The sequence below is a fragment of the Erpetoichthys calabaricus genome, chromosome 2, assembly GCF_900747795.2.
Source record: "Erpetoichthys calabaricus chromosome 2, fErpCal1.3, whole genome shotgun sequence".
Lineage (NCBI taxonomy): Eukaryota > Metazoa > Chordata > Cladistia > Polypteriformes > Polypteridae > Erpetoichthys > Erpetoichthys calabaricus.
In genome coordinates, this window is record NC_041395.2 from 107,098,570 (window position 1) to 107,164,367 (window position 65,798).

Consider the following 65,798-nt stretch of genomic DNA (forward strand, 5'->3'; position numbering starts at 1 on the left):
TGTTTATATAAAAAAACAAACAAACAAAAAAAAAAAAACACATTAATGGAGGAAAAAAAAAAAAACTAACAAACGAGCATTATTCCTCAGAAAAGATAATGCCAAGAATGAATTATCTCCAATCTCTTTGTCAAATCATAACTAACTATATCTGTTACACATGCCCATATCTACTTCAAGCTGAATATGTCCAGTTGGATTGGGACTGGTTTCATTGTTGACAGATAGCCTTCAATAGAGCTTTCTGGGCCATGAGGGCAAATGGTATATATATAAAAAACTAATAAATTTTATAACTATTCTTTCTGAATGTTGCAGGATTTCTTTAAGGTTTGTTTAGATCACTGCTGCTCCACATGGTTAATTCTTATGCATTCGGCCTACACCGCCTTCCTTACAACAGTTCTCAGGCTTTAAGGTCCTACACCTAGTTTTGCCTTTTTAAAATTCATTGATGACCCACTAGCAGCAACAGCAAACTTCCCCCTTGGTGAAACCAGCTCACTGGGAATAGCTAAACATATCAGGCATTGCTGCTCATCTCTTTAGTGATCCACTGCAACCCACTGGAAAACCAATGAATGCAACTCACTACCCACCAGCAGCACAACTCAATGGTTGTGAAACACTGCATTTCACAGACCCAGTGTCCAGATAGATCGGTTTATGTTACTCCATATCAGCAGTTTAAAGGTACCCCACACAACACACATGCAATCTATGCAATGATCTACATACGGCCAAATAGGTTGTCCTAAATGGGACTGCAAGTCAATGCATGACTGTACGGCAGTTTGTAGTTTTGGTGCTATGGATAGTGTATGTCTGTCTGCCTTATGATGGTATGTAAAGAACCTTACGATGGTATGCTCTGAAAAAGGGCCATAAAAAAGTAATTTGATAATAATTACCAGACAGTTGTGGAAGCAAAAATTCACGGAAGGAGAAGTTTGGTAAAGCTATGCAAATTGACTTTCAGTATGCCTCAAAGAGATTCTGGCAACCTGCCAGGCAACACAGAAGTGAGAAGCAGTACTTTGCCCATGCAGTTTACAGCAGTGGTGGAGTGTTGTGGACCTCATCTTGGGATATAGTGAGGCGCTGGCAGGAGCACTTTAAGGATCTCCTAAATCCTACCAACCTGCCTTCCTTTGACAAAGAGTCAGATGGACTCAAAGGACTCACCCACCACTATAGCTGAGGTTGCAGAAAATTACAAAACTCCTTGGTGGCAAGACTCCTCAATCTTAACCCTTAAACTCCCACATACTTCGGGGTTAATGCACCCCTGGATGCCAAATACTTTTTGCTGCACTTTAAGTAAACGTCACAATTCACAAATAAAATGTGAAATTTTAATGGAACACATTTTTTTCATGCAAAGAGCATCACAATTACTGCAACACTGATCCACACAGCCAATGAACTGCAAAAACTATTAAAAAAACTACTGCAACAATCTACACTGCCTGGCCAAAAAAAAAAGTCGCCACCAAAAAAAAAAAAAAAGGTCACACACTCTAATATTTCGTTGGACCGCCTTTAGCTTTGATTACGGCACGCATTCGCTGTGGCATTGTTTCTATAAGCTTCTGCAATGTCAAGATTTAGTTCCATCAAGTGTTGCATTAATATTTCACCAAGATCTTGCATTGATGATGGTGCACTAGGCATGATGGGTGCATCACTTCTTACCCTGATGCGCCCATCACTCTGGAACTGGGTAAATCTGGACTCATCAGACCACATGACCTTCTTCCATTGCTCCAGAATCCAATCTTTATGCTCCCTAGCAAATTGAAGCCGTTTTTTCCGGTTTGCCTCACTGATTAGTGGTTTTCTTACGGCTACACAGCTGTTCAGTCCCAATCCCTTGAGTTCCCTTCGCATTGTGCGTGTGGAAATGCTCTTACTTTCACTATTAAAACACAGACCTGAGTTCTACTGTTGTTTTTCTTCGATTTCATTTCACCAAACGTTTAAGTGATCGCCAATCACGATCATTCAGGATTTTTTTCCGGCCACATTTCTTCCTCGAAGACGATGGGTCCCCACTATCCTTCCAGTTTTTAATAATGCGTTGGACAGTTCTTAACCCAATTTTAGTAGTTTCTGCAATCTCCTTAAATGTTTTCTCTGCTTGATGCATGCCAATGATTTGACCCTTCTCAACAGACTAACATCTTTTCCACGACCACGAGATGTGTCTTTCGACATGGTTGTTTAAGAAATGAGAAGCAACTCATTGCACCAAACTTGTTGCCAGCTGAAAGATAATCGCCCATGCAGTAATTATCCAATAGGAGGCTCGTACCTATTTGCTTAGTTAAATCCAGGTGGCGACTTTTTTTTTGGCCAGGCAGTGTATTATATGTACAAGGTGCAAATGATGCCACGGATGAAATTCAGTAAATCACCAAGCCAACTGCGCTTGAACTGGCTGCACACTAGACAGAGACAGAGACAGATAGATAGAGATATATAGATACTTTATTAATCCCAATGGGAAATTCACATTCTTCAGCAGCAGCATACTGATACAATAAATAATATTAAATTAAAGAATGATAATAATGCAGGTGAAAAACAGAGGTACGCGCTGATGCTTGCAGTCTCTCCTAGTGCAGCGGCTGAATCCCAGGGACAGTGATACTGCAGTTCTGCCGGGGCCAGCAGTGGTCATGAGCTGGCTGCTCAACGAATATACGGCACTGACTGATCAGCTCCAGCATGCTGGCAAATTGCTCTGGGAAGCAACTATAGCCGATTGTGGTGTACAATGAATATACGTCGCCAAATATACTCGGTCCCTGTGTGCTGGCACATTGCACTGAGACACGACTATAGCGGATTGCATGCACATTCAATGAATATACGTCATAGGGGTGGGCAGTATGACCAAAATTCTATATCACGGTATTTTTCTAAATTATCCCGGTTTCACGGTATTCAACGGTATTTTTTTCCCATGCATGAGTGGATGTTAACCACATTTTCCACTGCAATTAATGCAGTAGACTGGCTAAGAATAACCTATTCCACTGTCATGAGCATTGTACATTGTACAAAAAAACATTTTAATGTGCACACAAGTATTAATACAGATTTGCATGGCCCCATAAAGTGATAGTTTCCAAGGAGGCGGCACTAATGAAGAGAAGGAATCACATTGCATGACAGATGCAGTCGAAAAATAGAACCTATTTATTGAACAAAATTTTGCAAAAACTTCAACTATAATTTTGACAACATATTTTCAACCATCCAAAGAGGCATTTAGACTTAGTAAAATATCCAGAGGTGCTTGTCAAAACTTGTATTGCACTGAACATGTCTTAGAAATGGAATAAATAGTAAATATTTTTTGTAAACCAACTACACTTTGTTAATGTTAACCATCTCTGTCCACTGACATGTTAAAGTGACTTTTTAAACAGCTTTACCATCATTAAACTGCATAATATTTAAACTAATAATAAAAATAAAATAAATAATAGTTACACTATTACTTCAAGACTTCAAGCCCAGGTGCATTACACAGTATTCACCAAATTAAAATAAAACAAGTGCAACTTGGTGATGACATCTTTACCAACAACCATCATTTAGGCAAACTGCATTAATATGGACCTTGCTTCAAGCTAAGCTATATACATAATAAAACTGCAACTTGCATTTATGATGCTATTTGTGGTATAGCCCAACGGAATCGTATTAGGGTCACAGTGAAGATGAAAAAAAAAAAAAAAAACGGACACGGGGGGGTGGGGGAGGAGACGGAAAAAAAAAAAAAAAAAAACTACAGTGGGGCAAAAAAGTATTTAGTCAGCCACCAATTGTGCAAGTTCTCCCACTTAAAAAGATGAGAGAGGCCTGTAATTTTCATCATAGGTATACCTCAACTATGAGAGACAAAATGAGAAAAAAAAATCCAGAAAATCACATGGTCTGATTTTAAAGAATTTATTTGCAAATTATAGTGGAAAATAAGTATTTGGTCACCTACAAACAAGCAAGATTTCTGGCTCTCACAGACCTGTAACTTCTTCTGTAAGAGGCTTCTCTGTCCTCCACTCATTACCTGTATTAATGGCACCTGTCTGAACTCGTTATCAATATAAAAGACACCTGTCCACAACCTCAAACAGTCACACTCCAAGCTCCACTATGGCCAAGACCAAAGAGCTGTCAAAGGACACCAGAAACAAAATTGTAGACTTGCACCAGGCTGGGAAGACTGAATCTGCAATAGGTAAGCAGCTTGGTGTGAAGAAATCAACTGTGGGAGCAATTATTAGAAAATGGAAGACATACAAGACCACTGATAATCTCCCTCGATCTGGGGCTCCACACAAGATCTCACCCCGTGGGGTCAAAATGATCACAAGAACGGTGAGCAAAAATCCCAGAACCACACGAGGGGGACCTAGTGAATGACCTGCAGAGAGCTGGGACCAAAGTAACAAAGGCTACCATCAGTAACACACTACGCCACCAGGGACTCAAATCCTGCAGTGCTAGACGTGTCCCCCTGCTTAAGCCAGTATATGTGCAGGCCCATCTGAAGTTTGCTAGAGAGCATTTGGATGATCCAGAAGAGGATTGGGAGAATGTCATATGGTCAGATGAAACCAAAATAGAACTTTTTGGTAAAAACTCTACTCGTCGTGTTTGGAGGAGAAAGAATGCCGAGCTGCATCCAAAGAACACCATACCTACTGTAAAGCATGGGGGTGGAAACATCATGCTTTGGGGCTGTTTTTCTGCAAAGGGACCAGGACGACTGATCCGTGTAAAGGAAAGAATGAATGGGGCCATGTATCATCAGATTTTGAGTAAAAACCTCCTTCCATCAGCAAGGGCATTGAAGATGAAACGTGGCTGGGTCTTTCAGCATGACAATGACCCCAAACACACCGCCCGGGTAACGAAGGAGTGGCTTCGTAAGAAGCATTTCAAGGTCCTGGAGTGGCCTAGCCAGTCTCCAGATCTCAACCCCATAGGAAATCTTTGGAGGGAGTTGAAAGTCCGTGTTGCCCTGCAACAGCCCCAAAACATCACTGCTCTAGAGGACATCTGCATGGAGGAATGGGCCATAATACCAGCAACGGTATGTGAAAAACTTGTGAAGACTTACAGAAAACATTTGACCTCTGTCATTGCCAACAAAGGATATATAACAAAGTATTGAGATGAACTTTTGTTATTGACCAAATACTTTTTTTCCACCATAATTTGCAAATAAATTCTTCAAAAATCAGACAATGTGATTTTCTGGATTTTTTTTTTCTCATTTTGTCTCTCATAGTTGAGGTATACCTATGATATACCTTTTTAAGTGGGAGAACTTGCACAATTGGTGGCTGACTAAATACTTTTTTGCCCCACTGTATGTCAAGAATAAAGTTGACATGTTGACTTTATTCTCGACATTTCCACTTTAATTTTGACGCTTATGTTGAGATTAAAGTCGACATTTCCACTTTATTCTCATAGTTTATTTTATAATTAAAATAGAATGTCGTAAACTAAACTTCATCCAAAAATCAAAGTTTAATTTACTAGATTTTCTCAAACCCCGTCATAAGTTAATGCAGCACATTAAATGCTTTGTGTTGTGTTCCCCAACCCAGTTGTTAATCACTACGCTTCTTAAACTGACTTCCTCCACACTAAGATGAGGCGCCAGCAGCAATCACCGCACAGAATCCATTCACTTCATGATATTCCTGCTCTCTGAAAATTTAGAATGCTAAGATAAATACTTGATATTTTCATGATGAAATGCATTAAAGCAGGTATTAAACATGCACGGTAGTGAGGTGCAGTAAGGGGTCCCCAGGTGTATGTTCAGTGTTGAGAACTTTATGGCAGGTGTGACGAGGCTCGAAAAAACTGGATGTATGAATGGGTATCACAAAGGTTTAACTTAAATATTGTGTAAATGTTGGGTTTGTGATCTGGTGGTCGGAGACACGAACACAGAATTCAATGGATGTTCTTCTGAGCGGGCTTTCTTTATTGCAAGCGTGCTGTCTGTCTGACGTACCAAAATCCCAGTTCCTATCCTTCCTTTTTCTTTCTCCACATAACCAATCACCACACGATAAACGTCTTTGTGAAATTAAACAATTATAAATTTAGCCCACGGTGTGTTCAGAACTTTAAAAATATCTTCGTTATACATGATTATGCCATCCATTCAGGGTTGCGCCCATCCCAGTAAGCAGTGTGTGTGAGGCAGGAGCAAATCCTGAACAAGTTCCCAGCTCATCACAGGGTGAATACGAGCAAAACATACACTAGCAGGGTCACTGTAGCATAACAAAACCCCACATCCTACATGAATTTGAAAGGAAACTGAAGCACGCCGAGTAAATCCACCAGAAAAACATGCAAATTCAAGGCAGGGTACACCCAAGACACCCTTGCTGCGAGGCAGCAGTGCAACCTCCATGCCACCATGCCCCCACATGATTAATACATGCTTTAATGCATTTAATCATGAAAATGATATCAAGTATTTATCTTAGCATTCTAGATGTTCAGAGAGCAGGAATATCATGAAGTGAATGTATTTTGTGCGGCGCCTCCTCAGTACAAGAGGAAGTCAGTTTAAGAAGTACGTACCAATTTAACATGGATTGGGGAACACTTAACACAAAGCATTTAATGTGCTATATAACTTATTAGCAAAATACCCGTGCTTCGCAACGGCGAAGTGCTGCCTTAAAATTGTTAAGAAGAAAAGTAAACATTTTTAAACTGAGGGAAAATATACAAATAATTATTTGTTAAGGATCTCTTTGTATACCACGTTCGCCCCTCCGGTTGTAATATGACCAAGATGTGCGATGTGTGATTTCGGTATACCACCCAGCACTAATACGTCGCCAAATATATTAGGCTCCGGCGCACTGGCAAATTGCAATGGGAACCAATTATAGCCGGTTCCGGCGGTTTAAGGGTTAAAGGATCCAGATGTTGCTGTCTTGACTGAGACACCTCTTCAACATTGCATGGTGGATGGGGACAGTGCCTCTAAATTAGTAAATGGTGGTCCCCATTTTTAAGAATGGGGACTGGAGAATATGTTCCAACTTTCTGGTAGTCCCACTATTCAACCTCCCAGGGAAGGCCTATGCCAGGATCCAGCTGTTGGCCAAGCCTTGGATGCAGGTGGGACAATGGAGATTTCATCCTGGTCATTAAACACTGGACCAGCCTTTTATCCTCACAATGATCTTGAAGGGTACATGGGAGCATTCCCAACCAGTCAACATGTGACTTCTGGACTTGTAAAAGGCATATGACCGCATCCCTCAAGATGTCCTATTGAGGTGCATCAGAAATATGGGATACCAAACCTGCTGCTCCGCTGGTACAAGGACCGAATAACTCACATCGAGAGTTTGGTTTGCATTGCCAACAGTAAGTTGGCCTTGTTCCAAGTAGGTGTGGGCTCCACCAGTGTGGCATTTTGCCACCAATCCGGTCTACAGTTTTTTTATGGATAGAATATTTAGGCATAGCTAAGGAGTGGAGGGTGTCCAGTCCAGTGACATCAGGATCAGATTTCTGCTTTTTGTGAATGATGTAGTCCTGGTGGCTTCATCTGGATGTGACCTTACACAGTCTTCAGTTGACTAGAAAGCAGCTGGGATGAGGATCAGCACCTCCAAAACCAAGGTCATGGTTCTCAGTTAGAAAAGGGTGGAATGCCCTATCCAGGTTGAGAATGAGCTGCTACCTCAAGCACAGGAGTTTAAGTGTCTCAGAATACTGTTCATGAGTGAGAGAAGAAAGCAGGAGATTGACTGGCCTACTGGAGCAACTTCTGCAGTCATGGTGAAAGAGAGCAAAGCCAAAAGGCAAAGCACTCAATTTACCAAATGATCTATGTTGCTAACCTAACCTATGGTCATGAGCGGTGGGTAGTGAATCAAAGAACTAAATTATGAATGCTAGCAGTAGAAATGAGTTTCCTTTGCAGGGTGTCTGGGCTCAGCCTTAAAGACTGAGCGACAAGCACAGACATTTAGATGGAGCTCAAAGTAAAGCCAATGCTTCTTCGCATCAAAAGGAGCCAGTTGAGGTGGTTCAGGCATCTGATGAGGATGCCTCCTGAACACCTACCTGGGGAGGTGTTTTGGTTACATTCAACTGGAAGGAGACCTTGAGGCATATCTATTGACTGGCTTGGAAATCTCAGTATTCTCTCAGAGGAGTTGTTGAAGGTACTGCCCCCTTAACCCAGACCCAAAAAGGTGTCAGAAAAAATGGATAGTAAACAGTTACAACAGAGGCATCATCACACCACCACCACACACTTGTTCTAAAAAGCAACCTTAGTTTTCTTTCTCATCATAAGACATTAAATTAGGTTGACTGATGAGTCAAAGTGAACAAGTACAGAAATGTGTAAACACATTTGGATCAAGATATGGACAGCATCATTTTAATAGTTGCCTATTTGCCCCCAGAAAACCTACTGTGTAAAACAAGTTAAAAAAATGGATTAACTTTTTGCAGATGACAACAAAGATATGGAAAAAGATGATTCGCTGTTGCCACCCCAAACAGGAGCAGCCGAAAGAAAAAGAAAAGAAAAATGCACATGTACAGTCATTGAAAAAAAGCCAACTAGATTATGTCATCTAAACCTGTTGTTGTTAAAAGTGTTAGAGAACTTGTAATTCAGGCAAGTAGAAAGTCAATCCCATAACAGGATTTACCATTCATGTGTGCAAGAATCTCAACAAAACAACTTACAACATATTTACAACCACCTGAATGATAAATCTAAAACAGCCATTTAAGCATACATATTAATTTAGTAAACAATAGCTGTCCACGTCAAACTGCTTGTCATTTTCATGAATGTTAGACTTACTGATAGCAATCCTGAAGATAATTAATTTGCAAGCACTTGTTAGATACTAGACTTGGAATAGGGCAATCATATTATAATTTTGCCACTGCATTACGTTTAAAGGCAAAATAAGTAATCAGTTACTGTATTTGCAATTTAAATGTGTAATTTATTTAACAAGATAACTGGTTTATTTTAAGAAAAAGACACCCACAAACCATTCAAATCTTTATATGCCATGACCTAATAGACGAAGGCAGCCTACTTTTATCATTCATATACGTTTTTAAATTTATATGCACTCTAATTTACTTACTGAAATTCTGCAAGTTGTAATCAATGATGATAAAAGCAACTGATGTATTAAGAACAAAACAGTAATTTAAAAAAAAAGTATCACATACCACACAATAGAGCAGTGGTAACCTGCAATGTCAATGACTGTGTGAAGAATGTAGGATCTCGATCTCTAAAAAAAATTTTTTCTCATGTATGTCAAAATATATGTATGGTCTAAATTTAACAGAAATGAATGAGAATGAACACTGACGTCAGGAGCAGCAGCATAACAGAATACTGTACTGGAAGAGTGAATACTTTTTGAAACCATTATTATATAGTGAAAAAATGATCTAGCCATGTATTTTCATATGTATTTTATTCAGTCATCATAAAACAGGATTAGACAATGCCTGTCCTGGACAGCCTAAGAGGCTGCAGGTTTGGTTCCACCCAAGTGCTTAGATAGAGAGTGAGGAACATAAGTATTTGAGCACCCTGCAATTTTGCAAGTTCTCCCACTTAGACATCATGGAGGGGTCTGAAATTCACATTGTAGGTGCATTCCCACTGAGAGACAGAATGTAAAAAAAAAAAAAACTCAGGAAATCACATTGTATGATTTGTACAGAATTTATTTGTATTGCGCTGCTGCACATAAGTATTTGAACACCTGAGAAAATCAGTGTTAATATTTGGTACAGAAGCCTTTGTTTGCAATTACAGAGGGCAAACGTTTCCCGTAGTTCTTGACCAGGTTTGCACACACTGCAACAGGGATTTTGGCCCACTGCTCCACACAGATCTCCTCTAGATCTGTCAGGTTCCGGGGCTGGCGCTGAGCAACACGGATTTTCAGCTCCCTCCAAAGATTTGATTGGATTTAGGTCTGGAGACTGGCTAGGCCACTCCAGAACCTTGATATGCTTCTTACGGAGCCACTCCTTGGTTATCCTGGCTGTGTGCTTTGGGTCATTGTCATGTTGGAAGACCCAGCCACGACCCACCTTCAGTGCTCGGACTGAGGGAAGGAGGTTGTTGCTCAAAATCTCACAATACATGGCCCCATTCATCCTCTCCTTAATACAGTGCAGTTGTCCTGTCCCCTTCGCAGAAAAGCACCCCCAAAGCATGATGTTTCCACCCCCATGCTTCACAGTAGGGATGGTGTTCTTGGGATACAACTCCTCCTCCTTTTTCCTCCAAACACGGCGAGTGAAGTTTAGACCAAAAAGTTCTATTTTGGTCTCATTTGACCACATGAGTTTCTCCCATGCCTCCTCTGGATCATCCAGATGGTCATTGGCAAACTTCAGACGGGCCTGGACATGTGATGACTTGAGCAGGGGAACCTTCCGTGCAATGCATGATTTGAAACCACGAGGGCATAGTGTTCTACCGACAGTGACCTTTGGTCCCAGCTCTCTTCAGGTCATTGACCAGCTCCTCCCGTGTAGTTCTAGGCTGATTCCACACCTTTCTTATCATCTCTGATACCCCACGAGGTGAGATCTTGCATGGAGCCCCAGTCTGAGGGAAACTGACAGTCGTCTTTAGCCACTTCCATTTTCTGACAATCGCGCCAACAATTGATCTATTTTCACCAAGCTGCTTGGCAATTGCCCCGTAGCCCTTTCCAGCCTTGTGGAGGTCAACAATTTTGTCTCTGGTGTCTTGACAGCTCTGTGGTCTTGCCCATGGTAGTATTTGGAGTCTGACTGACTGTGGGGTGGACAGGTGTCTTTAAAGAGCTCAGAAAGGTGCTACTAATTAAGATTACTAAGTGGAGTTGAGGTGAACTTCTTAAAGGCAGAGTAACAGGTCTTTGAGAGCCAGAATTCTTGCTGATTGCCAGGTGTTCAAATACTTATGTGCAGCAGTGCAATACAAATTAATTCTGTACAAATCATGCAATGTGATTTCCTGAATATTATTTTTTTACATTCCGTCTCTCACAGTGGGAATGCACCTACAATGTGAATTTCAGACCCCTCCATGATTTCTAAGTGGGAGAACTTGCAAAATCGCAGGGTATTCAAATACTTATGTTCCTCACTGTAGACAGACACTATTAATCCAAAGGAGAAATTCACATACTCCAGCAGCAGCATACTGATAAAGAAAATATTAAAGAGTGATAACAATGCAGGTATACAGACAGACAATAACTGAATAATGTTAACGTTTACCCCCCAGGTGGAATTGAAGAGTTGCATAGTCTGAGGGAGGAATGATCTCCTCAGTCTGTCAGTGGAGCAGGAAAGAGACAGCAGTCTGTCGCTGAAGCTGCTCCTCTGTCTGGAGATGATACTGTTCAGTGGATGCAGTGGGTTCTCCATGATTGACAGGAGCCTGCAAAGTGCCCGTCGCTCTGCCACGGATGTCAAACTGTCCAGCTCCGTGCCTACAATAGAGCCTGCCTTCCTCACCAGTTTGTCCAGGCGTGAGGCGTCCCTCTTCTTTATGCTGCCTCCCCAGCACACCACCGCGTAGAAAAGGGCGCTCGCCACAACCGTCTGATAGAACATCTGCAGCATCTTATTGCAGATGTTGAAGGATGCCAGTCTTCTAAGGAAGTATAGTCGGCTCTGTCCTTTCTTACACAGAGCATCAGTATTGGCAGTCCAGTCCAATTTATCATCCAGCTGCACTCCCTGGTATTTATAGGTCTGCACCCTCTGCACACAGTCACCTCTGATGATCACGGGGTCCATGAGGGGCCTGGTCCTCCTAAAATCCACCACCAACTCCTTGGTTTTGCTGGTCTTCAGGTGTAGGTGGTTTGTTGCATGACTTGGCAAGTCTTACCCTTGCCAATAATGTTAATTTCATGGCTTGTTAGTTCTTTAACTCTGCCATGTCAGGTCATTCTCATATCCTAGATTTTTCCTTTCTAAGGATATCATCCAAATGATCTGAAGTCTAAAACAAATGAATAATTCTCAGTCCTTTACTTTTTTCTCTTCGCTTTCCTTCTAAGCATTTAAACTAAATAGTTCACGATACACACACACACACACACACACACACACACACACACACACACACACACACAGGTGTAATCAGAATCAAGCTAAATGGAGAAATGCTGGTTTCTTTTGTCTTTTGCGCCTTATTGCTAATAAGGAGCAATTAAAAGCCGAGAATACAGCTGTTTAAGACTAAATAGGCCGTAAGGGTTCAAAATCTTAACAAGCGTGACAACAAAATGAAAATTGAGTTGGAGCAAAAACCTGCAGACCTCCAGGAACGACTTTGCCCACCCGTGCTCTAGATCCAAAAAAGAAAAAAAAACCCTCATTTTAAGCTAATTTTTACCATATTTTGTGATGGAAATTATACCCTTATGATAAAGGATAAACCAATAGTGATCAGGACTTGAAATTGTGCATGCCACATCAACTGACCCCAGGAATTCACCTTCTCAAATGGGCAAAGTTAACCATTTTTTGAAGCTTTCTTAAAAGATGTATCTGTAACATAGGCATGTAGAGTGTCATATTATGCTATTTAAAAGGTCACAGATCAAATATGATCATATTTTGATATTTTTGTTGTTTTAGACTATTTCAAGGTCAGGGATTATGAATATGAAGTTATTTTTAATCCTTAACAACAGATGCAGACCCACTATAGGCCTCAGTAAAATTTCAATTACTATGAAGAATATGCAGACTTTAAAACATTTAAATTGAAGCATGCATTTTAATATTTCAAATATTTAAGGCATCCATTTTTGTTTATTATGTATTTCTACTTCATGAAATAAATCATTACATGCCTTATGATCATCCCATTTTAGAGGAGTTCACGCTAGTTCATTTTTTCACTTGTAATTAGGAAAAATATTTTTTTTTAAAAAAAGGCTTGTCCCAATGTGATGCATTAATTCGAAATCTTCATCGAGTATCAGGGATAGCCACTTGCAGGAACGTATCTGTGGGCGTGTCCGAAAAAGCCTTCAAAGAAACGGACTCGCTACAGCATTGTATACTGCACAATCAGTTCACCGGCAATTTAACACTGAATTATGTGACGTTTGAAATAAAAAGGAAGATAAAGGTCGGTCAAAAAATCACCAATTGAAAAAATATTACATACCCAAATATGGCACGTGTTGTAGCCTTAAGTGCGCATCATCCCGTTTACAATTTATATAGAATAATATAGTCGTTAATGGATCATTCTCACTTTGAACCTATTTTATAGTACCCTGTAAGTCTAAGTATACAACTCTGTGCGAGACCCCTTAAAAATATTTCCGATACACCTTGTTGCGTAAAAGTAGTTATGAATAAGCAAACAACTTCAGCCTCCTGTTTATACAAGCCGTGATTCTCGACTCTTTAAAAAGCATCCTATTAGGTAAAATACGAGAGAAATTCCTTTTTTTTTTTTTTTTTAACTGCTACAAAAATCAAAATTTTATTTAAAAAAATGACAGTATGCCGCTATTAAAACCACATGAGGACAACAAAGAAATGAACGTATGGTACGTGTAAAAAAAATCTTCAATTAGAAATCCGAGTAGAAGTCACAAGCATTAAATCACTTCGCTGCGCTGAACAACACCATTCACCAGTTACCGATGAAATCTAATATAACTTCTGACCGAAAAAAGTATCGCCCAAGAACACACGGCCAAATCCTCACGGCTATACGCCCCACGTACCGCATTCAACGCGCCAAGGCCCAGTGCGTAAAAATATTCAACACCGTGGCTTGATTCTGGCCTTCAACACTACATACCTTCTGATCCTGATCCCACGTTCTCCTCCCAAGCTGTCGAGGGGCCACGGGGACCCGGAGGAGAAAGCTGCAAAATTGGCCTCCGGCCCGAAGCCGCCCTAGATTTTTTCCCCATTGCAGCTCTAACAACACCAATGTGTAGAGCAGCCGGTAAGTACGGTAGTGCGCAGAACTAAGAGCGGAAATGACGAAGAAGGCCGGCCAGATCTCATCTCGCGACTCGCGTGACTTGGATGTATCGAGCCAAACTGCAGATATTGGATGTGAGTCAATAGTGACCGGAGTCATTGGTTTTTGTTTAAGTTTTAAAGTTCTTATTAACATAATATAACACTTTTAGAACAACTTCAAAGTCTGATCCTTAATGTGCGGAATCACAAATCCAATTCAATTACATAGAATTTTATTATCCCAAGAGCAGGGCCGGATTAAGACGAAATTGGGTCTGATGCTGCAGCGCAAAAAAAGGCCTATTTTTTCTCGGCATTGGTGCATGTGCATTCGATACTCACCGTACATGCGCACTCAGACCGACCAAGGAGCCTTAATTGCTTGCGACGCAACCAGCCAGCCTTTATTGAACATGAATAATAATATTTTTATATGAATTTGCAGAGACATTGGGTCAAAGTGACACAGTTCAGGCTCTTGGGGGTAAAAATTTGCCCACGATTTAAATTTCATAATAGACCAGAATGTTGTCGAGGATTTAAAAAATTCTAAACATCCATACCGGGCCGGCTTTTAGTTTTACTTTTACAGATAACTATTTAAATAGCCATCGATTTTTATTGTACAACTAACTTTCAAGGTGAAAAATTTACTAAGTGGCACTTACCAAACAATAATAAAGTGGTAAGAATCCCCAAGATATCGCAAAAAATGCAGCTAAATTACTAAGTAAACTGTTTAACGTAAAATTGATAGCATTAAAATGAAATCTTCAGTTAACAATAAACACAACGACGTTATAGTTATGTCACGACGCAAAGAACAATAGTAACTGTATAATAAGTAACACTGTGTCTAGGCGTCCGAAAGTTGGACTCCAAATTTCATTCTACGAATTATTTTGAGGTTAATATAGTACTAGGATGTTGTACCGTATTAGCCATTATGAATGTAGAGAAAAGCCAAGCAAAATGACACATTTTATTGGCTCGAGGTTAATATAGCAAAGGAAAACTGTTCAACTTCTGGAAAATTCTCGTCTGTTTTCATCTGGGCCTATTTCAGGAATGGGCCTAATGCTGCAGCATCAATAGCACCCACCTTAATCCGGCCATGCCCACGAGGGAAATTTGATTTGTCAGAGGTTTTAAAAGAAACCATGACTTATCCACGAAAAACACAAATTTAGTACAAATGAAAATATACCAATGAGCATAATACTTATGATGAAACACATTCAAGCAAATGTATTAGATATAACAATCAAACCAACATTTAGGTTTGACTGATGATTGATGCAAATGCTAACTGTTCATGAGATGATTTAAGTCCATTGATGTTTATTAAAATTGAAGTTGTTTAAAAATTAATAGCAGTTGTAATAAAGAAGTATTTGAACCGATTGCTTTTTATCCTTTGATGCTTGAATCTATGACCTAACAGGCACAATTGAAATTGAGAGTACTAGCAGGTAAGTACTGTCTGACAGAATCCATCCATCCATTTTCAAACTTTCTTAATCCAGTTATCAGGCTGCTGGGACCCAGGGACTATCCAGTCAACACTGGCACAAAGCAGGAGTTGTAAGAGAAGAATTAATTTAAAAGGAAATTTAATCAGGTGGATCGTCGTGTGGTGGGTGTGGCAACTTACTGTAATTAGTGCATGCTCCCAACCTCCTTCTGTATGTTAAGCATAGAAAAATACACTCACTGGGCCAATTATTAGGAACACCTGTACAGCCGTTTACCCATGCTATTGTTTAATCAGCCAATCATGTGGCGGCACCTCAATGCATAAAATTACACAGATAGAGGTCAAGAGCTTCATTTAATGTTCACATCAAACAACAGAATGGGGGAAAAAATGTGATCTCAGTGATTTTGATTGTGGCATGATACAGTAGTTTGTCTGAGACTGGCTTGTTTGAGTATTTCTTTAACTGATGATCTCTTAGGATTTTCATACACAAGAATCTATAGAATTTTCTCAGAATAATGTAAAAATCATCTAGTGAGTGGCAGCTCTGTGGGCTTGAAATGCCTTGTTGATGAGAGAGGAGAACAGACTGATTTCAGCTGGCAGAAAGGCTATAGTACAACTGTGGTGAGCAGAAAAACATCACAGAATGTACAACACGTCAAATTGTAAGGTGGGTGGGCTACAACAGCAGAAGACCACGTTGTGTTCCACTCTTGTCAGCCACGAACAGAAAGCTGAGGCTGCTTTTGGTACATGCTCACCAAAAACTGGACAGTTGAAAAAACATAGCCTGGTATGATGAATCTCGATTTCTGCCAGGGCACACTGATGGTAAAGGCAGAATTGGACGCCAACAACATAAATCCATGCAACCGACCTGCCTAGTGTCCACAGGTGGTGGTGGTGTAATTGTTTCTGGAATATTTTCTTGGCACACTGTTGGCCCATTAATACTAATCAATCATTGCCTGAATGTTACAGGCCTATTTGAGTATTGTTGCTGACCATGTCCACAATTGACCCAATTTACCCATCTTCTATTGGCTAATTCCAGCATGATAATACACCATGTCACAAAGTAAAAGTCATCTCTAGTTTCATAAACATGACAATGAGTTCAGTGTTTTGCAGTAGTCCACCCAGTCACCAGATCTGAATTTATAGTGTTCCTAATTAATTGCTCAGTGAGTGTATATATATATATTGTGGCACGCGGCTGGGGGTGGCACCCAGCCAGGATGCCCAGGAGGACCGGAGGAGGGCTCACGCCTCCTCCAGACCACGAGGGGGTGACCACCCTGGTTCCTTTGGGGGCCATGGGTACAGAGCTGGGAAGCTCAACCCTGTAGGGGCCCGTGGGGGGAAGACGAGTGGGGACACCCGAAGTGCTTCCAGGTATGCAGCCGGCACTTCCGCCACACTGGGGAGTGCCGGTGGGAGATTGCTGGGAAGCACCTGGAGCACATCTGGGTGTATATAAAAGGGGCCGCCTCCCTTCATGGAATGGCTGGAGTCGGGTGGAAGAGGACGAGGTCTTAGAGGAGAGACGGGAGGCGGCCTGAAGAGAGTGAGGCATTGTGGTTTAGCCTGGACTTTGGGGAGTCTGTGGGTTGTGTGGCACTATAACTTGTAAATAGACTTGTAAATAAACGTGTGTTGGGTGACAAAATGATGTCTGCCTGTCTATGTCCGGGCTGTTCCCCACAATATATATAATAATAATAAAAGAAAACTTTGAGACGAGACTATTGCTAAGAGATTTGTTCAAGTCCCGCCCTCTTCTCAACCTTTTTTCAACTACACCCACGGTCCTCTCACCTCTCATTCATGTGAATGCTTTTGTCAGACACAGTTCCTGCACTCTCAGCTCATAAATTTTTACGCTTTCCTCACTTTAAGTTCCCAATAAAAGAAAACTTATTATGTCCAAATCTTATTGAAGAATTTCATCCCAAAGGGTTATCAACAGAAGAAATGAGTACATGGGCAATCTTAGCACCGAGAAATGATGAAGTCAAGCAAATTAATGCGAAAATTGTCAATCGGTTACACGGCAAATTGATTAACTGCGTATCAATAGACTATGCTGAAACAGTTGGTGGTGATGTTGTGGAAGATGAAAACATCAATTTACAATATCCCGTAGAATATGTACAACTGTTAACACCGTACGGTCTTCCACTGGCCGAATTACTGTTGAAAGAAGGATGTATCATAATGTTATTACGTAATTTATATATGAGTGATGGGCTATGCAATAGGACAAGATTAGTTGTATTCTAAATTGGACAAACAATTCTGACATGTAAAATTTTAACAGGCAACAAGAAAGGTAATATAGACACCAAAGGAGATCTTGATATGCCATTCATATTAAAACGTTTACAATTTCCCATTAGAATAGCTTTTGCTATGACAATTAACAAATCACAGGGGCAAACATTTGAAAAAGTCGATTTATTTATTAGGGAGAAAGAAACGATATTCACTCACAGGCAGTTATACGTTGCGTTGTCACAATGTAAGTCCAAACAGAGAATCAAAATTCGATGCAATATTGACAAAAAGTTAATTCAAAAAATTGTTTTTACTGAAGTTTTACAGTAAAAGTGTAAGTTTAAAAAGTATTTGCTTGTTAATTTCAAAGCCAAACAGAACGAAAACGTATAACGCAACAAATATCTCTTAACGCAACATGAAACATAATTTTCTTTCAATTTATTATGTTTTATTATCTTTTACTATGGTTAATTACTCACTGTAATGTAAAATAGTTAGTTCTATTATGCATATGTAACAATCTGTTTAAATTGTACATCCGCTTCCCCATATGCAAGCAACAGATCCGCAAACTGAGCAGGGGGCAGAGCCCCCTAGTATATATAATGAATTATTATTATTATAATTATTATATATATATATATATATATATATATATATATATATATATATATATATATATATATACACAGGGAGTCCTCGAGTTACAATGTCTCGACATATGACGTTTCGAGTTTACAATGCTCACTCCCATAAAAACTTTAAAATATTGAGATGTGAGAAGGAACAAAGGTAAGGATTTTTTTTACACTTATTTTTTCTGTTACTGCAGTACAGTGTACAGTATAATATATTTATGTCCTTTTCCTTTTTCTGTGGCCTAGTTGTGTTTTTATGTTCTAGATTATGATTTTGCAAATGTGTTAGGATAGATGTATAGTCTAGGGTGTGTTTTGACTAACACCAAAATTCGGTTTACATCACTGATGTAGGAACAGGACTGTGTCATAACCCGAGGACCCCCTGTATATATATATATATATATGTATGTATTTTTTCAAATTATATTTTAATTATTCATATACACTGGACTTTCATGTATCAATATTCACAAAATAATATTTAAAGAAACTGCATAAATATGCAGATATAAAGAATATATGAAATAAGAATATTTCATAATACAGAAAAGCAGATGGCAGCAGAGAAGTGTAAGCATTATTGTAATTTGAACATATTTAATCTGCTCTTGAGCACTTTTGTTGCACCATGACAGACAAACATATTAATGACTCAAGAAGAAGAAAGGAGATGAAGGTTCTGGATTAGGTCATCACTGACAATGACACATCTATTCTTAGATTCCTTTCATTGGTGTGGAGGAGCTCGGGGTTGGGAGGGGGTGTAGCCTGATTAAATTAAAGGACAGTTCACAGAATAGAAGACTAGAAAATGAAAGACTCAGTAACAGTAAGTTTCACAGAAAGCAATATGAATACTTTTATCAAGTGTAGTTTTAATGCATTTCTGACTGCTGTTAAATGTGTAGGAAGTTATCTATCAATCTAACTATTGTAAAGATGGGAACAGTAGAGATCACAATTGCTGGGAACATGGGGGAGTGCAAGATAAGAACCAGGTCATAAGATGCCTTGGTAGTAAGAATACTGGTAATGATAACAGTGCAACTGGCACAAGGTGCATGGACCGCTCTATGCCCAATGTATGTACAGGAGCCCTGGAGATAATTACTCCTTAGCGTAAAAATATACAGAGAATAATGGGACAAAATACTAGGAGCAAACCAGGTCCATTACCTTGTACATGGCTCCTCCTATCTTGTACATAATAGACAAATGACCCGGGACCATCATAGACCTTTAGTGCCAAGGAAGAAAGAGAAACCAGAGTTGTAGAGTCACTATGGGAGTTCTAGCAGGAAGAGTTAGGAGATCCCTGAGGCACTCTTGACATCAGAAGTAACTCCCACGCTTGTTCGAAATGTTATAGGCCCATTTCAGCCAAAAAACTTGGAATTACAGGAGTCATCACCTGGTGGTAAAAAAGAGGCCAGAGAAAAATGAGGGGACAGAAGGAGCAAACGTGAATTTCCCCTTGGGATTAATAAAGTATCTATCTATCTATCTATCTATCTATCTATCTATCTATCTATCTATCTATCTATCTATCTATCTATCTATCTATCTATCTATCTATCTATCTATCTATCTATCAGGTGGGATACTGGAGGATTAGAAAGTGGACCAGCCAACCTACCAAGGAGGAAGGCTTAGAATCTCTATGTATAACAGCCTGGGGGTTATTTTGTTACATCACTGTGTTCAAATACCTGCACCTTCTGTAGTTTATTATTTCTGTTGTTAAAAAATATTTTATGTACTTTGAACACCTTGGCCTCATTTGAGTTTGGAGATTGCTGTCTTTTCATTCATCCATCCACCCATCCATCCATCCATCCATCCATTCCAGACAGTAAAATAGCCCAATCCAGTTTCATAGTGGATATTAAGCTGTTTACTTTTTACACTTTCCTCTCATGATGTCAAATATACTATTAATGCAATTAGCTAAAGACTTTATGTCTCATTTGACAACAGCACCCTGCTGTGGTCTCAGTCAAAAGGCATCAGACAGGCTTCAGCTGCTTGTCTGCTTGATGTTATCAGTAAGGGCCTTCTTCCAACAATTCTTGCAATGTTCATCTTCCTGTTTACAAGTTCATCAGTGTTTTGTTGGTTTCAACTTTTAAGATTGTCTAAAAAGTGCTATATGATTTATGTTTTTGGATTTCTTGTCATATTTGTAAAAGTAAATTGTCAGCTTGCTTTTCTCCAAAGTGAAGGTTAACAAAAGGTAAGTCTTTTATAAAATGTTTCCGCCAATCATTGCTTTGACATGACATTTCCTGATATTAATAGCAGTTTTAACCATTACAGATGGATTGAAAGCTAAGTAATCAACGTAGACCACAGAGTTAACATTTGCAGTGCTCTGTGTGATGCATATGTCTGTGTTATATGCCATTTGGTATGAGATTTGTAAAAATGTTTGTGATACACCATCTATTGGAATGACAAATGCAATGCATTTTATTAGTAAAAATGTTTGTAATGCACCATCTATTGTAAGGATAGAGACATAGCATCCAGATGGACACAAACAGACATTCAGCCACTTATCCTTTTATTAAGGTGGATTACATTTGAGCTTTCCATGTTCATACCTTTACTTTAGGTTTTTGGTATTAATTTTCAAATAATCCTAATTTAAAAACAGCTAACCTGTTATTGTATCTAAACTAAGTGCATAGCCATGATTTTTTTTGTAGGCAGAAGTGTAATACAATTGATGTTGCAAGAAGATCCAGTTGAAAGTATAACAGCAGAGGATGGAATATTGCTGGTAGTATGATGATGCTAAAAAAAGGCGTCTTGGACCCCATGTTGTCCAGTTTTCTGTTCTACTTCTCACATATGAAAAACTGGGTATTTAATTTATTGAACCACATTTTGCACTTTAATTCTTCTCTGTGTTTGCTGTCCCCAGTTCCCAGTGGTGCTTCACTATGTGGTGATTTAAGGGTTTTGGCAAAACCAGTGTTCAGTTTTGTATTTATTTTTTACCTCCCTGTACATTTCACTTAGTTATTCAAATGTATCATTACTATTATGTTTAAGCGACATCATTTTGTTTATGGTTTTTAGTTGCAGCAGCCAGCCACCATTTTGTTTGTTTGTTTATATGGCAGCACCCATGTTGTAGTTAATTACGGTGTTTCATTGTTACTACATGAAAGCCAGCAGTGCATTGTGTAATGTCACCATGTTGGCAGTATATAAGATGGCAGTACACTAGCCTTTGTGTCCAAGTTTGTGAACTATTTAAGAAAACCTTTGTGATTAACTGTCTTAAAAGTCAGTTTAGATAGATAGATAGATAGATAGATAGATAGATAGATAGATAGATAGATAGATAGATAGATAGATAGATAGATAGATAGATAGATAGATAGATAGATAGATAGACTTTATTAATGCCCAAGGGGAAATTCACATACTCCAGCAGCAGCATACTGATAAAAACAATATTAATTAAAGAGTGATAAAAATGCAGTGCAAGTTAAAATAATGCAAGGTAGAGAGTGCAAGGCAGGTACTGTATAACAGTCAATAACATTGTATAAAGATTGTTTAAATTAGGATGTATCCAGCACTGGGTGCACAGTCGTTGGAAATATTGCCTTTGGAAACTGCAGCATAACTGACACTGAAAAAAAAATCACTCTTCTAATTCACACAGTTGGGACACCAAATCATAAAGGTAAAGGACATGTGTTGCTTGTTTTCAGTACTCTGGTACACTCCCAAATAAACACAGTTGATGAACGCCAATAGAGCAGCACAATGTTTAAATGTTGTCTCTGCGTCATATTTAGGGGAAGGGGAGGCATTCTATCTGAAAACTGCTGTCTACACATTTTATTGTACAAACCAAATATTTTATACTTTTGGTATTCCTTGAAAATCCATCAGTCAGGTAAGAAAGTTGTTTAAGAAATCATATGCTAGCCACGTGTTTACTAAGTACTGATCATGAGCAGACAAATGGCCAGTGTGGTTTCTCATTTCATCACAGTGCTTTCACACCACATTTATGCATGTGTCTGGGAGAAAGAAAATACACAGCTTACTGGAAAATTTGAATGATTTATTTTTTCCTAGTGTTAAATTGCATCATGCCCTACCTGTACTAATTCAGCAGATTTTTTTTAATGAAAAGGACCAGGAAATGAGACACAGTTAAAAATCAAGGCAATGTCATTTCCAAAGTCCAACAAGATCAAAACACTAATGAAAAAACAACAACCTTAATGTCAAAAGCAAGTTAATTAACTTTTAGGAAGATTTGAAGCAAGAATTACAAATTAACACTGTTTTTATCATAATCTCAAATAACCCGGAAATGCAGGGGCTGAACTTTATACTGTTGTTCTGATGATGTCACACACTTCTAGAACATTCAGGGTGGACTGCCATAGCAGCTGATAATGCTAACTAAACAAAGTGGAGCTGCGGAAGAATGGTAAAATTATTCAGCTTATTCTAAAACCCTTATAGATCAAAACAAAGGCCAAAACTGAATTCTTTAGGTAAAAAAAAAGATGCCTACAGTGCTTTCTATAAACATCCACATTACTAACCGAGAATGGTAAACCGGATGGACGCAGGGACATCCGGCCATGGGCCGTAGACGCAAAAGACGTACTGCGCAGGCGCCCCAAGAAATGAGGCGCCGCGACCACAGAAAAAAGGAGTCAGCACAGAAAAAAGGAGTCAAAGAAATGAGGCGCCACGACCACAGAAAAAAGGAGTCAGCACAGAAAAAAGGAGTCAAAGAAATGAGGCGCCACGACCACAGAAAAAAGGAGTCAAACGCCGGCGACGCACACAGCACCGCACGAAACCCATTGCACACGAAACTAGCACACAAAAAAAAAGAAGCCGCTCACGCCCCACAAATCCCACACCCACCTACAAGCACCCCCCCCCCCCCTACAAGCAACGGACGGGACACACACAAAGAGGAGGATTCAACAAGCCCCTGGCACACAAAAAAAAAAGAAGCCGCTCGCGCCCCACCAATCCCACCACCCCCTCCAAGCAACATCACACGAAACTAGCACACAAAAAAAAAGAAGCCGCTTGCGCCCCACAAATCCCACACCCACCTCCAAGCACCCCCCCCCCCCTACAAGCAATGGACGGGACACACACAAAGAGGAGGATTCAACAAGTCCTTGGCACACAAAAAAAAAGAAGACGCTTGCCCCACCAATCCCACCACCCCCTCCAAGCAACATCCCCTCCCCCTCCTCAGACGCCGGGAAAGCACACAGCGCCGCACGAATCCCATTGCACACGAAACGGGACGCACACAAAGAGGAGGATTCAACAAGCTCCTAGCACACCAAAAAAAAGAAGCCGTGACCGCCACACAAAGCCCATTAGACATGAAACAGGACAGACTACGGACATGGCACACGAAACGTTCACAAAAACGACGATTGAGACCCACAAACACACTAACATCAATAAGAAGTGACACCCAAAGCCCCATTTCTGAAGGAACCGTCCGTATTAAACATACGTCATCTCAACACCTTCACACTATGCAGCATAGGTGGATCTCCTTACACTGAAGCACTATTAACCGTTCAACTGCAGAAAAGGCTCCATATTAACAGTGAGTGCGATCCTCCTTATTACTTATCCATATTTCTCATGCTGAAGAACAAACAAGTCATGAATACATGATCACGGGTACAAAACGATACGGCTCGGATAACGGGACCAAACACACGAACCCGCATGAAAAAACAAAATACACGGCGGCACATACAACGCGCTTCTGAAACTCCGGAAGAAAAAATGTCTCGGCTCCAAAAACGCAAAGCTCAACTAACCCAGTTACAGAGACGAGCCCAAATGGACAGACACAATGAACGTACACGCATACAGCGTGCGTCTCAAAGTGCTGCATCGAAACAGGCATGAGTTCAAACCGAAAGACCTCGCGTCTCAGACATACAAAAACGGGAGTGAAGAGACAGCATAAATAAACGCAGACGTCTACAACGCGCATGTGAAATGCCGGAAAACAAGCAAGCAAGGCTACAAAAACAGACAGCTCAACTGACCGACATACAAAAACGGACAAGGCTCAATACAAACAATGCACGACGTAGACTGCAATGGACTTCTCGCACAGCACAGGCGAATCGATTACACCTCCAAAATAGCGCGTCCCAAATACTGGACATGCAACAACGCGCCTCTCAAACGGCACAAGCAAAACATACACGTTGCGGACATCAACGCCAGACACCTGCTAAACGCTTGCGCCAGTTAGCTGACAACGCGTTCAATAATGAGTCCACTATTGAGGAAAATTCATTGGGATTAATGAATGTCATTTGCAATCATTGTCATTCACTTAACTTCCCTGAAGAAACAACTGGCAATACAAGTAATGAATTTACACGTTGTTGTCAAAAGGGTCAAAGTAGACTGCCTCCTTTACATTCATATCCTGAATATCTACAGAAACTTCTAACTAACGATGTACCTGAAAGTAAAAACTTTATGAACTGCATTAGATCCTACAATAGTTCATTTGCTTTTGCATCTACCGGAGTAAATATCAGGCCACCAAAAGGCAATGGCCCATACTGCTTTCGCGTATGTGGACAAATATTGCATCGCATTGGAACAGTGCACCCTGAAACAAATCAACAACGCAAATATGCACAAATCTACATCCTAGATCCAGATGACGCAATCTATCAACGAATGAACCTTCCTGAAAACAAACAATGCACAGAGCTTATAATGAGAAACATCACTCATATCATAAACAATCACCCATTAGCCAAGTCTATAAAAATGCTACATGAGGTTGAAAAGGAGGCCAATACAAAAGCAACAGCAGAGGGTGTAGCAGCAACTACAATTGCTTTAGTCTTGATAAAGGACAAAGAACAAGATCCAAGACGATACAATCTTCATGCGCTCAGCTATTGTTCAGTGCACCTTAAAATACGCAGACAATTGGCATTGCTTTCAAACAATACAGTTAGTACAAAACATGCGATGTCCAGATCCAGAATATAACAATTGGCTATTACAACTGGGAAATGGTACACTCACCAATACAAATGGACTTCACCCAGATATTATTACAATTCCTCAATCCTTTATCTGCGACGACTTAGTTACAGAGATATTTGGAACAGCAATCTCATTAGACCAAATACCCCTTTTAACACAACGCACTATATTATGTCCAAAAAATATTAATGTTGATCACATAAATAACCAAGCCATTGCATTACTTCCTGGAGAGGCACAACTCTTTCTAAGCTCTGACAAAGTTGACTCTGATGACGACAATGACCATCTGAATTTCCCCTTAGAATATTTAAACACTATTAACCCAGCCGGATTACCACAACACAATCTTAGCCTTAAAAATGGAACAATAATCATGCTATTAAGAAACCTTAACACTAAACAGGGTTTATGCAATGGCACACGTTTAGTCGTCAACACCATGACACACAATGTTATTCAAGCGACAGTTCTTGTAGGATCACATGCTAACAATACTGTTCTCATTCCTAGAATTGACCTTACGAGTTCTGACCTGGAATTACCTTTTACATTGAAACGCCGACAGTTCCCCATTAAACCTGCATTTGCCATGACCATCAACAAATCACAAGGACAAACCATGGACAAGGTTGGCATCTACCTCTCTGAACCCGTTTTTTGGACATGGACAACTTTATGTTGCCTTCTCACGTGTTCGACATTCATCTCACGTTAAAGTTAAAGTTATAAATGCTCCATGCCAAGGAAGACTCATTCAAGGACAAGACACCATCTTTACTACTAATGTTGTGTACAAAGAAATATTCCAATAAACCATTACTCTGTGCCAAACACTGTATTGTTTGCTTTCTATATGCATCATCCACACCTTCACACTATTCTATATCTCATTCATACATCTCACTCTTTGTCATGCCCCAACACCAGGGGTTGGCGAGCGAAGCGAGCAGGGGGCAGAGCCCCCTAGTTTAGTAATAAAATGCCAATCATAATACTTTCATGTACACTGAACTGACAGGTGAAGTGAATAACATCGATTGTAGAACAATTAGAGCAATCTAGACAAGACCAGGCCAATCGGCCCAAGAAAGCTCGCCAGTCCTATCTTCTTAATTCTTTTAAAACAAATGTCTAGTTTTGAAAGTCCCTAAAGTCTTACTGTCTACGACACTACTTGGTAGCTAATTTCAAGTGTCTATGGTTCTCTGTGTGAATAAAAACTTTCTAATGTTTGTGCAAAATTTACCCTTAACAAGTTTTCAAATGTGTCCACGTGTTGATGAAGAACTCATTTTAAAATAACAGTCTACAGTAATCCCTCGCTATATTGCGCTTCGCCTTTCGCGGCTTCACTCTATCGCGGATTTTATATGTAAGCATATTTAAATATATATCACGGATTTTTTGCTGGTTTGCGGATTTCTGAGGACAATGGGTCTTTTAATTTCTGGTACATGCTTCCTCAGTTGGTTTGCCCAGTTGATTTCATACAAGGGACACTATTGGCAGATGGCTGAGAAGCTACCCAACTTACTTTTCTTTCTCTCTCTCTTGCACTGACATTCTCTGATCCTGACGTAGGGGGATTGAGCAGGGGGGCTGTTCGCACACCTAGACGATACGGACGCTCGTCTAAAAATGCTGAAAGATTATCTTCACGTTGCTCCCTTCTGTGCAGCTGCTTCGTGAAGCGACATGCTGCACGGTGCTTCGCATACTTAAAAGCTCGAAGGGCACGTATTGATTTTTGCTTGTTTGTTTTTCTCTGTCTCTTTCTCTCTTTCTCTGCTCCTGACGGAGGGGGTGTAAGCTGCCACCTTCAACAGCTTTGTGCCGCGGTGCTTCGCATACTTAAAAGCCAAACAGCCCTATTGATTTGTTTGCTTTTCTCTTTCTTTCTGACATTCTCTGATCCTGACGCGCACTCCTTTGAAGAGGAAGGTATGTTTGCATTCTTTTAATTGTGAGATGGAACTGTCATCTCTGTCTTGTCATGGAGCACAGTTTAAACTTTTGAAAAAGAGACAAATGTTTGTTTGCAGTGTTTGAATAACGTTCCTGTCTCTCTACAACCTCCTGTGTTTCTGTGCAAATCTGTGACCCAAGCATGACAATTTAAAAATAACCATATAAACATATGGTTTCTACTTCGTGGATTTTCACCTTTCGCGGGGGGTTCTGGAACGCAACCCCCACGATGGAGGAGGGATTACTGTAATTCCATTCATAATTTTAAGCACTTCAGTCATGTCACCTCTTATTCTTTTTTAGGTATAAACTGTATAGGCTCAGCTCTTTTTATCTTTCCTTATAACTCAACCCCTGTAGCCCTGGAATCAGCCTAGTTGCTCTTCTCTGGACCTTTTCTAACGCTGCTATGTCCTTTTTGTAGCCTGGAGACCAAAACTGCACACAGTACTCAAGATGAGGCCTCACCAGTGCATTATAAAGCTTGAGCAGAACCACCTTGGACTTGTACTCCACACATCATGCTATATAACCTAACATTCTGTCAGCCTTTTTAATGCTTTCTGAGCACTGTCTGGAAGTTGATAGTGTCGAGTCCACACAGTTCCTAAATCCTTCTCATAAGGTGTTCTTTGGATTTTGAAACCTTCCATTGTGTATTCAAACCTAACATTTGTACTTCCTATATGTAATACTTTACATTTATTTACATTAAATTTCATCAGCCATAAATCTGCCCAAGCCTGAATCCCTCTGTAATGATTCAACCGATTCTAGATCATCTAACATTCCATCTAGCTTGGCATCATCTGCAAACTTAACCAGCTTATTACTTATATTCCTATCTAAATCATTTTGATATATTAAAAATAGCAGTGGCCCTAGCACTGCCTTCATAGAACACCACTCTTAACATCGGCCAGTTCTGATGAGGTTCCTCGCACCATCACCCTCTGCTACCTGTGTCTGAGCCAATTCTGCACCCATCTACAGACATCACCCTGAACTCCCACTTCTTTTAGTTTGATGTCCAACCTCTCATGTGGCACCTTATCAAATGCTTTCTGAAAGTCAAGATAAATAATATCATAAGTTCCACTTATCCTTTTGTTGCTTCCTCATAGAATTCCAGCATGTTAGTAAAAAATGACCACCCTCTTCTGATCCCATGTTGACTGTACATTAAAACTCCTCTTCTTTCTGTGTGTTGCTCAATCTTTTTCTTAATAATTCCTTCCATTAACTTACCTGTGATGCACGTTAAGCTTACTGGCCTATAGTTGCTTGGATCTGCCCGGTCACCCTGACAAGCTCAGATTAATTTACAGTTTCACAGATATAATATAGAGTTGTTGGATGCACACTGCAAAACGTAAAAGATTTTAAGGCAGTTATTTATAATACAAAGCAGTTCAGAGGTCAGAACTGCTATCTTTAAGGTCTGGGGTTCGATTTCCAGCCTAGTCATTCTCTGTGTGTAGTTTCAATGTGTTTTCTGTGCTCATGATATTTTCTGTAGATACTTGGAGACAAGCATGTAGTAGTCCACAATTATGTGCAAGATTCTGTTGAGATCAACACATGGCCTCCACAATCCCATAGTCCTGTTCTGGAAAAAAAGATCATTCTGAAAATGGATGGATAGCCAACCTGTCCAATATGCTAGATCATTTCTGATGAAAATAAAAGCACACTAGCTTTGATGAAATCTATGTTATAGAGTGCCTGTCAAATAATACAAAGAGTGCACGACACATGTTTCGCCCTAATTGGGGCTCATGATGTGTACACACCTCAGTTGTGGCATATGTTTGCCAACTGGCCGACCAGCCACAAGTGTTACCTGGTAGGTGACCAACCAAATAATCAGATTGCAATTCAGACTTATGAATATACAGTAATCCCTCCTCCATCGCGGGGGTTGCGTTCCAGAGCCACCCGCGAAATAAGAAAATCCGCGAAGTAGAAACCATATGTTTATATGGTTATTTTTATATTGTTATGCTTGGGTCACAGATTTGCGCAGAAACACAGGAGGTTGTAGAGAGACAGGAACGTTATTCAAACACTGCAAACAAACATTTGTCTCTTTTTCAAAAGTTTAAACTGTGCTCTATGACAAGACAGAGATGACAGTTCCGTCTCACAATTAAAAATGCAAACATATCTTCCCTCTTCAAAGGAGTGCTTGTCAGGAGCAGATCATGTCACAGAGATAGAAAAAAGCAAACAGATCAATAGGGCTGTTTTTCTTTTAAGTATGTGAAGCACCGCGGCACAAAGCTGTTGAAGGCGGCAGCTCACACCCCCTCCGTCAGGAGCAGACAAAGTGAGACAGTTTGTTTTTCAATCAAAAATCAATACATGCCCTTCGAGCTTTTAAGTATGCGAAGCACCGTTCAGCATGTCATTTCAGGAAGCAGCTGCACAAAAGATCACAACATGAAGATAATCTTTCAGCATTTTTAGACGAGCGTCGGTATCGTCTAGGTGTGCAAACAGCCCCCCTGCTCAATACCCCTACGTCAGGATCAGAGAAAGTCAGCGCAAAAGAAAGAGAAAAGTAAAGAGAAAAGTAAGCCGGGTAGCTTCTCAGCCATCTGCCAATAGCGTCCCTTGTATGAAATCAACTGGGCAAACCAACTGAGGAAGCATGTACCAGAAATTAAAAGACCCATTGTCCACAGAAACCCGCGAAGCAGCGAAAAATCCGCGATATATATTTAAATATGCTTACATATAAAATCCGCGATGGAGTGAAGCCGCGAAAGGCGAAGCGCGATATAGCGAGGGATGACTGTATATATTTCTGTGTATACACACACACACACACGCACACACATGCACAGATCAGCCACAACATTAAAACCACTGACAGTTGAAATGAAATACATTGAGTCACATGTCAAAGTGTGGGATATCTTAGGCAGCAAGTGAACAGTCAGTGCTTGAAGGTGATGCATTGGAAGAAGGAAAAATGGGCAAGTGAAAGGATCTTGGCAACTTTGACTAGGGCCAAATTGTGATGGCTAGACAACTGGGGCGGAGCATCTCCAAAGCAGCAGGTCTTGTGGGGTGTTCCCAGTACATACTGTGATGAACGGTTGGGTCCCATGCCCGGCCAGGACGCCCCTGCTGCTTATGTTCCGGGGGAGCAACCATGGGCAGCCCAATACCTCCCCCGGGACGCTTGGTGGCAGCCTCCCTGGCCGACGGGGATTCCCCAACCTCCCACAGGGCTCCATGGGAGATGGAGTCCTCCACAGTCTGGTTGGGGCCTGGGGTGGAAACTAGGGAGGGCTGTCTGGTTTCAACAGCCCGGCTAGACGAATCTTCAGCCCCACCTGGAAGTGCAATTAGGAGCAGGTGGTCAAGCACCTGAAACGCTCCCGGGTGGGCTATAAAAAGGGCCAGCCACCACCACTCAGGAGCCAGAGTCGGGAGGACGACGACTACGCTTGAGGTGGAGTGGTGGTAAAAGGGAGAACGGTGTTGTGGGCCTGTTGCAATAGTGCTTATGGACTGTGTATTGCCTGTGGGTCACGGGGAAGACGTGCGCCCACGGATGAAGAAAATAAGTCTGTATTGGTTTTATACGTGCCTCTGTGTCCATCTGTGTCGGGTCAGGCACCTATACAGCGCTTCTGTTACACTACCAAGAGTGGTCCAAGGAAAAACGCCCAGGCGCCTATACAGCGCTTCTGTTACACTACCAAGAGTGGTCCAAGGAAGGACAACTGGTGAACTGGAAACACTTGTTATTGATGTGTAGGGGTAGCAAAGGCTGTCCCATCTCATCTGATACCTCAGAAGAGCTGCTGTGGCAGAATTTGCTGAGAAAAGTGTCACAACACACAGTGCAGCACAGCTTGCCGAGTATGGGGCTGCATAGCTACACAACAGTCAGAGTGCCTATTTGGACTCCTGCATGTTAGAACCATGGAGCAATGGAAGAAGGTGGCCTGGTCTAATGAATCACCTTTTTCATATAATGTGGACAGTTGAGGGTGTGTGTGTGTGTGTGTGTGTGTGTGTTGATAGCAGCAGCATGTACTATGTGAAGAAGACAAGATTGGGGAGCCAGTGTAATGCTCTGGGCAATGTTCTGGTGGGAAACCTTGGGTCCAAGTATTCACATGGATTTTGTTTTGATATGTATACCACTTACCTGAAGATTGTTGCAGCCCACGTACATCCCTTCATTGTAATGGTATTCCTTGATGTTAGTGGGTCTCTTTAAGCAGGATGATGTGTCCTACAATACTAGAAAAATTGTTCAGGAATGGTTTGAGGAAAATGACGAGAGTTCAAAGTGTTGACTTGGCCTCCATAATTCCCCCGTTTTCAATCTGATTGAGCATCTGTGGGATATGCTGGAAAAACAAGTCCAATCCATGGAGGCCCCACCTTGCAACTTACAGGACTTGAAAAGATCTGCTGCTAATGTCTTGGTGCCAGATACCACAGGATATCTTCACTGTCAAAGCTGTTTTGGCGGTATGAAAGGAACCTACACTATAAGGCAGATAGTTTTAATCTCATCTTTATATTAATCTGTTAAATTTATAACCTCTCTCAGGAACAAAATATTAAGATGGTACTTAGGAATAGAGAACACGTGGGACCCAGAGAGCAACTCTACGGTGAAATTCCAAGAGGTTTCAGAGTATCATTCCAACACCAGAAATGCCATCTTATCAGTGTGAGGAATCACATGGTGAAACACTGGCCAGACTCTGGTGACAAAGAGTCAAGAGATAACGGGCGGTGTTTAGGCAGACTGATTTGAGCAAGACTGGTAGATCCAATTTTACCAATGAGTACAGCTTTAATTTATGGGGTTTAATGTAAATAGCCATTTAGAAATGACCATTTTTATACATGGTTCCACCAATTCCCAGGGGCTCAAAAGTATTTAATATAATTATTTGTGTTATGTGTAGTTTTATTTACCCCATTTTTTTTGATAGCTATTGCATGCTAAGCCTACCTGGAAGGTGATTCTTTTTTCCCTTGCAAGTTTTTTTTTGGGGAGTTTTTTCTCTTCTTAGAGAGTCAAGGCTGGTGGGCTGTCAAAAAACAGTACCTGTTAAAAGCCCATTGTGGCATTCCAGGTCTGATTTTGAACAAGAAACAAGTTGTTGTAATCAGTAGTTTAACTAAGCACAGTGTGTGTTTCTGTTCTGCAGGGAACTAATCAACACAAGGTCACTATTCACAAGACACATATTGTGTGCACAAGAATTGTGGGGGGGGGAGGTCCAGGTACATATACTGTATATCATTCAACTCAACTTGATGTCTAGTTCTGCATGTTGAGTTTTTTTTGGGTTCCCCACTATATTTTTCCAGTAAATTCTCATTTCTAGGCAATTTGTGGACCATATTTTATGCAGGAAATTGCACCTTTACGGTAAAGACTAAATCAATTGGTGTCTTCAGCAAAAATGATCAGAAGGACTTGGAAGTTCTGCACGTCACTTCAGCTGACCCAAGGGGTTCACCCTCTTAGTAGGATATGAGGGGGGCCGAAGTAATTCCTTTTTACAAACCTTTTTAAAAACATGATTGGTAGTATAGGCATGTGAAATGTCATTTTTATACTTTTTTAAAACTGCTGGTCAAGAATGAGGTAACATTTGTGATATTCCGACTCTTTACCAGTGCTCCTAGGCCACAAAGAGCCACTACTAGAAGGTTAGAAATGACAAATTTCAAACATAAACATGTGGGGTGTCATTTTAGACTGTTTCAAGGTTAGTGATTATTTGATGTTATTTCTGAACTTTGATCGTTTACTAGAGATCTATCCCTCTAAGGACACCTGTCAGCGGATTAAAAATTACAAGTTTCTATTACAACCCATTAATATTTAAACTTTAAACATTTAAACTGAAACACACTGTAATATTTCATCAAAATATTTGACAACTATTCTTGTTTATTAGGTACTTCTACTTTAATGAAGTAAATCATTACTTTATGCTTACTGAAGACACACTAATTCAGTCATTCTCTTTCAATGACACTTTTTGTACCAAGTTGGGATGAAGTAACAATCGCAAAATTATTAAGCCTGAAACAAAGAAGATGTAATCAATTTGGAAATTCTATTCATCATTTAGAATCCTTAATCTGAAGCACTGCCCATCTCCCATCGCACTCATTTCTGGGCCCAGTTAGTCCAGGACAAGGTTGCATTGCAGCCAAGCCACATTACCTGACCACATCATTAAATATTTCTTCTACTGGGGGATATCCTGCCTGTTGAGATCATTATTTTTACACTACAATACTTTTACTCCATTATATCTATTAAATTCACACTCTCAATAGTTTGGTATCTCTGGGCTAGTCTGCTCAACTTCAGACTCCTCACATTCATCACTGTGGATTTAATTGAGGTATGAACTTCTTCTGCCAACATACACAGTGCAGTTTAAGTATTGAGGTATGAACTTCTTCTGCCAACATACACAGTGCAGTTTAAGTATTTTTTTTCCCTAAGCGTTGTTTTTCTAAGCTCTTTTAGATAATCAAAATTCCTTTAATGCTACTTCAGTCCCACTTGTTTAAGTGTACTGTCTAAGATAATAGTAATCAATTGTTCAAATGATTAAGTTCCGTTCAACTTCATTTCCTATGATTAAGTTCCGTTCAACTTCATTTCCTAGTTCTTAGGTACAGTACGCTTGCAAACCCACTTATCGGTTGACATGTCATGTGGAGCCAGTCTTTCTCCTGGTACCATCAAGCGTATATCAAGAGCAGACTCAGAATGGAGTGCCAGTCCATTGCAGAACTGGGTGGTTCAAGTTACTGATTATTCCAATGTCATAATGTCTGGTAGGGCATTCAGTTTCACACAACAACATGTCTGCTGTCTATCCATTCCTGTAATAAAAGCTCGTTCAAGTTTAATCATTTTCTTGTGCACATAGTTAACAGTGTAGGTATCTTCCAGACTAATGCAAGTAGTAATACCAGCAACAAAGGAGAGAGCATTAGATAATATATACAAGCAGCAGTTCTCGATTTGAGTGTGTTGTTGAGCAGCCTTATGCCCTGTGGATAAAAATTTTTCCTAAATCTAGTAGTGTGAGTGCCAACAGACCTGCAACATATGAGAACCAAAATAAATAAAGTACTTCCAGTAAATTAAATATACACATCTTTTAATTTGAAATAAGAACTGAAGTAACTTTTCCACATAAACCAGTTTAAATTTCTACAGTTTCAGCCACACCATTCATACTTTCCTCATCCTGAAGTATAACAAGATTACGATGAGGCTTTGCTCCCTCAACAAGAAGGCACTTGTTGTCTGCTTCAGAGGTGATAATCTCTACCAAGTCTTCACTCATCTGGATGTGATCTTCAGCCTCACTTGTAACCACGGAATCACTGAGCTCTGGGGAGGACTCCATCATATCTTGAATATCTTGAGGCCCAGTAAATCGGGTGCCGTTCACATTGGCACCTCCCCGATTATTCATTGGGATCACCTTTGCTTCACTTGAAGCCACATTGATGGATTTCTTGAAGGTGTTCACATACAGCTCTGAGCTTTCATCCTTACAATTTTCTTCTGTCTCCTCAACTTTGGGGCACACCTTGGTAGTTTTTTGGTCTTTATTTTCAGGCTTATACAGTGCAGCTGAAGGTGGATTAGACTTGTTCTGTAGCGGCAATGCAGCGTCTTTAATTTCCACTGATTCCATCTCTTCTTTTCTTTTATGCAGAAGCTCATGGCGAACAAGACTTTTCATTGAGGTGTAGCTGGACCCACACAATGAGCATTTATAAGGTTTACCTTCTACGTGACTTTTCAGGTGTCGACGAAGTTTGGTTGCCAAGATGTATGATTTGCCACACTGGTCACATTTATATGGCCGGTCACCTGAGTGGAGACGTTCGTGTGCTCGGAGTGTGTGAGGATCTCTAAGGGCTTTCCCACAGATAGGGCAGAGATACACCTCCCCGGTATGAGAGATGAGGTGCCTCCTCAGTTCTGGCAGCTGTGAGAAGAACTCCTCACAGTGGTCACACTTGTAAGGCTTCTCCCCAGTGTGAATCCGAAGGTGGCTACGGAGATTGCTCTGTTGCCGGAATGACTTTCCACAGTAGGGGCAGTTGTATGGCTTCTCCCCAGTGTGCAGCCTCATATGATTTCTTAGAGACCCCCGGTTTGCAAGCTCCTTTTCACAGACTGGACATTTGCACAGCTTGATATTCTCCAAATTCAGTTCTTTTGTCAAATGAATTTGCTTGTGTATACGAAGGGAGGGACGCCGAGCAAAGGCTTTACCACATTGGTCACAGCTGAATGGTCGCTTTCCTGTGTGTAGGACCTCATGCTCCCTCAAATCCCGCTTGGTGCCGTACGCCTTGTCGCATTGTTGACACTTGAAAGGTCGCTCACCCTTGTGAAGGAGTAGGTGAGCCCTAAAGCTCTCTTGGGAGCTGTAGGCCTTGCCACACTCTGTACACAAGTAGGGCTTATAGTCTAGGTGCGTCAGCCTGTGTTTCTTCAGATGGCAAAGTTGTAGAAAGCTTTTGCCACATTGTTCACATTTGTATTTTCTCTCACGCATATCAATAGGTGAGTTCCCCCTCTTTGCCCTACACTTGGATTTGGGGTTTTCATTTGCGTCCACCTTGTTTTTCATGTCTACGTCCTGCCTTGGCTCCTGCCCTTCAGGCTGGATGGTTAGGATTGAGGCCTCCTCCTCCTCCTCCTCCACCTTGCATTCTTTATCCTGCTCTCTCACTTTCTGCTCTAAACTCCTCATCTTTCTCTCCTGAAGTCGTTTTTGAATTCTGCTAACTAGAACTTGCAATTTGCGTGGCTTGGCTGCCAGTCGAGTGCTTGCCCTCGTAGTGATGTTCTCTGACTCTATGGCGAGACTTTCACTATGCACAGGCGCAGTATTTGGAGAAGGTGGCACTGAGAGGCCAGTAGCATTCTCTACATTCAGACAGGCAGAGTTTTTCTGACTGAACAAACATCTTTCATGCATGGGCACATTGGATATTTCTTCATCTTTACAGACGTTACTGTGGCTCTTGGCTGGTAGGTGACACATTTCCAGTGAGTCCATTGAGGTGTGCTTTTCATCCAGGGGGGCTGGAGATCCAGGTCCCACTGGAGCCGCATGAAACAACACAGAAGATAATTAATTGACATTTTAAGAAGGGTCACAGCCTGTCATATTTCTACTTTCATAAAGAGAAAGAAAGAAAAAGCAAGATCTACAGAAGTACAAGACAGGAGAAACTATCATTTTTGATAGGGATAGGGATAAGCATCCCTCTGTATTCAGCATATTGAGTTTTTAACTTGAATAGGACCCCTCTAGCTTCATCTTACAAGACCATGCAGACATGTTCATCTATGTGAGTCTCACTGTTCTCATCATTCTCTTAAAAAGCAACAAAAAATTTATGAGTGTAAAATAAAACAGGACATTACATCAACAGTTGCCACATGAATGCTGACATGGCAGTGAGGCAAGTAATAAATATAAAGCTCTCAAAGACTTCCAAAACTGTGGCCTTTGGTTTTTTGTAAATCATGACCTAAATTCCACCCTAACACATTTGCCCTGAATCATCTTGTGTCTTCTTTCAGTTTAAAAATTGCACAGCATTGTGGGTAAAAGAACTAAGCAACCTGCTGGCTTGCATCCACCAGACACACTGAATGTTTCAAGCATCACCCAACCCTGAAGTTTATTGTTTTCCTGTCTCTTTCAGCCATATGCCCTGCAGAGTGCTGAGGTAAGAGGTATGATTAAAGCATTAGATTTCCAAAGGTTGTCTGTGTCTTAAGTGTGTGATCTTATTCAAGTCACTTGACCTTCCTGTGCTCCAAACGTAGACAATCGGCAATTTGCGTTGGGTAGACATGTCAGACAAATAATAATATACATGTGACTTATCCCTTTTACATGAAGTACAATGAGAGAGCCCGCTTCTTTATTCAGACATACTGTATTATTCTTTTAATAGTCCTATAAGTAACTCCACAATGTTGCACTGCTTAATGACAATGATTAGAAAAACTGAGCATAGTAGGCATATTTCGCCCATGTCTGTTTATGCCACATCCCACATTAGACCAAAAAGTAACTTTGGTTATGGGGAGAGAATGTCCTGCGATGGACTTCTGTCCAAGTTGGTTCCTATCTCTCAGTTAGGCATCAACAGAAAACCACAAAATGGTAGAGGGAATAACTTTGCATTAATGTATGCAATTACTAATATTCTCTACGATGCTTTGAATTCCTACATCACTTGTACGGAAGATTATTTGTGCTAAACCTAATTGCAGCATTGTAATGCAATGCATATGGCATGATTGTATTTCATTTTGGTGCAGTTTAATTGTGGTATATAATAAATGACACGAACCGAATCACAGATTGCTTTTCACTTACAGCACACAATTTTTGTGTCAATTTAAAATCTACTCTATAGATATATAAAATCCTAAGCCTAAAAGTGCAACGATTTTATGTGACTTTTTTGTAATGCTTTAAATTTGGCTTATTTTAAAACCTACATATATGTTTGGTATCATTCTTTTCAGAATTTATCGAATGTTAATGTGATGTTGTTAGATTTTCAGATTCTTATTCCGTTTTTAAATTCTAAACTAAAAAATACCAAGAACTCACGTCCAGCGAGACAAGACTTTGTGCCAAGAGATTTAACCAAGCCCGGGGCTGGAAATAAGCCTGCTGTACAGGCTTTTAAATGTTCAAAGCACCATGCAAGATGCAGATCACACAGCATGGTAGCAGCAGCAAGCCAGCAGCTGATCGAGCAAAGAGGAGTTAAAAAAAAAAGTTGTTTTCCATTGTATCACCGTTTAAGAGGGGGTTTTGGAAGAGCGACTGCGTCTCCTTGGGGTGCGTTCAGCCCCCCTCTTCACAGCACAAGTGGCAGAGACGCGAAGTGGCTGGCGCATAACGCAGGCCGAGGTTGGGGGGGGGTTGGTGAGAGAAGAGAGCAGGGGCAAACCCCCTAGTGCAATATAACAATGTACAGCAAATTAACTTGTGACCATAGATCACAAGTAATAACTAAAACCAAACATATTGCATTTGCTCCAAGTCTGCATTTCATTTAACAACCACACATTACTCATGCCTAATTTAAATATAATCAAATGACCAATCAGCATCAAAAGGTAGCGTTTGAGTGGCCATATGCCTATGTCTTTGTGGTGTTTTGCTGTTTTTATTCTTTTGACAGTAGAACTCTAAAATATGAAAAAAAATCAATTTAATCATTATAAACTAACCTACAGAGAACAACCATCCTGACTCTACTCCTAAAGCCGTATTTCAACGAAGGAGAATCTGATCATGGTAGAATGATAGTTGATTTTTCTCTTGTTTGTTTGCCAAATACAAAAAGCATCCCATTCATCCATCTCTTATCAATATCTCACTATTCGAGGCTCAAGCTGAGAGTTACATCAACCACCACCACTGTAGCACCCACCTGGATGATGCGACGGCAGCCATTATTGCACCAGTGTTCTCACCACACATTAGCTGTTAGGTGGTCAAGTGGTGAGATTAAGATAGTCAGCCAGTTAGAGACAGGTGATCATTAGGGTGGTGGGCATTTTAGCCAGGACACCAAGAAACACTCTACTTTTTATGAAAGATGCCCAGGGATATTATATAGCCACGGAGAGCCAGGATCTCAGTTCTACATCTCATCTGAAGGATGGAACCATTGTTACAGCGCAGTGTCCCCATCACTCCACTGGGGCTTTGGGATCAACATTCAGACCACAGGGTAGCACAGAGACCCTACTGGCCTCACCAACACCTCTTCCAGCAACAACCCAAGATTTTCCTAGATGGTCTTGCATCCAAGTACTAGTTGGGCCATAACATGCTTAGCTTCAGGTGGATGACCTGTTCTGAAGTGCATGTAGTATGGCTGATGGTTCAAAACCATGACTCTGAAGCTGCAAGGCAGCACTAGGCCACTATGTTGCCTATAATGGGCAAAATTTATGTTTTCTTCTTAGCCAGCTATGACAAAATGTCTGAAATGAGCTCATTTTTTTCATAACCACTAGGGTGATTACAAAATTGGACAGCACATATTGAATTCTTGATTCTAACTGTCAAGTCTGACAACTGTATAAAGGCCTGGTAGAAGTGTGTGTGTGTGCGCGTGTGTTTGTGTGTGTGTGTGCCCTGTGACAGACTTGTGTCCCAAACTGGGTTGATTCTCATCTTGCAGCCAGTGTTGTTGGGAAATTAATTGAATAAAAGTGAGTAAACCATGAATGGAGAAGATCTATATTCTAGAAACATGAAAATAAGTATAAGACTTTGGAGCTGCAGGTCAGTCACACACAGCAAGACGTACACACATACAGTGTGTTGAAAAGGAATACAACAGGTTGCAAAGTCTTGTTTACCAGTTTATCGAGAAAGAACTGAGCTCATTGTAATATTTTCTAAATGTCTTAAAGCACAAGTTGCTACTTTGAGTGTACCCAGTTTGATCAAGTGAGAAAACAGAGCAATCGACCAAATTCAAACCCAAAGCCACAGTTTTAAACGTTTGGGAAGTCACCGCAATTCTTCTGCCTCATTCTGGATTTAATGCAAATAGTAGTAAGACAATTCTAAACTAAAGACTTAAGAAAATATATTTTGACATTCAGTTCCATCACTTGACTTACCAAGGTTTTCTTGCCAACCAAGATCTGCAGGTACACCAAAACCGCTGACTTTTCTAGAATAACTGTCCTGGCTCAAGCCTATACCGGTGTGTCGTTCTTCCATGTTGATACCGCTCACAAGGTGGTCGTCTCCAAGGTTTATGCCAGCCACTGTGGCTGTCGAGTGGCCCAAATTTTCATCAATTAGAAGGTCTTCGCTTTCACCATCCATTTTCATCATGGAAACCTCTTCTCTGTTTACCAGTCTAGAAATGCTCTCCTCTGCTCTCTGCACCATGTCCACCCATGCCATACTATCATATCCCCTTGGACCCATATCCTCCCATGTCATACTTTCATCTCCTCTTTGCCCCATGTCTACCCATGTCATATAATCTCCTCTGTGCTCCATGTCCACTTCACCCATGATGTCGTCTTCTCTGTGCCCAATGTCCACCCATGAAATGGGATCCTCTCCCCTCTGCTGCCCACCTGTCAAGCCCAATTTTTCACCATGTGTAGCAACAGGTACCCCATTTGGCAACATTGAGTCCATCTCAGGTCTGATTAGAAGCTCTGCTCCAGGATCAATAGGTTTACAAATCCTTAAGTACAACTTCCCATGAAAGGAAACCATGTCCACATTCTGATCCTCTTCCTTTCTTGCAGGACAGGCAAATCTGGTGGCATAAATGAAACCCAAAGTTAGCTATGGGCTGAACAAGGAGAGGTTTACACATAACAGAGGAAGGCAACCCTGATGTGTTGCATCAGAGGGTCCATCAGTCTGCCTAGATCCTGTTTAGAAATTAACCCATTGCCCAATTAGTGATTGGACTTTAGGTTTGCATCTCAATTTGTGATCTCCAACAGATATTTAACTTTATAAAAGCAGGAAAGGGGCTTCCTGCTGTTAGAGCTTGTGGGCACACTAGTGCTGCTATGCAAACTAGCAGCAGTCTCCAGCATCAGGGAGTTGGATGGACGGCTCTCTTGCTGGACAGAGTGCCTCCTGGTCATCACACTTCTCACCTCCTTCTTTACCTTCTTCTTAACAGGCAGGTCAATGAGGCAACACTTCAGGTTTGTGACTGACAGCGATCAGGCACAATTTACAACTGTTTGATTTGTAAATACAAAAAAGCATAATGCTTATCGCAACATGCTTCTACAGTTAGGTCCATAAATATTTGGACAGAGACAACTTTTTTCTAATTTTGGTTCTGTACATTACCACAATGAATTGTAAATGAAACAACTCAGATGTAGTTGAAGTGCAGACTTTCAGCTTTAATTCAGTGGGGTGAACAAAATGATTGCATAAAAATGTGAGGCAACTAAAGCATTTTTTTTAACACAATCCCTTCATTTCAGGGGCTCAAAAGTAATTGGACAATTGACTCAAAGGCTATTTCATGGGCAGGTGTGGGCAAATCCGTCGTTATGTCATTATCAATTAAGCAGATAAAAGGCCTGGAGTTGATTTGAGGTGTGGTGCTTGCATGTGGAAGATTTTGCTGTGAACAGACAACATACGGTCAAAGGAGCTCTCCATGCAGGTGAAAGAAGTCATCCTTAAGCTCTGAAAACAGAAAAAACCCATCCGAGAAATGGCTACAATATTACGAGTGGCAAAATCTACAGTTTGGTACATCCTGAGAAAGAAAGCAAGCACTGGTGAACTCAGCAACGCAAAAAGACCTGGACGTCCACGGAAGACAACAGTGGTGGATGATCGCAGAATCATTTCCATGAAGAGAAACCCCTTCACAACAGCCAACCAAGTGAACAACACTCTCCAGGGGGTAAGCGTATCGATATCCAAGTCTACCATAAAGAGAAGACTGCATGAAAGTAAATACAGAGGGTGCACTGCAAGGTGCAAGCCACTCATAAGCCTCAAGAATAGAAAGGCTAGATTGGACTTTGCTAAAGAACATCTAAAAAAGCCAGCACAGTTTGGGAAAAACATTCTTTGGACAGATGAAACCAAGATCAACCTCTACCAGAATGATGGCAAGAAAAAAGTATGGAGAAGGCGTGGAACAGCTCATTATCCAAAGCATACCACATCATCTGTAAAACACGGTGGAGGCAGTGTGATGGCTTGGGCGTGCATGGCTGCCAGTGGCACTGGGACACTAGTGTTTATTGATGATGTGACACAGGACAGAAGCAGCCAAATGAATTCTGAGGTGTTCAGAGACAGACTGTCTGCTCAAATCCAGCTAAATGCAGTCAAATTGATTGGGCAGCGTTTCATGATACAGATGGACAATGACCCAAAACATACAGCCAAAGCAACCCAGGAGTTTATTAAAGCAAAGAAGTGGAAAATTCTTGAATGGCCAAGTCAGTCACCTGATCTTAACCCAATTGAGCATGCATTTCACTTGTTGAAGACTAAACTTCGGACAGAAAGGCCCACAAACAAACAGCAACTGAAAGCCGCTGCAGCAAAGGTCTGGCAGAGCATTAAAAAGGAGGAAACCCAGCATCTGGTGATGTCCATGAGTTCAAGACTTCAGGCTGTCATTGCCAGCAAAGGGTTTTCAACCAAGTATTAGAAATGAACATTTTATTTCCAGTTATTTAATTTGTCCAATTACTTTTGAGCCCCTGAAATGAAGGGATTGTGTTAAAAAATGCTTTAGTTGCCTCACATTTTTATGCAATCCTTTTGTTCACCCCACTGAATTAAAGCTGAAAGTCTGCACTTCAACTGCATCTGAGTTGTTTCATTTAAAATTCATTGTGGTAATGTACAGAACCAAAATTAGAAAAAAGTTGTATCTGTCCAAATATTTATGGACCTAACTGTATATTCATGCATTCAATTATCATTAAACCCACTTAAGTGTAAACTGGATAGACAGGTCATTAATTGGATGAATTAGAAGAAAGGAAGTCTCAGTGAAACAAGGATAGGACTGTGTTCATTGATCAGAAAATGTCAAGTACTAAAAATCAACCTTAATATAGTATTCTATACCTTAATGATCATACTGACTGAAATGGGAAGACAGTATATTGAACAGAGTCACCCCTTCCTATACCTGTATATGCAGATCACATGCACTGTGGGGGTCTATGATCAGAGGACTGATCTGGCCCATTGGGGGTTCGTAGACCTCCATGATTCAGAAGCTGGATAACCAATTGAAAGACAAGTTTTTATTGCTTGGTTTACTTGATTTGAGTCAGCTAACTCCTTCCACAACCCCTAATCTTTACCATTGGTGTAACCAGGCATAGCACAAAACATCCCTGACGTGTAATGCAAATGTAGGATTGACACTATTTGGGCCATCCATCCTGATGTTAACACATGGTTTGTGAACAAGGTGGGTGTTGTCAATTTAAGAGGCTAATTCAGCCACCTGTATAAACTGGTCTAGAAAAGGTCTCAAGCCAGTGATGAGATCAACGGCTAACTGGGTAAAAGTAAAAATCTGTGCCTCAGATGTTCACTTTTATAGGGTAGGTTTTAAACATTTAAAGGGTTTTATATTTTTATGGGGATTTTATAGAGTTTTGTATATATGTATAGTACGTATTTAAGGGTCAAGGGATTTTAACTAGTTGTAATTTTTGTTTTGTAGCAACAATGGGGCTTGTCACATTTTTCTTTACTCTTTTCACAATATTGTTAGATCAACTTGCCATGCTTTATTGTTCCACAATGTGTTTATAGATTGTTTTTTTCTGTTATGCTATCATTTCACACGCTCTTGGGAGGTTTGTGAAGTTGCTTTGCACATTACGAAGTTCATTTGTGTTCACATTTTAATGCAAACCTTGACAAATTGTATTTGTTTATCTGTTGTTTGCCGCTTATGCTGCACTTGTTGCCTGTATTGTTTAGAAATCTAAATCTTTGTCCAGTTTCCAGTAAGCTAGCCAATGTTACATCAGTTGCCACTACACTAAAGTTAGCGGTTTACTGGAGTAAAAAATGGAGTAACATTCTGTGTAATAGTTTTGATATCAAGTGCTCAACAGATATTATCTGACATTACAATACCCAGCTGACAAATGGCTTTGGATTATTTATCACCACCATATAGGCCTCAGGGCCTCTGCACATTGTTTAAAGCTGCTTACGTTAGCCGGCATACGAAGATTGCTGAGTGTCGCTGCATTGAGGACACGTTTGTAAATTTCACCAATACACAGGCGGCTCTTGTACTTACTAGTTAGTTACTGGCTGAATTGTGGAAAAGCACCACACAGGCAACTTTGACATCCACTCAGATTAACTTCAACTGTTGGTTCATTTTGTTGGCAGTTAACAAGACTGATTTAGCTAATGCCGTACTGCTATCTGTATTAGGTAATAGTTATACATTGTATTTTATTTTTAGTAGTAGTAGTGGTAGTAGTAGTATTAAAATTGTTTTTGTTGTTGTATTATAATGTCACAAGTTATATTTTGGCTGTATAAAGTAACAGAGTAACAACACATTGATAATTTATTATTATTATTAATATCTAAAAAATATTAACATAACCCAAATACAAAGATTAACATTAGGGCCCTGAGGAAATATTATTTTAACTTCAGGGCCCGCAAAAGATTTTTTTAAGTTTAGGGCCCAAGTTTAAAAATTTTTTAAGGTAATAATAATAATAATAATAATTAGGTCTTCATTTATAAAAGAAACAAATCAAAAAGTAAAAGTTAAGTTTGTGATGTATGCTTCTTTGTATAAAACATTTATTGTTCACATTAAAGCTGTTGTAAGGAATACTGATGTTTAATGGTATTTATCTAATGCTCTGGAGACTAACCCTTTCCACTGTTTATTTCTGACTAGACTGTATTGTGAGAGTTTAATGATGAATTAAAATTTTCTAATACTTTTTCCCAAAGTAACTTTTATAGTTGAGAAACACTGCAAAAGATAAAACACTCCTTCACTAAAAAAATTCCTGGACAGAAAATCCATCCTGATACTTCAACACCAATCTGGACACAGTTCAGAAAATTGCGGATAATTGTGATAAAAAAAGCACAGGTCTGATTCCCGAGGAGCGTGTCATCAAGTTGACACCACTTGTGTCTTACATTGGGCAGGCATTGTAGTGAAATGGGTGAGGGTTTATTTCACTTTAGATCATTTTCACTCTTCTTATCCTAAACAGACTCATGGAAGCAACATACTGTGCTGGAGAGACCAGAACAGTGAATTCTTGTCAGATTCATCCAGCTTCTTCAGGTGGGATTCTAAGGCAGGCTTAGAGATAATAATCCTTGACAGCATGTAATGGGACCACCCCAGGTCTTCTCTTAATGAGCCACGCCAAGGCACCCAGGGAGCATCCTGACCAAATGCCCAAAAACCCTGTTGATCTTTACACAGGTTTGCAGGATCAGGTCCTACTTTTGGGTCATTATTATTATTATTATTATTATTAATACATTTTATTTATACAACACTGGCTGCACTTGGGCCCTAATTTGGGCTCCTGACGTGGTTCGTCATGTGGTGGGTGAGGCAATGCACTCTATCAGTGTACGTTGCCAACCTTTCGTATTGAGGAAATCACTTGCAGAATCTGTTTAATTTGCATGTAAATGATATAATATACCAAAAAAGTAATTAAGCACAGTTATTTGATTTTAAATATCCCAGAAAAGTTCTGAGCAACAGTAAGTGAAAAAGGGAAATGATAATGCCCAAGAACTATTTTGATAGAAAGAGCACATGTCACAGAAACAGTTGAACAACAGCAGCGCTAAGAGCAACAGAAACCACCCATTTGAATGAAGAGCTCAGTCAGAAGCAGATATCCCATTCAAATGACATGATGAGATGCTCCTGGACCAAATCCAACTATCCCAACACTCAAGATTACCCAGAAGGCCCAGTAGTTTTAATTACTCACCTCATCCAACCTGCTGCACGATCTACAATGTTGGGCTGCGATCCACCACCTGCCTACAGATACCACAAAAGTGTTATTTTTTTATTTTCTTCTAGTAAATTCTGACCCCCCAAAGCCCTTCATGATAACAATAAATTCAACTCACCAAGCAGCCAAAAGCTGCCATAACCCAGCCTCCTACTTCCCTCACTTCTGGCTCCTCAAGAGGTCCAAAGAAAGCACCGGACTGCAATGGCTGGCTCACACACCATATCCCAATTCGACCGTTCTGTGCTATGGATGGTCCAAGTGCAAGTCCCAGAGGGATGGATCTACACAACAGCTCTTCATCAGAACTTTCAGTTTCTGAAGGCACACAAAAGCTTTTGATCTTTAAACAGCACAGTATTTATTAACATATTTATATGTTAATATAAATAATACCAACTAATTTTTAAACATGGATAAAAAGTGAAAAGGAGGTGGGGCGCCATACTAGGACAACCAAAAGAGGGACAAACAACCAGGCTGGTAACTAAGACAAGTGGGAGAGGCAAAAATGGTTAGTTAGGGAATCTTCACACGACAGACCACCGCCCACCCATCAGTCACACAGCCACTTCCACAAGGTGACACAGTAACAACTGATGCCAAGGGTTCGAGAAGGACCAGGTCCTACAGTAGGAAAAGGAATTCCAGAAATGATCAGTGGGAGAATCAATGGATGTCCAACCAGAGTTCAGTGATAACTAGATAATAGTGGTGCAGAAGGAGAAAAGGCTCTTGTGAATAGAAGGGAGAGAGAGAGAGCATGGTGGTGTTCAAAACGTACCACATAACAGTAATACTGGTTGGCTACCATTGACACCACCTACGGTTGAGTTTGGAGATTGGTCTCTAAAAGACACAGCTGCAGAGGGCCATTGACACCACCTATGGTTGAGTTCGGAGATTGGTCTCTAAAAGACACAGCTGCAGAGGACCATTTTGTTAATACAATAAAAACTATGATGCTTTCAAGGGGCCTGGAAGAGTAGTCCACTTAACCTACTGTCGCACTACACAATGTTTTCCAGTGATTTTTCAGTTGTAGAATTAAGATAATCATGGTGGTTTGGAGAGCAGAGGCTCAACATTCCTGTGACCGATAGTTGTGTAGTTTGACTTCCATGTGACTCAGTAAGATGTGTCTGTGACACACACTGATTTGATTTTGTCTTGAGTCATATGTGTGTGCATGGCATCGTCAACCAATACGTACTCATCTGGAGTACAGGCAAAGGAAGAATGTGAGTGTTTTAAATCAAGAAAAGAGGCTTGTTTGTCCAATGTCTCATATTTATTGTACCAAGACAGAATGGAAAAAGGCAAAAAATGGGACGAGGTTGTGGTGGAACTCCTCATCCCTGGAGAGCTTTCATACAGTATACAGAATGAGGCAAGCTTGTTGTACTTTGGAAATGTGAAACTGGGCTGAAAAGTCCACACAGAGTCGGGTCATTTGTCATCCGCTGACATCGCTGCCATATAGAAATGTGCCAGATGAGAAGCACAAACTACAGCAAGCTGACTTGGCAATGTATGACATCAACTAATCACACATAATGTAAACAATGTGAACGAAATAAAATCTGAAAATTTCCTGGTGATTTCATTAAATATATAGTATGTATTTCTTGGCTCTTGCCATGAACCAACTGCAGTCTGAGGGAGATGCTTGCTGACTCCACACTTAAAAATGCCCGACATACATAATCTGAATATTTCAAAGCCTTCATTCTTATCCTGCACCAGCTTTTCTTACACTATGTAGTCATGTTGAATGGGACAGCACATATTGTTCTTATGCAATAAGGTACAGATACAAATATAAAGGACAGCACAGAAACCACTGGTGCTCCAGCCTCAACTGTAACCTGTGCTGATAAATCACATCCAGAATAGAACAGAAAACAACTGCTTAGATCAGGGGTCGGCAACCCGCGGCTCTGGAGCCACATGCGGCTCTTCAGCCTCCTTGTAGTGGCTCCCTTTGGCCTTGACAAAAAAAAAAAACATGAAAATGAATAATGGCAATTTCTTAATTTAAGTTGTATTTATATATATGTTTATTTACGACTACTACTGTTATACATTTTAACATCTAATTTAGAGAGTTTAATTCTGCGTGGACAGAAGCAATTGGCTTCACCGCCAACGACGCTGGCTTACCGGTGTGCTTAATATGTCGCGATAAATTATCGAACAACAAAAAATGTAACGTTGAAAGACATTTTCGAAACAAGCACTCAGCATTCAAAATACCCAAGTGAAGATAAGCGAAAGAGAGCAATTTCGGAACTGCAACGGAAAGCTGAACAGAGCAAACATACTTTCAAAAAGTGGATCACTTCTACACAGTCAACTACAGCTGCTAGTTTTGTGGCAGCTCAAGAGATCGTAAGGAGGGGTAAGCCGTTCACAGACGGAGAATACATGAAAGAATCGTTCATAAAAATATCAGAGCATCTATTCTCCGACTTTAAAAACAAACGGGAAATTGTTCAGAAAATGCAAGCTGCATTTAGAGAAAGATTCAGTGAGTTCAGAAAGGAAAAACACACACTCTCTCCTTCCCTGTCACACCCCTGGACATCGACCCATCCCTGCTGAACACATCCGCATTCACAGGAGTGAGTAAGTAAGCCCGATCTAGAAATTGAACTGGACGACATGGCAGATAAAGATTAATGGGTGTCCAAGTTCAAATGCCTGACAGCGGATCTTGAAGAAGTCGCCCGTCAGAAGGCTACTCTCGCTAAAGAGCACAAATGGAGTGATATTGAAAACCTCCCCAAACCCGACAAATTTGTTTTCGACACATGGAGTGCCATTCCCGAAACGTATATGAACATGAAAAAATATGCATTTGGAGTCCTGTCCGTCTTTGGCTCAACATACTTAAGTGAGCAAGTTTTCTCAAGCATGAACTTCATAAAGTCCAAATATCGCTCCCGCCTCACACATGAGAGCCTGCAGTCCTGTGTGAAGGTCAAAGTCACATTGTACAGCCCCGACATAGAGATGATCAGCAGCGAACTTCAGGAACAGAAGTCACATTAAACAGGTGAGAACAATAGCATTTAATATGCTATTTTTCAGAAAAAAAAAACACATTCATTTCGGACCCGGAGCTGATGTAGGTTTTTTTGTATGTTCAGGTGCTTCAGTTGATTCAGCACACTGAAATGGAATTTAATGTTTACTTTTTTAAAGCTGCTAAGCTACAGCTAAATGTTTTATTTATATTAAAGTGGGCTAGTTTTTATTTTAATTTTACACAGGTATAGGAAGGACCCAAATAGGCCTGCATAGTTCAGTTTAATTTATTTCAAAGTAGGCCTACACATGCACACTGCACTTCTGTTTGTTGTATTCCGTGGTTGTAACATGTAAAATCTAAAAAAAGATTAAAACTTTTAAAAGTTTATAAGCTGTGTTATGTTTTGCGGCTCCAGACTATTTTTCTTTGGAGGAAGGGGGGGGCAAAATGGCTCTTTTCATAGTGAAGGTTGCAGACCCCTGGCTTAGATAATGTTAAGTGATATGAGGACGGTGGATGGGCATCTAAGAACACTTGTGACCAAAAAACCTCTGATCACCTCTCACTGTTGCCTGCCTTACACCGACTGACTGTTCTGAGGCCCAGTATCCTCTTCTCATCTCCATCTCCCTGTCTCAAAGGCTTATTGTGCTGCTCTTGGTTGCATTCGGTTACTGGCATGCAGAGCCGGACTGACGTTTACAATCATCAGGAACTTTCCTGGTGGACTGCTGCCTGGCCTGGCCTTGCATTTAGAGCAACCAGAGAAATAAACTAATGGTGACAGTATGTAATGTTATTATACTGGAAAACGAGCAGGTATTATTGCTCAATGGTGGACACAAATCCTTTCAGTTTACCACTGGAGGGTTTCTTTTCTGGTTTCTGGTTGGATGGTTTCTTGTTTTTGTTCAAGTCAACTTTTGTCTTGCGCTCTGACAGTTAAACAGGAGCAGTTAATGAGTAGCGAGTATTGTGATTAAAATTATATATGAAGATTGTTTAAAAGTTTTTAACATACATTGAATTATATTTGGATGTTGTATGGATTTTGGTATTTGTTACTGTGTATTTATTTTGTTTTAGTTTTGTATCACATTTAAATGAAATGTAGTGTATGGTCACATTTTTAATGTTTTTTTTCCTTTTTCCCTCAGAGTGACTGAATAGGTTACACAAAAATTTATTTTTTTATTAATGAAACACATATGTGAGGAGAATGATTTGTGTTTTTAAATGTACCTGTTGTTCTTTATTTCATGATAAGTTTGTTAATGAACGTGTCTTGCTTTCTACTTTATTTTAATACTTTGAAAGTGCGTCTCTCATGCTCTGACAGTTAAACCTTTGCGCTATGATGAGAGAGTGACTGAAATGGCTACGTGAAATGTTTCATAGTTTTTTGTTTACCAAGTGCATTCTTTAAAAAAATGCTTGACGGAATTCTGTGGCACTGAGACATTTTTTGAGTATTTTGTCTACTGAAGAAATTCAAAGTGGTCATTTTTGACCAACACTTCAAACTTTGTGGAAGAGTATTCAGCATTACCATGCAGACACTGACATGGGCTCGGCTGTGTAGATTCCAGGCTCACAGTTGAAGCTGCAGACATAATCTCTGCACTGTGGATTCCACTGACAACTACTTTTTGTGGTTCAATGCTTTTTGCACATTTATTTTGATATAAAAATTATAGAACTACATGGTTTATTTATTTATGAAGTGTTGTTACACACTTTATCAGAGGTTGTCTTGAGACTAATCTCTTTATTATATATATCCTGGGACGAGACAAGACTTTTTTAGCCTGGGATGAGACGAGACTTTTTCAGGGAGATAATTTCATGTCCTGTGAGACGAGACTTTGTGCCAAGAGATTTAACCACACCTGGGGCCGGAAATAAAAGGGAAGTAAAAGACTAAGAGTAGATGACAAAGGAAATAAAAGGGAAATAAAAGACTAAGAGTAGATGACAAAGTAGAATGCCGTAAAGAATTCAAAAACATTGGTGCGATACACATGCAGAGCATGTTAGAGATAGTATAGTGGAAGTACAGTACTAAAATTCAAAAGTCTCAAAAAAATGATAGTAAAGATCGCATTAGCGCAAACAAACGGAAATTATTACTCGGTGAAATAACGGAACAGTGAAAAGAGATTGGGTATATTGTTCAGATTTAAACTAAGTCGGAGACTTGTAGATCGTCAAATTCTTGTTGCTATCAAGGAAAAGTAGTGCTTTATCCCAATGAAGAGGCGTATCCGTGAGAATGAAAAGTTTTGTTGTTTGGTGAAAGTGAATTCCACATACGCAAGCGACAGAGACGCAAAGTGGTTGGCACATAGTGCAGGCCAGCGGGTTGGCGAGTGAAGCGAGAAGGGGGCAAAGCCCCCTAGTATTTAAGAGTGAAATGTATGTGTAAAAGCTGAATCTGCTCTCTCCTCAATCATAAAAATTTACAAGACAAAATTGTGTTTGTTGGTTTTTTGAGTCTGTGCCTGTGCAAAAAAACTGATGTATACTGTGTGGCCGGGATTACACTTGGGATTCCCAGCCTGAATAAGTTCCCCAGTCCGGCCCTGTTTGTATGGCTCTAACTACTAGGGCTGTTGTTGAAGCTTTATCACTGGTCAATTTCAAATCACACTTAAAAGTTTTCCTTTAGTCAACATTTCCCATTATTGACTCTTAATTTCCTTTTCTTGTAATTTATCATCTATTCCATTATGGCTACCACTGACTAGGGGCCACTCGTAATGCATATTACAGTAGCTCCTTTGTAACAGGGCTTTGACAAAATCCATTTTTAAGAGAACTCGCAAAGCACCAACAACACAAGACTAGAGTCCACCTGTGATACATCGAGTGGTCACTTGCTATGAAGCAAGACCCTGAGAAAGGCTTTATTTGTGATAAACAGCAATAAGTGACTAATAGATACACGAACCTTAAACACTTATTCTGGTCCATACTTGTAAAATTTTTATTTTTATACTTTATTGAGGATTACTTCTGTTCTGTTCTGTATTTTGTATTTTATTGACCCCCTTCTTTTTGACACCCACAACCTACCTGGAAAGGGGTCTCTCTTTGAACTGCCTTTCCCGAGGTTTCTTCCATTTCTTCCCTACAAGGGTTTTTTTTGGGAGTTTTTCCTTGACTGGGGGGCTGTCAAGAGGCAGGGCCTGTTAAAGCCTGTTGTGGCACTTCTTGTGTGATTTTGGGCTATATAAAAATAAATTGTATTGTACTCTAAATTGGTACCATTATTTGTAACTTTCTACTCTCAATTCTAGTTTTGGGTGCTCTTTAAAGCACTATGAATGCATCCGCCTCAAACACAATTTTTTGCCTTATTGTGACATTCTGATTTGAGTGTCTTCCATATGTGCCTATAGATCAGATACATATCCGATTCGTGTTTGAGAATGGTAAGATTCAGTGGCATAGGGGAGGCTGATTGGACACAGGCCCAGCCAATCAGTTTATTGTTTATGAAATTTTCCATTAAATTTTGTACATAATTGGGTATTTGTTATTAATATTTCCTTTGGTTTCAAAATGGTTTGTCAAATTCCATTGGTTTACTGAATTTTCAATAAATAAATAAGTGGGAGTGATGTTACAGTGTACAGTGCATCTGGAAAGTATTCACAGCGCATCACTTTTCCACCTTTTGTTATGTTACAGCCTTATTCCAAAATGGATTAAATTCATTTTTTTCCTCAGAATTCTGCACACAACACCCCATAATGACAATGTGAAAAATGTTTACTTGAGATTTTTGCAAATTTATTAAAAATAAAAAAACTGAGAAATCCCATGTACATAAGTATTCACAGCCTTTGCTCAATACTTTGTCGATGCACCTTTGGCAGCAATTACAGCCTCAAGTCTTGTTGAATATGATGCCACAAGTTTGGCACACCTATCCTTGGCCAGTTTCGCCCATTCCTCTTTGCAGCACCTCTCAAGCTCCATCAGGTTGGATGGGAAGCGTCGATGCACAGCCATTTTAAGATCTCTCTAAGAGATGTTCAATCGGATTCAAGTCTGGGCTCTGGCTGGGCCACTCAAGGACATTCACAGAGTTGTCCTGAAGCCACTCCTTTGATATCTTGGCTGTGTGCTTAGGGTCGTTGTCCTGCTGAAAGATGAACCGTCGCCCCAGTCTGAGATCAAGAGCGCTCTGGAGCACGTTTTCATCCAGGATGTCTCTACACATTGCTGCAGTCATCTTTCCCTTTATCCTGACTAGTCTCCCAGTTCCTGCCGCTGAAAAACATCCCCACAGCATGATGCTGCCACCACCATCACTGTAGGGATGGTGCCAGGTTTCCTCCAAATGTGACGCCTGGCATTCACACCAAAGAGTTCAATCTTTGTCTCCTCAGACCAGAGAATTTTCTTTCTCATGGTCTGTGAGTCCTTCAGGTGCCTTTTGGCAAACTCCAGCTGGGCTGCCATGTGCCTTTACTAAGGAGTGGCTTCCGTCTGGCCACTCTACCATACAGGCCTGATTGGTGGATTGCTGCAGAGATGGTTGTCCTTCTGGAAGGTTCTCCTCTCTCCACAGAGGACCTCTGGAGCTCTGACAGAGTGACCATTGGGTTCTTGGTCACCTCCCTGACTAAGGCCCTTCTCCCCCGATCGCTCAGTTTAGATGGCCGGCCAGCTCTAGGAAAAGTCCTGGTGGTTTCGAACTTCTTCCACTTACGGATGATGGAGGCCACTGTGCTCATTGGGACCTTCAAAGCAGCAGAAATTTTTCTGTAACCTTATCCAGATTTATGCCTCGAGACAATCCTGTCTCGGAGGTCTACAGACAATTCCTTTGACTTCATGCTTGGTTTGTGCTCTGACATGAACTGTCAACTGTGAGACCTTATATAGACAGGTGTGTGCCTTTCCAAATCATGTCCAATCAACTGAATTTACCACAGGTGGACTCCAATTAAGCTGCAGAAACATCTCAAGGATGATCAGGGGAAACAGGATGCACCTGAGCTCAATTTTGAGCTTCACGGCAAAGGCTGTGAATACTTATGTACATGTGCTTTCTCAATTTTTTTATTTGTAATAAATTTGCAAAAACCTCAAGTAAACTTTTTTCTCGTTGTCATTATGGGGTGTTGTGTGTAGAATTCTGAGGAAAAAAATGAATTTAATCCATTTTGGAATAAGGCTGTAACATAAGAAAATGTGGAAAAAGTGATGCACTGTGAATACTTTCTGGATGCACTGTATGTGTAACCTGATTGGTAGTAGTCATTAGACAGCTAACAGTTGCTTAATTGAGAATTTTCAACAAAGACCAACAGATACATTTCTCATTTTGAGGGATTAGTACTGACATGATAAATAAACCAAATTAAAATATTAAAGTTTTTCAGAAAGCCTCATTTAGATGAAGAGGAACACCCGGGCACAAATGATGCACACAAAATGCAACAGTGTGCCGTTGAGAAAACGACCGAAGCAAACATTTCAATTACGTCTTCATCTGAGGAGATTCTGGCTTTAGACAAGTATGCTGTGACAGAACCACCAAAAGATTTGTCAGCCATTGAGGAACCAGTCACTCAGCCTAATTTGCCATCATTTCCGACAATTTCGATAACGGGAAAGGCTCGATTTTCTCTGCAAAATGGCATGAACAATTCAAATGGATTGAATAACTGAGGTAGGGACTGATTTTGTGTGTTTCTGCTGTGGCACAACAACTTTTGATTTCCTTGATAAAGTTTTGCATGGTCCTAATAATTCAGTTATGTGAATGTACCACAGTTATGATTTTTTTGGAAAAGTGCCCTTATATAACCTACTAAAAACTAGAACAACCATTTTTACATAGGCCCACCCTAAAATATATTCCTGGCTACACCCCTAGTCAGATTGGAATTCATGTGTTTGGTTTTTTTACCCATGGGCAGAGCGATGCCATCATCAGCCAGCATCATGGCAAAACAACAATGGAGGTGAGCTACAGCTGTGACAGCAGTCACGGTGCCATCATTGCTGGCTCGATTCTCATACATCATTTGGAGCAGTAGTGCTTGTCAGCAATAGCTGCGAAAACAGCAAAAGCTAATCATCTGGCTTTTTTGCACCTTCTCAACCTGATCACGCACAGCTGACGAACTGACTGTCGTGCTCCAGAGCAAAATGCGAGGCATAAGCTAGCTGCTAGTGCGTCCGTTTTGCAGGTTTTAATACCATGAGTCATGACTCAAATATAACACTTTTTGTTGTTGGTGTAGCAGATGACTCGTGCGCAAACATATCAATGCGTACATGCATGCCGTTTCAGAGGACAGACGCATTACAGTTAGATACAGGTCACTTGTACATATGAATATGAACCAATATGATAGGCAAAAATCTAAGCAAAAAATCAGAATTGCGCAATGAGTATTGTAATGTGAATGGAGGGCTTGTTGTGTTCTGCTCTGTGAAAGGTGATCGATAAAGCACTTATGTCAAGTTCTGTCCTAAATGTCCCATATCCCTTTATTTTTAACCTTTTTGCCACCTACTGGATTGATATGAGAAGCTTCTTGTCTAAACTACAAATTTACTTCTATGTACATTTTGCAGGTTATTTTAGAATTGAGGCCTGTTATGGGTGTTACATCACAGTACCGTCCTCTCATTTATGCTGCATTAGTTTTTGTCATCTTATGTTAATATTTGGAGTGTAACATAAAATACAGTGCAGCACTATAATAAAGTACAATTTCAACATTTTGTTTCATTTCCAACACTTACCATGTGCTACTCTAGTCGGAGGGAGGCTTAGTCCAGTTCTCTTCTTAACTGCTATTCCCTGCTCATCACCCTCCATTTCCAATGCAGCAGGTAGCAACCCTCCTAGAAAGTGCAGTTCTGCTGCTTACCTGGGAAGGGCTCAGAGACTCCACAGACTGTCGTGTGTTCTGAGGAATGAGCAAAGAGACAGAGACATCAGTGTAAAACAAATATCAAAAAGAAAATTCCTTCCATCTTTCACCCATTTTCTGAACGAGCTTATCTGAGGTTGGAAGTCTGCACTGATAGAGTGTTTCTGCACCCAACACATGACAGACCACCTGAACCGGGACACAAGTGCAGCAGGTGACACCTCAACACCATACTAAAGGTGTTTTACAGTGGTTGGAATGCCAATCCTGCCACCAACCCCCAAGTTTTCCCTGTAAGTTGGAGGACCTGCTTGCACATTAACGTCATACCCAGGAGAAAGCAATTGCAGGTTAAGGACCCAGAGGTGTAGAGTCCCTTCTGAGATTTATGGGATTCGGCGTTGATCCCTAGGCCTCAGAGCCACCATTCCCCCTTGAGATTATCTGGTTCCAGGTTAATAGCAAGTGGAGCTGAAGAGACCAACAACAACTGGTAGTGCCAAACTGAATGTAATGCCAGTCCACCACACAGTCAAAAGAAATGATTCTTGGAGTTTGTTTCTATTACACAGCTAAGTTAAATTGACTTTACTCAAACTTAGTGTGTTTTAAAGCTTTATACATCCTTTTCTAGAAAAACTGAATTATATTTGCACTTTGTATGTTAGGCCATTGTTCTACTCCTTTTACTTATTCATTTATACATCCCCTTACTGTCTTGGTGCCTAGATATAAACTTCCCTGCACCACCAGCTGTGCCACAAGCACTTCACTATGCTCTAGCAGTGTATGCAGCAATAAAGATGGATTGGAAAGAACTGCTTACAGATGGCGACTGGCTCAAAAAATAACAAAAATGCTCCTAATGATGATGTGAGTGGATGTTTTTTAACTTTATTTTTGGCTAATGAACAAGGAAAGTTGTACATTAGACCTTCACATTTCATTTAAAATAGGGCAACTTAGTTTGAATAAATGGAAATAGATAACGGCTGGCACAGTGGCAGCACTGCTGCCACGCTGCAAGCCAACCAAGGTTCATATCTCGAGTCCTCCATGTGTGGAGTTTGCATGTTCTCTATGTGGGTTCAAACACATGCACGTTAAGCAGACTGGCGACACTAAATTGGCCCTTGTGTGTGTGTGTGTGTGTGTGTGTGTGCGTTCACCCTGCGATGGGCCAGTGCCTTGGCCATTTGTTCCTGACTTGTGGCATCCAGTCCCCTTGTGACCTTGGCTCTGGATTAAGTGGGATTAGAAAACGGTATGGCATGGAAATACTTAACATAACTTTAGTAAGTAGATCCAGCAATTTTTTTTTTTTATTCAATATAAAACTTGTAATAACAATAAATGATAAACATTAGGTTGTATACAGTATTCAGACAACATATTTCAATTAAATGGCAGCTGCTTATTTTAAGAAAACTACACCTTCATTGCCACTTTACTTTAAATTTAGTTAACATCCATCCATCATCCAATCTGCTAGATCCTAACTACAGGGTCATGGGGGTCTGCTGGAGCCAATCCCTGCCAACACAGGGCACAAGGCAGGAAACAAACCCCGGGCAGGGCGCCAGCCCACTACAGATAGTTAACATTATTGACTTAAATTAACCCATCACTATACGAATTGATTTACATAAAATTTAAATGGTTGGCACCCTGCCCAGGATTGGTTCCTGCCTTGTGCCCTGTGTTGGCTGGGATTGGCTCCAGCGGACCCCCGTGACCCTGTGTTCGGATTCAGCGGGTTGGAAAATGGATGGATGGATGGATAAAATTTAAATGATTTATTTAATTTTAGAAACACCACTTTTACATTTTGTCAAGGGACCTGTTACATAAAAAGCAAAGAAAAAACATACTTTTCTGATGCAGGGTGGGCATCAAATTTGCCAGTGGATCAAATAAAAAAAAAAAAAAGATCATAAATCGGAATCCATGATCACACAAAACCTTCAGCATGTGGAAAAAATCAGTTTACCAAAACTCTTTAAATTTCTTTCCAACTATAAACTGTGGATCTCTTAGACCACAATGCAACAAAAGGGGCGGATCTTTATGCAAATAAAGGATCATCACCTGCATAAAACGTGTTGATTTAAATCTTTTAAGTTAAATCAACGTAATTAAACTCTGTCAACTGTCTAGAGGGAAAATAGGCAAGCCAGGTTTTGAGCATTAAAAAGTGTGTCTGCGAAATAAGATTTAACTTAAAATCGGAAATTAAGACAACAATCCCCGAGGGTCATTGCGCTTCTGTTCAAAGAAAATATGGGTTTTGTTTCAGTAGAATTTAATTGTGTTTCTGTGACATCTAACAATTATGTCGTCAACGTAACTAGAATAAAACTATGTAATATCAACAGACATGATTATTTTAATATTACTTTAACTTAAATTAGACCCCGTTTGTTTGTTTATTTGATTGAGAGCATTTGGAATACTCGCTACTTACAGGTTTTCGAGCTGAGGGGCTTTTTGAAATCTCGGTTTCTTATAAAATCTAACTTTTAATGTTACATTTTGCTATGGTTGATCTAAAGAACAACAGAGACAGCCTTTCATGTCAGAGTGAAGACACATCTTTACAATGATATATAATAACGTATATATATATAGTCCACAAAGTAGTTTCAACAGGATCGGTGTATGGGGCTCCATGTATATTCAAAGTTTTTGGTCAAATTGAGAATTGAACACAAATCCCGAAATGATCGATAAATACATCGTGTACGTTTTAAGATTAACCGTTTACTTACTGAACATGCTCAGCGCAGAGCGGGGTCACAGTGGTGGGATGGGGGCGAGCCCAACATCAACAGGTCGGAGCAAACTAAACACAACGCCAGGCCTTCTGTGTTGAATTGGAAAACTGCTTGTGTGTTTCTTCGACTATGTAACTGTTTGTATTTTTGTTATGCAGTACCAGGGTTGCAAGACAGAAACCAGTCAAGGGTGGGACTCAACTCATAAAAGGTCAATTTAGAAACGCCTGCACTACTAAGCCCGTAATAGTAGAAAAAAATTAATTCACGCACCATCATTTTTTCTCCTTAAAACATTTTACCTTGATGATCAAATTTGCTTTGCGTTGACTTATTTCTGGCAGGTCGTATACCGACCCACAAAGTCAGTCTCCGTAATAGACATGAAACTATTCATCTGCATAAATTTGCAGAACCTCTTTAGCTAGACCAAGTTTGTTGATCGGTGGAAGATGATAAAGGGCATCATCTGGAGCCACTGCAAGTGCTGTGCGCTCCTCACTTACCCCGAGGCTTAAACCGAGCGGGACGGCACGGGGTATAATATATACAGCAGGACTTCTTTTAACTTTTGGAATTTATTTCAGAGGGCTGAAAATACATTTTAAAAATGATAGCTCTTTCATTTAAAAGAAACAAAGCGGTACGAAAATTGTAGTCATACCGGGAGCTCAAGGTGCCAGGAGAACACTAGGGGGCGCCTGAGGCAAGCGGCTCGACTCTTCTGAAAAAGCGTGCGCAGTCGCGGCATATAACGGTACATCGAGCATCAGTAGCACCCTGACGCTTTAGCGGTTTGATCCTACCAACATGTTGTATGTAGGCAGTAGCGTTACGTCATCCACAGACGTTGGTTTCTTTAAGTTCGTGTCCCTTTCATTCTCGCTAGTTCTTTTTTTTTTCAGTCCCACAGGTGGGGGACAGGTCCGATAGAGACGTCAAAGTCGAGAGATTGCGTTAACCCGGCCTTGTATATAGGATCAACGCAATAAAAACGTCTAAGGGAAGAAGTTTGGAAAACCTTAATTAAAAAGTAGCAGCCACGATTAATTTTACTCGTCCGTACGCGTAATTTCTCAACTGAACTTCGCCAATTCTGTGTCTGTAAATTTGGTAGAGCAGGAAAATGCACAGTCATCAGAAATTAATGGACTCGTAACCGTCCTTCGTTCACACAACTAACTTCGATGCCTGGTTCAGAATCCGGGTGCCAGTCTATTGAAGGGCACACGCACTCTTTAAAGACACCGTGGGGTTGGTTAGGGTTACTAATTAACGCAGTCTGTCTTTGAAAAGCACATTAGCCGAAGAAAGACCCAGCAAGCAAGAAATAAAGTACAAACACCAATCCAATAAGTGGACTTGGTCCAGCAGGATTGATACCTAATAGAAATGTAGCTCTGAACGTAGTACCATTAATAAGCCATTCACTAAAACACGGTAAACAGCACTAAAATGCCACATTAAGGTGACGGAGTACGGCCCAAGATGAATGGCATAAAGGTGCAAATCTCGCGCTTCAGCCATCCTCTTCAATAATCCACTGAAGTAAAAGGTATACAAGATTCACCTCAAGATTAATTATGGCCAGAAACGGCTGCTCGATTCCTGACATAGTATGTTCGACTTAAGACGAAAAAACAAGATGGGAGCAAATGGGACATGAAAATAAGAAAAAAATTGCAAGAGACATTTGAACAATTGGCCACTATCCAACTTTCAAAACACCAAAAGCAACAAGACAGGATGTACTTTTAAACGGATCACCTTATTGAAAAAAAAAAACAAAAAAAAAAAACAAACGTTTCAAGAGAATTCTTGCATACCTGCACATTACGACAGTTGGCGACGCCATCTGTAGGATCAACTCAAGTCCTCACCTGTCCCTGTATGGTCAGGACTGGCACGAGCCTCACTCTGCTCGGGAGTTTTCTTACGTTTCTGGGACCGTTCGATTCCGACCGGGGGTTCCGTCCAACACTTCCCGTCCACAGACAAAAGTATTTTAGCAAGATCATTTCACTTCTCAAGCAGAATTCGTCTGTTTGAAGTTGAAATTATTTTCGACGTTATCCGTTATATTGTGTAACAGTTCAGAAGGTGTGCATCTCCATTTACAGAATGCCGATCTTCCATGCTGTTTCTTGACATGGAACAGTCCAAACGCACAAACACTTGTTGCGCCAACCAACTCTTACCCATGGTGTCAGGGTAATGAAGAGCTGCACGTCGCAAAAAGGACTCCTACTTGGGACATGGCTCCCTCACTTACCAAATTAATAGGCATCTATAATGACCATCAAGGCACACGCATTTGTAATTACAATTTTTAAGATGGACTAAACAGTAGAAAACAGTAATAACTCATATATAATGTTAACATTATTCAAAGTTATTGTCTGTCTGTATACCTGCATTGTTATCACTCTAATTTAATATTTTCTTTATGAGTATGCTGCTGCTGGAGTATGTGAATTTCTATCTATCTATCTATCTATCTATCTATCTATCTATCTATCTATCTATCTATCTATCTATCTATCTATCTATCTATCTATCTATCTAAATAAATTTAGTGAAAAGTCAAGCAAAATGACACCTTTTATTTACTAACTAAAAAGATTGCAATATGCAAGCTTTTGAGGCAACTCAGGCCCCTTCTTCACGCAAGATAAATAAATTAAAACTCAATAAGTACTTTCAGCCAATGAATTATTTAGCAGAAGTGTGTCAGGAAACGCTACTGGGGCTCCTTTATACCAACAGCTATCTATATTTCCTGCATAGTGACTCACTGTGTCTGTGACAGCCAAGTCAGCAGTTTTATTTATTTTAATTTTCGCACTTTTTTGTCATTCTGGTGTGTGTTCAGACTGCATGTGTGTATATTTATTATTATTTTAATTTATTATATTAATTAAATTAAGGAGCTTCTGTAAAAGGCCAGATTACCCACAGGAACAAATACATTTCAATCTAAGCATGTCAGCTTTCAATACTGTGCGATCAAATGTGTTTTGTGAAAACAAGTAAGTGCACATATTTAGTGCCTGGCATCCAACATGAAACGGTATTCTTGAAAATATATAAAAAGGTAAAAAAAAACATCTCCCGCAACACCCCTCGCCCTTCGAGATGTTTGTTCATTGCAAACTATGTATGATGCCCAAGCCAATCGAGGAAAAGAGAGGAAGCATCACTGGCCAAGCAGATCTCACACATATTATGAGATATCAACGAGTTGTCCAGCCATGTCCCATAACCATCAGATGCTGCCAGCTGACAATACTGGCCCCCGATTTCCTGTTAATCACAGCCACAGAAAAGTTCTAGTAGGGAAAGCTTGAGAATAGATGTCTTCCAAGTTTGAAGACTTCAGAGCGTCTGGTGATTTCCATATGGAGACCGATGCCAGTTTGATGGAGGTGGTTGAATATGATTAAGAGAGGAGTGTAAAGTCCAGCAACAGAAAGACACAAGGTATTAGAAGACATAACATTAGCAACACCGGACCAAAAGGCAGCAGCTTTAGGACAGTCCCAAAACATATGAAGGAAGAATCCCACTTTTACAAAGAAAGTACAACCCCAAATCAGAAAAACTTGGGATGGTATGGAAAATGAAAAGAAAAAATAAACTGATTGTTAAATTAGCTTTGACTTTTATTTCATTGCTGACAGTATGAACCCACGCTATTTCATGTTTTCTTTGGTCAACTTCATTTCATTTGTTCTACACACCTATTCCTAAAAAAAAAAAAGTTGGATGGGGTCAAATTAGGGTCAGCAATGAGGTCATTAAATAATGACGTGATTACAAACAGGTGATGTGAACAGGTGATTGTAATCACGATTTGGTACAAAAGCAGGTATCCATGAAAAGCTGAGTCTTTGAGGAGCAAAGATGAGCAGAGCATCTCCAGTTTGTCAACAAATGTGTAAGAAAATGATTGAAATGTTTAAAAACAATGCTCCTCAAAGAAAGATTGGAAGTGATTTGCATGTTTCTCCCTCTACAGTGCATAATATCATTAAATGATTCAAGGAATTTGGAAGAAATTCAGTGCATAAAGGTCAAAGGCCCAAGCCTAAGCTGAACACCTGTGATCTCCGATCCCTTTGACGGCTCTACATGAACAATGGTCACTCGTCCATAGCTGACATAACCACGTGGGCAAGGGGTTACTTTGTCAGACCTTCGTCAAGCACGGCAATACTGAGTTACATTCACAAATGCCAGTTAAAACTTTACTTGCCAAAAAAAGAAGCCTTACGTTAAGCATGTCCAGAAGTGGCGTTGACTTCCCTGGGCTCAGAGACATCTGGGATGAGCCAGCATACAGTGGAAACGTGGATTGTGGTCGGACAAATCAGTGTTCCAGATCTTTTTTGGAAGATGTGGACGCTGTGTGCTCTGGACCACCTAGATTATTATAAACTACAAGTCCAAAACTCTGGGTCTGTCATGGTATGGCTTTGTGTCAGTGCCCTTAGCAATGGTAATTTATACTTCTGTGATGGCAGCGTTAATTCAGAAAAGTACATTGAGATTTTAGAGCAACATATGCTGACTTCAAGGCAACATCCATGCATTTTTCAACAAGACAATGCAAAACCACATTCTGCATACATTACAAAGGCATGGCTGGGGAAGAAGAGGGTACGGGCGCTGGACTGGTCCCCCTGCTGCCTGACCTGTTCCCCCTCCGGAGTGAATGCGTGGAGAATTTTGAAATGAAAAATGCAACAGTGATAACCCCATACTGTTGCACACCTTAAGACATGTTGGCAGGAAACAATGGGGCAAAATACCACCTGAAACGCTTCATTGTTTAATATCCTCAGTGCAGAAATGTCTTTTAAGTGCTGTGAGAAGAATGGCGACATTACAAAGTGGTGAATGTTTTACCGTCTCAACTATTTTTTGGAATGTGTTGTAGGCCTGAAATGCAGGAATGGATGTGTACTAAGAAATGAAATGAAGCTGACCAGACCAAACATGAAATATTGTGGGTTCATACTGTCTGCAATGGAACAAAAGACTAAATAAATTGAAGAAGCACTGAGTTATTTTTTTTTTTTTTAATTTGCATTTTCCATACCATCCCAACTTTTTCAGATTTGGGGTTGTAGAAGCCATCAGAGGTTGTCCCCCTTGTAGATCATTTTTGAGGGGTCCAGGGTAGCCCGTAAAATAATTTAAACTATATATGTGGAAGAGTGTCATTTCAACCAGGAGCTCTGATGTTTTTGAAAATGGAGGGCCCCGAAAAGCAGAGGGTCTGTGGGGAGTGAATGAGCAGAGTTTGGATAGAAGCTTTACAGAGTCTTGCATAAAGGGCTGCTCCTGGACTTGGGTGTAAGTCTGGAACTTTTTCAGTGGGTGGTCTTGCACTATACGAGTGATTTTGTGAAAGACTACTTGGACTCGCTAGTTTTGGAGTGGAGGATACAATTACCTGTCTGCTCCACAAGGCTCGTTCTCACCTGGACAAAGCTGGCAGCACAGCAGGGATTAGGCTTTTTGATTTCTCCAGCGCCTTCAGTACCATCCAGTCACCCCCACTAAGGGGTATACTCAGAGATATGCAGGTGGATGTGGCTATGGTGTCCTGGGTAATGGACTATCTGTCAGGTAGACTGCAGTCTGGGTGACTTGAGGACTGTGTCTCTGATAGGGATGTGAGCAACACTGGAGCACCACAAGGAACAAGCCAGTCTCCTCTTCTCTTCACTCTGTACTCCTCCGACTATAAATACTAGATCACCAGGTCATGTCACTTACAGGAATTCTCAAGATGACTCTTCACTTATGGGATGTGTTAATAAAGGGTAAGAGACAGAATAGAGGAGTCTGGTTGGTGCAAAGAGAATTGTCTGCAAGTTAACATTAAAAAACCAAGGAACTGGCTGTTGACTTTGGTGCACCAAACAGCCTGTGTGTCTGGTCATTGTTCAAGGAGTGGAGATAGAGGTGGTGCATTGCTGCAAATACTTGGGGGTCCACCTCAATGCCAGGTTGGCCTGAACACAGAGGAGCTATCTATATAAGAAAGGGCAGATCAGACTCTTTTTACCTTATTAGACTCTGCTCCTGAAGTGACATCCTTCACATCTTCTCCAACTCCATGACAGCCACATCATTTTCTACACTGTGGTGTGCTGCAGTGGTAACATCACTTCAAGAGAGACTCACCAAATCAACAAACTAATTAAAAACACGGCATCAGTTATGGGACACACCCTGGACCCCCTGGAGGTTGTAGCAAAGGCGATAATTAAAACCGAGTGCCATTATGAACAATTCTGCACATTCTCTCTCTGACACACTAACACTGAGGAAAACATACAGCAGAAGTGTCAAGAAACGCTACTGGGGGTCCTTTATACCAACAGCAATATGCTTGCATTAATCGCCTCACTATGACTGAGATTGCCACGTCAGAAATTTTTCTTCTTAGCCATTCTTATGTGTATTGGGGGTGTTTGTCATAATATTTAGTAATTCATTGAGCTTCTATTAAACCCTGTATTTCCTTCTTGGGACAAATAAAGTGCGTCTACCTATTTAGCAAAAAGATGTAGTGGTGATAAACTGGACATAACAGGTTTTAATGACTGACCAAAGTTAATACATAGAAAAAGAAAGAAGCTGGAGGAATAAAGCAGCTAAGCTTTAGCAACTCAAATGCGTGAAGGCCAGTAGTCTCACAATCATCTCCAAGGACAAAGATGCTTTGATCTGGCCGTGCAGATAATACAGATTTACCACCGACACAGCAATACCGGAAAACAGGGCATACTGATGCCATGCCAAACACAGCCTCATGGCTTCTCTACTTTACACCAAATACTCCATGTATAAATAATCAGTAGGCCAAGATAAAGTGCTTGAGATTTTAGCATTAGTGGAGTAAATAGGAACAACTAGGACAGATCTGAGGATGGCTACTGGAGTCGCAGTAGGAAGCCATGAGGGAACTC

The 65,798-nt window shown here is 40.5% G+C and overlaps 2 protein-coding genes across 2 annotated transcripts in view; both read right to left on the reverse strand.

The window, feature by feature from the left end:
- Positions 1 to 14,085, reverse strand: part of fnbp4 (formin binding protein 4) — a 39,771-nt gene extending 25,686 nt beyond the window's left edge. Inside the window, exon 1 of the mRNA XM_028794278.2 lies at positions 13,901 to 14,085. Coding sequence (XP_028650111.1) covers positions 13,901 to 14,015 — 115 coding nt within the window. The 5' untranslated portion in view covers positions 14,016 to 14,085. The remainder of the gene's footprint in view (positions 1 to 13,900) is intronic.
- Positions 14,086 to 34,656: 20,571 nt separating this feature from the next.
- On the reverse strand, positions 34,657 to 60,720 carry LOC114645320 (zinc finger protein 184-like). Its single transcript, XM_028793186.2, has 6 exons — positions 60,642 to 60,720; positions 55,911 to 56,077; positions 46,224 to 46,423; positions 46,079 to 46,131; positions 40,211 to 40,869; positions 34,657 to 36,637 (listed from the first exon to the last, which is right to left on the reverse strand). Exons 2-6 carry the CDS (start codon positions 55,984 to 55,986, stop codon positions 34,713 to 34,715), a joined length of 2,913 nt encoding a protein of 970 aa, XP_028649019.2. The 5' UTR covers positions 55,987 to 56,077; positions 60,642 to 60,720; the 3' UTR covers positions 34,657 to 34,712.
- Between the last annotated feature and the right edge of the window lie 5,078 nt (positions 60,721 to 65,798).

Bases quoted from the DNA above. Each gene is read 5' to 3' on its own strand.
- LOC114645320 (XM_028793186.2), bottom strand. From the start codon at position 55,986: ATGGAGGGTGATGAGCAGGGAATAGCAGTTAAGAAGAGAACTGGACTA. The intron at 46,132-46,223 runs GTGAGTTGAATT...TGGTATCTGTAG, and splicing joins TGGCAGCTTTTGGCTGCTTG to GCAGGTGGTGGATCGCAGCC. The intron at 40,870-46,078 runs GTGAGTAATTAA...TTATGCCACCAG, and splicing joins CGTGCAGCAGGTTGGATGAG to ATTTGCCTGTCCTGCAAGAA.